Raw genomic sequence first — 70,697 nt, forward strand, 5'->3', positions numbered from 1 at the left:
GTGGGTTTTTTATGGGTTTTTTAAAGACCTAAATGACCTGCAGAACCATCATGAACTAAACTAAGGATTTGGCACCGAAACTTCTGTGAAATACTTGCTCAACAACATTCCAGCTTAGGTTACCAAGTGCAGGGGGAATCCAGGTACGCACTAACAGGTCGTTTTGAAAGTGAGATGGCAACTTTGTCCTGCTAGAAATAACAGCAGGAGAAAGTTGGGTGGTTGGAGTTTGGTGACGCCATGAAGAAGGACTATTGGTCCCCATTCAAGGAGATTCTGGCAAACCATCCGGCACCCCAGAAGGGGAAAGTAGTTTTCTGCAGGCGCTGTTTTCAGTACAGAAGGGGGAGTTGTTGTCTTTGACTAGGAATATTGTTGGATCTCAGTATTTCCTCCATCCTGCTGACACGCCTCCTCTTGAGAAAGCAGGGGCTGAGGACTTTGGGGTGGAGCCACCCATCACCCAAGCTAGTCACCCTAATCCATGAGCACCAGGAATGCCTTGCCACAGGGGTGCGCAGTAGTAGCGGTTTCAGGCACAGGTGTGCAAATTTAACGGTGGGTGGCGGTAACAGCGGCTCAGTTCTTGGAAAAATTTCTGTGCCACTATTGATTTCCTATTATCTGTTCTATCACAGAGTTTATAACAGCCTGAAACCTGTGAACTGCTGTCCGTACAGCTGATCCTGTCTCCTGTCACACACAGCTCGCGTGTGTGTGAACGAAAGGGGAGGGGTAGTGGGCTCAAGCTGAGAGGTGGAACGCGCACAAGGAGAGCTGCCTACTGCGCAACACCAGGATCATTGTGTACCTTTAGATGACTCAGCTCATGAAAATAATGTCATCCTTTATGAACTATTGCAGACATTTTAATGACGGGGCTTTATTGTCCATAAATGTATTCTTTGTCTGCCTGTGGTTTACTTGGTGTCAGTATTTGACATACAGACAGCAGGTAATGCAGGAAAACAGCTGCACTTATGAGATCATAAATAAATAATCCATAATTTAGGGGAAAAATCAGCACAATGTTTTTACCTATTTCTTCAGACTAAAAACGTTAAATTTATTGGTGCTGCTGTGTGAATGTTTCAGATCAATTTACATTTAATATTATTTATTGATTGAATTATTTTTTCTCACCATCAAATGGTTCAGCTGGTCAAAATGTTTCTAGTTTAAATAAGGACGGACAGATTTTTTTAATTCAGGCACTTTAAGCTTTTCTTCTGTTTAAGACTATAACAGGGTTTCATTGTTTCATTAAATAAATTTCTTATTTGTTTAATGTGGATTTATACTGCTTTTTTAATTGTTAAAAGATACAATTTTAAGGATACTTACACAATTTTATAGATACTAAACCAATATATTGTCAGCGCGGCGAGTGTGTGGGGGTGGTAGGATGGGTGGTTAGGGGGGGCCTTGCAAAAAATAATTGAGAAGCACTGCCTAGATCACCATCGCCAGGTGATTTTCACCCGAGCAAAACTATTTACATCAATTTCAATATGTCGCATGTGAAAGAGTTTGTGCCTTTAACAGGGAAGTCTCACATGTCCCAAGAATGGGTGGACCAAAGACCAAGTTTCTAGTATTATTTTATTGTTCTTTTAGAAATGTTTTGTTCTCAAATTCCCAATTTTTCAGTAATCTTTGAGCATGTTTTAAGGAACTCTTTCAATTTAATACACATACCACAGTTGTGTAACTGTGGTATGTGTAATAAAAGAAAACGAATATATCTTGTGTTGTCATGTTTTGATCTATTTTTTATGACAAGTACCTTTTGTTGGGTATATTATATGGGGTAAAAATCACCGGGCAAAAGTGACGGTGTACTTTTTATAGCGGAAGTGTTCTAGGGTTAACCAAAGCCCCAATAGATCGAGTCTGAAAGTTCAGTTTCTAATTTGCATGGTTGATTTCAGATTGTTTATAAGTCGTGTCACCTGACAACCCCCCTTCATTTATCCGGACTTGGAACCAGCACATGAAAGCATTAGATTATGGCTTCTTGTAGTTGCATTATTGTCTTTTTTCTTTTAATTTGCATACAGTGGTCCCTCACTTGATAAGTGTCAAAATAATAATAATAATAATAAATAATATTCAAATGACGACTGTATACGTAAAATTATCCTAATTATATTTTAGAATGAAACCCTTTGAACTGAGACCTACTCACTAAAAAAATAAGTAAAATACTAAACTAAATAAAATATTGACCTACTACATGGTAACTAACTTTTTTTTCCTTTCCTTTTTTTTTCTTTTAACAGCACAGAGAACAGAACAGGATCCTACACAAAGTTTCCTCCATTTTTAGGAGAAAACCTTCTAAACATACTAAACTAAAAACAATGTCGACCTATTTAATAATAACTAACCTACTTTGGGACTCACTTCCCTTAATAAAAGAGACCATTGAAGCCTATCTCAATTTTTGAGATAAACCTTGCAAACTTGGATCTCTTTTTCAGAATGTGCTTTTCAAAGGTTTTAGCCACGACAAAGTCACAAACTGACTGGTCCAAGTTCATGCACATGAGAGATACACTTTCTGGATATTTACAGAAATTGATCAAATTCATGTACGTCACTTTTTCCAGGCCTTTTATTGTGCCATTTTCCAAATTGAAATCATAAGCAAAGCACATATCCCACAGGACATCATACAGCCTTTTGAAAAGCAGTTGAAAGTTGTCCTTGGAACATGTATAACCTGCTTTTCTGAAGATGTAAGGAATTGCAACCGTGAGGTACTCGTTTAACAAGGTGTTGCAATTTTCCATCTTGGCCTCAAGAATTTCTAATTCCTCAGGTGACAGGAGCTGTATGTCCACAGACATTTGGCTTTTGCAAGATTGACTTGTGGACATTTCCGGAGGGCCTGATTTTAAGATTGACTTCTGTTCATTTGTCTTTTCCTTGCGGTTGCATGACTGGATTGCAGCAACTTGCTTTTTCCGAGCAGAAGTCATCTTTGGGCAGCTGTTGAGATCTCTGCACACAACCTTTTTCGTCAGAAGGCTTTGTTTAAAGATGGCTGCAACAAGGTTGTCATGTATTTGATCCTCCAGATCCATAGCCATGACTAGTGGAATGGCATTTAGCTTTAAACTTTCTGTGACCTTTTTATAAATGACTTTGCTTAGTCCTCGAAAGTTTTCCTCACTTATGTAGCATTCCAAGGTCTCTGCTTCCTTCCAGAGTCTTGTAAAGAGGCGCCTCCTGTAAAGTTCAAACTTGTCATTGCATAATGAGGTTTTACTCTTTTTGAAGGTGCGTTTTATGAGATCCTCCACCAGTTTTTCAAGAAGGGCCTTTTGAGTTTCTTTTGCTGCATGCAGATCCTTCTGGGCTTTACCATCATCTTTTTTTTGGAATGTTTGGGTTCCAGCATTACTTTTTTCGGCTGTGAGCCCATCCGCCGCAGTGGAGCAAGCTGCCTGCTTTGTTCCTTCTTTGCTTTTAGTTTTTTCGCAAAGATCCCCAAGTAACGTACAGAAGCTTGTTACCATTAAGTCCAAGTTCTTAGAACAGCTTTGTACGTTGTTGGATTCCCTTTGCTTCAACACCTCCTCGGTTATTAAGACAATCAAGGTGTTGCAGGCGTGGGATGATGTGGGGTCTTTGCTGCTGTGGAGGACTTCCATGAATGCTGTGGGAACAGTCCTGGTGACAAGGTCCATCACAGCTTCCTTTGTTCGCAAACCTTCATTCCTGTTTTCCAAATGTTTTGAAATCAGGTTTACGATCCTTGACATCAAATCTCTTATTATTTCTTTGGATTTGACATCAGGATGTCCCTTCATCAGCTGTGATGTCTGTGACTTTGAAAATCTGAGCAGGTCAAATTGAAAAATCAATTTTATGTCCGTACTCAGATCGCTGTTACGACACTGGGCCATCTCTTTCCTCATGTCTTTCTATCTACGACCACAAACATTTCACCCAGTTTGATTTCTATTTAAGGATAAATCTGATTCCCTCAAAAACACTTAATGACATTATAAGATGTCATATTAACAAATCATGACATCATTAAGTGTCAAATAAACACATCATGACATAAACACATTGTGATATCACGAGCCCCGCCCCCACCCACTCGCAGTAATTACGTCACTTCTCTTCATCATAATGACATCACTCTGACACACACACACACAAACCTCAGGTTTTAGCTTTGGCCACTAATTTAGTTTTTATTTCCAGTTTTATTTTATTATTACTGTATTGTCGTTTAGGTAAACAAATAGGTTTTTGAGACGGACTTGACTAAAAAACAATACAGTAGTGAAATGCGTTACAATTCTGAGACGATAAAACTGCAATGAATCAACTCGGTACAACAACGCCCCGTGGTGGCCTAATTGGTGAACTACACAGCAATGAAGCGCTTTTGCTAGCTTAACTTCAATTTTCGTCCTGGTTTTCCACGTTCGAAAATGAAAAATTAGGATTGGCTATAGATCTATACTCTAAATCATGCTCAGTGGGAGAGTGGAACATTCCTATTTTTTTTAAATGGAAATGAAAATAATAATAAAATAGTAAAGTAAAAAATAACTGTCACATTTTTCCCTGAGTGCAGGGAGCTAATACGAACAACCATAGCTGTTTTTTTTTTAAATCTCTGATTTTATCGAGAGCCTGAAGAGTTTGATAGACAAAAAGGGCTCAGAAAAAAATATTTAAACGCAAAAGCAGTAAAGTCCCATTTACATTTTTCGTAAACATGCTAGCTCAGAGTAATTTGCTGGGGATTGTGGGAAAATGTGTGTCATTTAGCACTGGCGTTTATTTTTTGGCCAGACTCATGACACCTTGCTTCAAAGGGCGGGGTCGTATAGTGAGTGACATTTTGACTATTTCTATAACAACTGTTTTTTCCCTGCTAGATGTAATCGTGTCATATCTCGTTGAAAAGCCTTTTTTAAATGTCGGTGTGCTTACCGCGTAAATAGAACTAAATTATCCGCAAAGCCACAAATTCAACCGGCACGAGCGGGCGTTGTAAACGAACGGACACAATTCCACTAGAATACATCTCCCAGACAGCAGTGGGTCTTTTTACGTGTCTTTCCACTGCGTGGTGGGATGTGGATGTAGAATTTCCGAAAGACGAGGGTATGTCGTGCTAAAAGACGACAGTATATCTGGCATTCTGTGGAAACTTCCCACAAGATAATGGAGCGGAATTGTTTGAATACATGTAGCTTTGTAGCTAAATTGATCGGTAACTCTGTAAAGCTAAGTCAGTGGGAGAGTTATGTCACTATCATGTTAATCTCAGTTTACCGAGGACATATTAGTTTAATTCGCTTAAACTAAAAAACCATTTTGATAGTGCAGCCTTAAGTTATAGGTCGCTGCTGCAATAATGTTTTAATTAATATCCAGCTTTTACATTTTTGAACTAACGTTTTAAGATATTGGACTTTTTTTTTTTGTATACATTTCCTATTCAAATGGACAAAGCAGACTGCCCATCCCAAAACAAAACAAAGGACTTTTCAACTCTACGAAACAGGAAAATCTGTGCCTCCAAAGCACAACAATCATCCTTCAGCCTTGTGTCAAAGCACAAAAATGTCCAACCTGCAGAAATGTCAAAAGATGGCACACAGCTTCCATCCCCTCCAGGCCACGAGCCAAGAAACAAAACACTCCTTATTCTTGTTGTGGTGTTGTCTTTCTCTACACGCTTCTACAAGTTAGCAGAGCCCCCTCACGTGTGGTGAGTAACTTGGTCTATCTTATCCATGTGGCCGTTCTTTTCTGTTAAGTCTGTCCATTCTTGTTGCAGCTGGGATGAAACGCACTTTGGAAAAATGGGGAGCTACTACATCAACAGAACCTTCTTCTTCGACGTCCATCCGCCTCTCGGGAAAGTGAGAAAGATGGCTTGTATAGCTGACAGATTGTCGCCCAAAAGCACTGATATATTTGGATATGTCTGTTTGCAGATGCTGATTGGTTTTGCTGGTTTTATGACTGGTTATGATGGTACTTTTCCCTTTATCAAACCTGGAGACAAATATGAAGAACACAACTATCTCGGGATGAGAGGAGTATGCTGCTTTTTGAATGCACCAAACCAAAACTGGAAAGTTAAATCTATTGAGGTGGATTTATTAATGTTTTCTTCTTCTTGTTGTTGTTGTTGTTTTTTGCACAGTTTTGTGCTGCACTGGGCTCCTGCCTTCCTATCTTTGCCTACCTCATCGTGCTGGAGCTGTCTCAGGCTCAAAGTGCTGCTCTCATAGCAGCCAGCCTGCTCATATTTGGTTAGTAATCAACACGTTGAGTTGTTCAATAGCATAGAAAAACATTCCAATGATATTTAAAGTTCAACATTCGATGTCTTTTTTTTTTTTTTTTTAATCTTCACAATGCCATTTTATATTTGCTTTGATTTAACTTCTGCGTCCTCTTGGTCCTTGGCTCTTTTTTTCCATAAAGACCCACTCCGATCAAAGTGTTTCCAGTTGTCTTTTATTATGATTGTCATTTTTTGCGAAAATCAAGAAACCTCGTCGTTTTCTAGGAGTTTTCTGCACAGCAGAAGTACTTTAAGTGCCTCAGAGATGTGGGTGGGACCACTGCCTCGGAACAGCCCCTCCTAGATACCGAGAGCTCTCTGTTTACATGCTCTCCTGGTAGTTCACAGCACCTCAATATCCAGCAATATCAGAGCCATCCAGCCATATGGTTTTGAGTTAGCTCGGATGAGAAAATCAAAAATTTGCATACAGTAGATCGGTTTGTCTCCAAGTGGATGCATCAGAGTAACAAATACGCTTTTCTTTTTTTTTACTACTGCATTTTTTCATCTGCTCCTGATTCTCGTTGATATATATAAATCAATACTTAGAAAAACAATCTTGAGCCTAATTTTCTTAATTGTCTGAAAAAATGCAACAAGAACATGTTAAAAGCATCAAAAACACTTTTCTTTTTGGGTGGGTCTTTAAATATAGAATTACCTTTAAAAAAATCTTCTCCACTTTGCTTATAGACACAGGCTGCATCACTATCTCACAGTACATCCTGTTAGACCCAATACTGATGTTCTTCATTATGGCGGCAGTACTGAGTATGATCAAGTTCAACCAGCAGAGATACAGGTAAAAGAAAACAAAAAAAAGTGTGGGTTTTATTCTCATACTTCATTACTCTTTTCTATACTTTATCATTTATTATGTGTTTATTTAGTCATTAATCTTAGCTTACTTGTCATGTTGATAGACGAGACTAAATGAAGTATTTACTTTTTAAGGATAATTTCTTCCATTGTGTTGTCAAAACTGCCAAACTTCCAACTGAATAGCATCAGTAAAAATCTCATTATGCCCTCCTCCCTCAGGCCTTTCACTGCCCCCTGGTGGATGTGGCTGGTACTGTGTGGCGCAAACCTCTCTGGGGCTGTTGGGGTGAAGTTTGTTGGCCTGTTTATAATCGTTTTAGTTGGCCTGAACACAATTTCGGACCTTTGGGTTCTTTTGGGAGACCTGAATCTGTCTCTGGTAAAAGTTGCTGAAAGGTCATGCACAGAGTTAGTTTGTTATCAACCAGAGATTCTATCACCTTTTTTTGTTTTTTTGTTTTAGGTGGACGTTTTAAAGCACTTGCTTGCTCGAGTGGCTGGGCTCATCCTCCTTCCGCTCTTCCTCTACGTTACAATATTTGCAGTCCACTTTGTTGTGTTGAACAAAAGGTGAATGGTTGGAGTTTGTGTGGTGGCATCAACTGCACCACTTAACTGGTCCTGTATTTTCCCAGTGGGCCCGGTGACGGTTTCTTCAGCTCTGCTTTCCAGTCCCGCCTAATTGGAAACAACCTGCACAATGTATCCATGCCAGAGTGTGAGTCCTGAATGTTTTTTTTTTTAACCATGCACAATTAAAAACATTAAAAAAAACAGGGGAATTCTGGGAAAAAATGTTACCCTAAAAGGCAACATACGAGGTAAAATCTCACTTCATTCCGATGTCCCCTTCAAAGACTTGATGTCAACCGCTGACTGGTTATCTATCTCTTCCATCTCTGAAAATTAATTAGTTTCATCTCCATTTGGGTTTGATACATACATAAAACAGCAAATTACCTTTTAGTTGCTGTAAAATAAGGTAAAATATTTAAATTGGCATTTGAGCTGTTGTTTTAATGATAAAATCAACTTGTTTTTTCAATGCAGACCTGGCGTACGGCTCAACCATCACAGCAAAAAACCTCCGTATTGCTGGCGGTTACCTTCACTCCCACTGGCACCTCTACCCAGAGGGGGTTGGAGCAAAGCAACAGCAGGTTCATCCTAATGTGTTGCATCCTTCGGACATGTTCAAATGTCACGCACGTCGGTCTAAATGTCATTGATCTATCAGGTTACAGCCTATCTCCATAAAGACTACAACAACCTGTGGCTGGTTCGAAAACCGGAGGAGAACGATTGTAAGAAAACATTTCCCTTTCTTGAGTTAATTATACAGTTAAAAACAATCTGGTCAATGTAAAAAGTCTACATAATAATCGAACTCAATGGTTCCCAACCCTGGAGGCCGCTGACTTGTACTGGTCCATGTGACAGTTAGTACCAGGCTGCAGTGAAAAAAAACATCACCTATATTTTTTCCGTTTTATTAACTGTCTGATTCTGAAGGAAGTGTTATTTTCACCCGGGGAGTAAGTCGGTGTAGAACGGCTGCTCCTCGTGGTTGGGTGTCGTGAGTTCAAATCCATTGCTGAGTCAAACCAAAGACTCTAAAATTGAGACCCTTTGCCTCCCTGCCAGACACCAAACGATTCCAAAGCGCGGCTGTGTCTGCAGCCCACTGCTCCCTCAGGGGATGGGTCAGATGTGGAGAGCAAATTTCACTCACCTAGATGATTGACAGCTAATGGCGTTTTAACTTTACTTGCCGCAAGTCAAGTCGCTCGGTCACATCTTAAAAATACATCAGCTACTCTCTTTAGCCGGCCGCTAAATTTGGATTATGAATTTGTTTTTTTAAGCTTCCACTTTGACAGTAATGGTTTTGAAGGGAAAATCTACATCACACCTTAATGGTTCCTACACCAAATCTAGTGTACTAATATAGTTTAAACCAGCTGCAGATATTTTAGAGGGCATGAAGACAAACTTTGTCCTCAAAAGTTAAGGAAAACTGGAGGCTAAAAAAATAGTTTTTTTTTTAATTGAACAGGGCGGCCTGTGAACAAATTGTGTGGGGTTAAAAAGTCCTGAAAGAGGCTGGGGACCTCTGATCTAACTGATCTGTTTGTCTTCAACAAGCTGAGTCCAGGACTCCGGTTCTGGTTCGTCATGGAGACATCATTCGACTGGAGCACAAAGAGTAAATGTCAAGTTCCCATTTGCCGTTCAGTTTCACAAAAATGAAACCAGTCATTGAATCTTGTATAACTTTATTCCTTCAGAACAACTCGGAACCTCCACGCCCACCGTCAGGAAGCTCCTCTCACCAAAAAGCATTTTCAGGTGACCGGCTACGGCATTGTGAGTACCAGTGGTCACATGACCTCAACTTTCATTGGTTTAAAGAAGATAACGACCAATAACAACAGAAGCTTTTTATATCTGCTATTTATTTATATGACTTGTTAACGTATGAAAAAATCTCTAAACTTAACATTCATTTGGCCTGCTGTTAGAATGGAACCGGAGACTCCAATGATCTGTGGCGAGTGGAGGTTTGTGGAGGCCAGAGGGGCGACCTGGTGAAGGTACTGCGGAGCAAAGTTCGCTTTCTGCACAAAGCTACCGGCTGTGTCCTCTACTCCTCTGGAAAGACTCTTCCAAAATGGTACAACCCGTTAAGGTTCGTCTTTCTCTCAATACCTGCAGAACAAGCGACTCATGTTGGGTTTCTCCTTAGGGGGTGGGAACAGGTCGAGGTCACCTGCAGTCCTTACTTGAAGGAGTCTCCAAGCTCACAGTGGAACATTGAGGATCATTTTCATCCAGAATGTAGGATTTTTTTTATTTTATTTTTTATTTTAAATTGGCAAGCACTTTGAAATGTTTTACCCTTCGATTGTTCGGCAGTGCCCAACATTAGTTTGTCCGTGCTGAAGCCCAACTTTCTGGAAATCTTGTTGGAGTCCCACATAGTTATGATAAAGGTGAGTGACATAAAGTGATTGAATAGGAAAAAAAACTGTTTTAATGCCGTGTGCAAATGATGAAACCTGTTATTTTAGGGAAACAGTGGCTTGAAAGCCAAAGACAATGAGATGAACTCCAAACCTTGGCACTGGCCTATCAACTACCAGGTACATCAGCTGATCAGCCTATTCATTTGCATTATTTACCTGCTCCTAAGTCTTAGTGTTATTGTTTTAATGAAGGGCCTGAGATTTTCAGGCGTAAATGAGACGGAGTATCGCGTTTACCTGCTGGGAAACCCAGTGAGTCCTCTAGGCTGACCTCATGGTCATGTCATCTTATTTTCTTAGGTGTTTCGAAACAAAAGAATTCACTGTTAAAATGTCTCCTGTAGGTGGTCTGGTGGATAAATCTGGCCTCTTTAGGGCTGTACGTCATCATGGTGGCAGTGGCGTCCATTGCCATAAAGAGAGGTTTGCCCTTGAACCAAAGCCGACTAGGTGAGGAGGTTGATTTGGTCGTGGCTGCAGCCGAGATGCGCGGATGAAAGAAAACGATGATGAAATCTTCTGTTTCAGAGCATTCACGGCTCCTGAAGAGAGGAGGAGGCCTGCTGCTGCTCGGCTGGCTGCTGCACTACCTCCCCTTCTACGCCATGGGCCGCGTCCTGTACTATCACCACTACTTCCCCGCCATGCTCTTCAGCAGCATGCTGACGGGTAAAGCAAAAGCTTTTTCCAACTCTGAATAAATGAAGCACACAGCCAGACGTTTAAGGTTTAAGGCCACCATATTTTGCTTTAAAAAGGAATTTATCCTCTGAAGACTGCAGATGTTTTGCTGGCAACTTTCCACGCCTGTTCAAATCCTTTTTTTTAATGAATTGAATAGAACTTTATTTATAAAGAACTTTTCATAGAACAGTAACGCAAAGTGCTTTACAAGCTTCAAACTTTTTAAAAAACAAAATTATAAAATGCACAGAATGTCCTCCCGCACCCAACATAATCAAACATTAAATGACACATAAATTAAACTTAAATTATAAAATACAAATAAAAAAACAAAGTGGAAACCTGACATGATGCTGATTTTAGGAAATATTTGCCATGCCACAGACTGACCCAGTCACTGTCCCAGCGTGACCTCCCGGTGGGAGTCTCCATGTCGTTAAAATGCAACAATTAGAGACTAATGATTGTGTTACAGGAAAAGGTGGGATCAGTCTTTTTGTTGAAAATAACAAAAACAAAACATCAGTGTTTTGCCTCAGAAGAGCATGTGCTGTCAGGTTGGTGCCGTCTTTTGAGGGTTGTCGCCTTGTTTCAACAGGAGTTACACTGGACATCCTTCTTAAAAGCTCTGACCTGCTGCTCCACTCTGTTTATTCTGACCGGCTGAAAGTTGGTGGATGGCTGCTACTTCAGCTCAGCATCCTTTACAGGTGAGACTCATAAGAGAGCCCTAACTTTGCAGTTTATATCAGGTGAAAGTAACTCTTCTCGTAACTTTTTGCATTGCAAAGTGCTAAATACTGTAAGGCAGACCTCATATTTACATCTAGTTGGTGGGAATGTAAAGGCAATAAAGAATTTGTTGATTTTGAGTAGATCTTTGTCTTCCTTCCAGTTTCTACCTTTTTCATCCTCTGTCCTATGGCATGATGGGTCCTCTTGCCCATGAGCCGGGCAGTGCCATGGCAGGCCTGAAGTGGATAGACTCCTGGGACTTCTAGTTATCCTTGTTTGATTAAGATGTCACAGACACGGAGCATTTTGAGCCGAGGGAATTTCAAAACATCAGTTTGAGTCTAAACATTTCATTTGTCTTTCTGTAAGAAAAAATGTGAATTCAGTCAGTTTGGAAAGCAGATTGTAGAATCTTTTAAGATGCACTGGAGTTGTCACCAAGTTGCCTTTAGTGACAAACTAAATTCCATTTGAAAGAGACAGTAGTTGTTGTTTTTTTTAAAGCCAGAACATTTTACATGTATTTTTAGTTGAGATTGTCCTGAGCTTTAGTATTATACTTTTGATTTTGTGTTTTTATTATGTTGATCAATAAATTGTTTTATTCTTGTATTTCATGTCCTGTTATATTTGCAAAATTTACAAACACAAAACGAGATGTGCCGCAAAGTCAAAAAATTGGAAAACTCAATATATATATATATATATATATATATATATATATATATATATATATATATATATATATATATAATAAATTGTACCGTTTTTTTATGTATACTTAAGTTCAAACTTGTAAAATCTGTGAAACATGGGCCTAGTAAACTAAATGCAAGAAATTGTTGTTATAAAAATATAAACTAAATGCAAAACATTCCAAATCTGGGATGTGAAAGTCTTGTTTAATAATTGAGTTATGGTTTTTCTTTCCAGAAATAAAAACTAGAGGGAATAAAAGGTGATTTAAATGTCCCCTAAGGTAAAACCATAAAATGTACCAGCATTGTAACATTTCATTGAGACTATGGTGGGCTTAAATAAGGGTCTTTTCATTAAGTTATGACAGTAATGTTCGTACTACAATTTCTAAGACGATATAAATCTTTGAATAAAACGAACAGTAATCTTCTGTGCCTCTTGTAAACAGCGCGAGCACCATTGCCGCCCTCTAGCGGCGTAATTTTGAAAAACATCGCCACACCTCAAAACAGAGCGCGGCCGCTGCGATTGGTTGTTGCATGTCACATGATTATTTTGAAGATGGCGTCTCCAAATGGAGGTAAATTTTAATTCTTCTCTCCGATACGCTTTGAATACATCGCAAATGTGACAGTTTCGAGACATTTAAGTCGTTAACAGTTATAACGCAGTGTAATGTGAACACCCAGAGGTAACGTAAAATTTGTCGTAGGACTAAATTCTTGTTTAATCGGTTTGTTTTTCTTCCTTTGTTTTTCCTGATTCTGGGACTGACATTGTCCGCCGTTGATGATGACAGCAGCAGTCCAGATTGTTCTTCTTGTTGCTTCGTTTGGCCGTTTGGCTCGAATTAGCATCAGTGCTACATTTAGCACTTAGTTATTTTTCTCTACTTTAAATTAGTAGTAGCTGTTTTGGTTGCTTGTTAGATTTTGTGTGACTGTTCGACTCCTTTGATTGAAAATGGAATCAGTCTGCTATTAAGTATTATGTCCGTAATGAGTATCTTTTAATGTGTTAAAAATGTTGAAAGCAAATTCTAAAAAGTTTAACAGTCTGCAGAACCAATAATGTTATTAGTTAGTAATTCACACTCTGTCAAGAGTTATTGAAATTTTGGATACAATTCTCTATATTGGTGAAGGACCAGTGTTCAGATTTGATAGCAAAAGTAATTGTTGATAAGAAAGAAAACCCTTTATACATATACAGACAAATAAGAAAGAAAAGTGTCTCTAACAAGTGTGCCAAGAAAAGATCCCCCATACCATCACACCACCACCACCAGCAGCCTCAACTGTTGATACAAGGCAGGATGGATCTATGGTTTTATGTTGTTGATGCTACCATCTGAATGTCCCAGCAGGAATGGAGACTCTTCAGACCAGATGTTTTTCTAATCTTCTATTGTCCAGTTTTGGTGAGCCTGTGTGAATTAAAGCTTCAGTTTCCTGATCTTAGCTGACAGTAATGGCAGCATTAGGTGTGGTCTTCTGCTGCTGTAGCCTATCTGCCTCAAGGGTTGTTCAGAGATGCTCTTCTGCAGACCTTGGTTGAAACCAGTGGTTCTTTGAGTTCCTGTTTCCTTTCTATTAGCTGGAACCGGTCTGGCCATTCTCCTCTGATCTCTCACATCAACGAGGCATTTCTGTTTAAATGGCCAAACATATTTTTACAGCAGTGTAAGAGTTATTAGTAGATGATCAGATCACCACATGACTATGACCTCTTTGAACATTTTAATTGATCAGTGTTTGTACGAATCTTAAATGAATAAAACCATTTATTCTCATTCGAAACTGCCTAATTTTAAGACCAGATAAATATTAGATTTTTTCCTCTCTTTCTGTCTAGATAAAACATGAAACAAAAGTTGTTTTTAGGTTTCAATTTTTGACCTGTTTATAAAAAGTTACTTTTTAATTTTTTTTAAATTAACATTTGGCTGAATTTTATAGTTGACCACTGATTTCCAAAAGCATAGAACTTAAAAAACTAAAGAACATGTCAAAGTGAACCACTGTGTGCTTCTGCAGGGGAGGATTTTGAGATTTCGTTGCTGAGTTTTGAGAAGCTGGACAGAGCATCACCTGACCTGTGGCCAGAGCAGTGTAAGTTTCTATCCTCCCACGCCCAGCTGATAAAAAATTACTTTGTAATTGATTCTTTATGTGAATTCTCACACAGTGCCTGGAGTTGCAGAGTTTGCGGCAACTTGCAAAAATGTGAGTTTAGCTCTGATCTAAAGATGCAGGATTGACTCTGCATAGACTGATTGGAGTTGAGACTTTGTATGTTGTTGTTTTTCTCTTTTTATTGCAGCCTATCACCACCTCTCCTCCAAAGTGGATGGCTGAGTTGGAGAGTGAGGACATTGAAATGTTGAAAGGTTGGTTCAGACAGCTGACATTTATCCTGTATAAACCTTAGGGAAAACATTAAAAACCCACTCTGATAAGAAAAACCGTGTTTTGAACATGTTCTTGTGGCATTTGATATCTTGACATCTGATAATGGAGGACACGTATAAAGAAAATTAAGCTTGAAATTGCATTTCTGAGTTCTTATTTATTCAAATCGTTGTGAATCAGGAGCAGATGAAAAAATGCTGTTTGAAATTTCTTATTTCTTAATCAATATTGCTCGCCATTTTCGTTTCTAAGGTTAGGTTGGGGGTGTGAGTGGCTGTAAGCTAGCAGTAGAGTGTATAAACTGATGATCTACTGCAGCTCTGCTCTAACTGTCCTTAAAAATCACACAGTGTTTTTTTTCTATCTCGGCAAAAAACGGCATAATCATTCATTAAAAGACCTCTGGGAACGCCTTTTAACCCTTGTGCTATCTTAGATGACCCCACCCTTACATTGACGTGTTCTTCCGACCATGACAAAGGTGGATAAAGGTGGAAAGATTTCATGTAATCCATGGACACCAGTGAAGATCATAAATCATTGAAGAAAAAAAGTTCAGCGCACTGTCTAGTGGGTCTACATGACCCAACTCCCAACGTTAAAGTGCCTAGGATAGCACAAGGGTTACAACAGATCAAAAGATCAAATCCGAGTGGGACTTTAAATAATAATTCATGTTTCTTTAGCTAATTAAGTATCTCTAAATGCTTTTATTTAGTGTGATGTTATACCTCTGCAGAGCTGGGAAGTCTGACTACAGCCAATCTGATGGAAAAAGTCAAAGGACTTCAGAATCTGGCTTACCAGCTGGGTTTAGAGGAGTGTAAGTATAACAAAGACACTTCACCACTAGGGGGGGCTAAAAGCATTTCCACGCAATTCTCTGCCGCTGAAGTCTTTGGCTGCTTCCACATTCAAATTCCAAACAGGTTGACCTCACTTGGATTTCAAAATGATAATTTAGCTTTTTTTTTAATTTTCTTTCTTTTTAGATCACATTTGATTTACACAACAGGAGTAAATTGACTTCATGGTTTTCAAATAACGGATTCGGGTCAGTCTTGTTCGAATGAAAAACATGAAGCAGAAGCTCATGCAACAAATGCACAAACATTTAGTTTAATGCAAAATCTATTTATTTAATCCATTCCCCACCGCCTCCATTGTCCTAATCCTTGTAGAGTGTGGATTAAGGAGCTAAGTGCTCATATGATGCTGAAAGCAAAATGCGTTCATGTCTGCTCCAGTGAGTTTTTGCAGAGCTGATGTGTCTTCCTTATGTTGATGGTGGGTGTGTTTGGACCACATAAGTGAACTAAGTTGTTAAATGTACCTAAAGCTAACCTCAGTTGACGTACTCTGAAAGTCATAATTTTGCCTAAAAATGGATTTATCAGAACAAACATTTCACATTTCCCGTTTGACTCTCATGCTGCTCTTGCTGGGTGTAGAGATGGTGGATGTGGGGGGTGCAGGGCTGCAGGTTTTGCACTCACGTCATGTACCTCAGAATGACAGGACACAATGATGGTTATTATTGGTGTCAGAGCCCCCTGTAATCGGTGCCTGTTTAATGCTCTCTGGTTTAATTTTCTCCTTTTCCCGGCTGTCAGGGGAGGCCCTGTAAATCTCAGCCACTTTTTCATCATGTTTGTGCACTCTTCAGTGCCCGTAAACACGCTCTGCAGAGGCCGCCCCGGAGACAGGGCAGAGAACAGGATTTACAGCCCCTCCCCCCCCTCAGCATTTGGACCATTAAAACAGGGGGCCGGTTAATGAGCACAGCAGCAATCAAGCAGTGGAAAACTCGCCCAGCACCACCGCGAGATGAGGAAATGAAACCCGAGCAGACCACCGCCGTTTTACAACACTCGAGTTAGTACATGTGCACCGTTATTGATGTGACGTGAGACGCAGCACGCGCCTTCCGCCACCAGCACGCCTCAAAATATGGTGAAATGGCAAACGCCCAGTCAGTCCCATTGGGGCCCGACGCGTGCCTCCTCCTCAGGCCCCAGCTGCTGCTCTGCCCATGATGAATGCCTCATTCGTGGGCTGCAGTGTGGGCATCAAGCCCCAAGTCTCCAGGGAGCGCTGAGGACTCTGATAAGTGCTGATATTGGAGGTAATTGAAAGCGGAGTGTTCCCGTGGGAACGCAGCGCTGAGCATCAGCTACTGAGGCAGCTGGGAACAAGTTAGCGGCTGTAGCATGTGCACACCTGCAGACTTAAGGAAGAACAACACCATTTTACAGTTTTTAACCTAATATGTTGTATTCATTTACGATGTTAGTGAATCTGTAGCAAAAATGCATTAAAAGGATGGACAGTCTAAAATGTTTGATGTACCACTCAACATTAAATTCCATTTTGGGCATTGTAAAAATGTATATATTTTAAAAAAAAGCTTTTAGTTGATCATTAATAATGAAAGGAGCATTCCTGTTGTAATAGCAAAGTGCTTTTTTTTTCTTGCTTGTCATATAAATTCGTGTTGATGCAGCAGCATCTTAGTATACGAGCAGATGGCCGGTGTAGGTACCGTAACCGTTCGGGGTCCTTTCGACTGAAGGTAACGTCACACTACGGTAACCCCACTTGGACAAACTACGTAGCGTCGAGATCTGCTCAAGCTCTACAAATTTTCATTTCACGTTCCCTTTTGTAACCTAAAATTATTTTCCCTCATAGGTTGTGTCTGACATTATTCTTTGCAATGTTTATAGAGAGATTTTGCCACAACCCACTTTGTAGAAAGATCTGTGGCTGTTGGAATGAACCTGCTGCTCCACACAAGCGAACCACGTCTCTGATCAGACCAACTGGATTCTTGTTTAGTGTTTGCAGGCAGGGACGGTGCTTTGGCATAGTGTGCGGTCCGGAGAAGGGTTAGGACCGCTGTCCGTTTGGCTACAAATGCACTTAATAATAATCAGAACAATAATAAAAGCACGTTTAGAAGATAATCTCTCTCTGTGTCGGAGCTCTGTTTACAACGAACCGCATTATATATTCTTCTTTGGTAGTATCGTAATTTGTCCAGACCAATCACTATCTGACACGTCATTGGACCAATGTACAGCCAATCACATAATGTGACGTCAGCATTAGTCCCAGGACCCCGAAGGACCCCAAACGCAAGTTCCAGGCCGAACGGTTATGGTACCTACACCGTCAACTTCTGTAATTAGTTCTTGTGGCATTTTCTCATGATGGAGGGCATTTATAAAGAAAATTGCATCGTAAAATTGCATTTCTAAGCATTTCTTTAATCAGATAGTTGTGAATCAGGAGCAGACGAAAAGATGTTGCTAGAAAAAGCTTGTAGGCACAAACTACTCTGGAAATGCCAGTACCTCCCTGCTCCATTTCATTCTGAGGTATCCGCTGTTAGCCTGTAGGAGAACAGATGGGTGATGGGAAGTAGGGGCGGGCTTGCTCCACACCAACAGTCCTACCCACAACTAGGAGGGGAATTTCTAATGAATGACTACCGTGCTTTAGAAACTATGACTTTGGCTAAAAATGTCATGATTATAATCAAGCGGCCGCTGGGAAAGCTTTGACAATAGATCACAGGATGATCGGAGTGAGACTCTAACAACTAGAAATATAGAAGCAAACCAACAAAGTCAATTCTGTTGTCGTTGCAGGCAAGGCTCTCTTTTAATTATAGTTTGTTTTTAAAAATAAACAATAGCGGCCAAAAAGACACAAAGGATCATTGGAACAGATAAAAAAAACATCTCAAAGACCTGTTTTATCTTTGATCATGTTGTGGAAAAGGCAGGGAAGTCCTGCTGCTCAATAATCCAAATTAAATCACCTGAGTTTACAAATGGATTGTGGGCTTAAAAATACATAACAAAGGAAATGATCTTATTTACTGTCTATAGTAGTAAGCAATAGATTTTGTTCTCCATATGCTTTATTACCAGATTTTTCTTTAATATCATACATAATGAGGGACTTATTGATTGATTCATCTTGACTGTTAAATATTTAAAATAATTTTCAGACTTTTTTTTTTAAAGAAAATACACACAAATGGTAGAAAAAAAATCTAAACACAATTTTATTAAGATTGTGATGGTAATTAAAAAGATAAGGTCAGACAAAGGTCACTCTTGAGTCAAAAAAGCCTTCATAAGGTAGATTTTTATCTTGTTGCAGCTTTATTTTATTTGTTTTTTCATACTTTTTTTCCTGATCTCAAACTATTTGGGAGCTAATATCTGAGGTGAGCTTTCTCGCCAAATGAGCCAGTTCAGTCCAGCTCAAATAATTGTACACGTAAACTTCTGATGTGTAAAAGAAACAACCCCCTGGTCCTCCTGGGACCACCTGTTGTGGTCTCCTCCACTCCTCAGATCTCCTGTTGTCTGCCTTAACACCAGGCAGCCCAGACCCGCTGGTGACCCTGTTGCATCTCCCTGTGTGAAGGTGAGAATGAAGGGCACCCGTCCCTGACAGCTCCTAATGGGCCTGCGTTCACCCCCACCTCCTCCCCACCCCTCAGGATCAATCTCCAGCCTATTAGAGGCATGCCGCTGCTGAATATGATTGCATTCAGTGGGCCCCAGTCGCGCTAATGTGCCTTCATCAATCCATCGGGGCGGGCTGACCGTGGGGCGGGCGGTTATGAAGTGCCTGTGCTGACAGCCGCCGAATGAGGAGCAGTGCGCCTCCTCCTCTCCCCACCTCTACCCTGCTGTTTGACTGGATGTTTTCAGCGTATTCATTGGGCTCAAAGATGCTGTTCGAGTTTTGGATTGTCTTTAGATAGTTCCAGGAGAATTTTGCTTCACATAAGCATGTCCTTACGGTGCAGCTGCAGCGGATTGAGTGCGTCTGCAGCTGGGTGGGTGCTGGAGCCGTGTGACAGAACAGAGAAGCCGGCGCGGCGTGCACACACACCTCCTCAGCCCTGCCTGCCTGCTGCCTCCCTGAGCAGATCGGAAATGACATCTCATTTCCATAAAGGCATTAAGAATTCATTGGATTTTCTTTCCCAGCTAATCATAGTCTGGGTGTAAAACCTTTTAGGCTTTTTAATGAATGATTTTTGACTGATTGCCTATTAATAAGGACACGTCTTGAACAGGCACAGGCTGGGCCAAGGGGTTGAGAGGTGCAGATGTGTTTGTTTTGGTGTGTGAATGTGTGTGTGTGTGTGTGTGGCAGCCAGGCGAAAATGCATTGGAGGATGAGGAAGCGGGGGGGGGGGGGGTGTTGGGACATAAAGAGGAACCAGTGGCTCTCCTGGGAAATCACCGCTCGTGTCTGCATCTTAAATATCCCTGTGAAGTATCAATAAGTGGGTAATTGAATTTTGAACACAAACACGAGCATCAGGTGTGTATGTTGCAAGGCGGGGGTACTGGGGTGGGGTACGTCAGATGAATATGTGCGCCTCCAAGTGTTTCCATGCTCGACTGTTTTGTGTGTATCAGCTCCTGTGTGTCTCCCTCTTCCCCAGGGAGGGGCGCGCAGAAAGCGGATGTTAAATCCATTAAATAAAGCTTACACCCCATAATGGCACGGCAGGTTTAGGAGATGGGCAGTGAGGGTCAAAAAGTTAACTTTTTTCGGATAAGTGAATTCGGGTGGTCAGAATGGGCCTCCAGTGTTGCAGGGGGGTGGGGTGGGGGTGTGCTAAACGATGATTGCTCTGGGTTTATACACAGCAGAGTGCTGTTTGAGGCCTGTGGGACTGACACCCATAAAAGAGGAGAAAGTGAGATGTTACACAGCGGGGTGTCCTCTCCTCCACATTTGCATTGGATCCACCTGGGATTCGCCAAATGAAAATGATTTACCGTCACGGAGCAGAAAATTGCAAAATCATTTGGGCCGCGACAGCTTCCTGTTTAGATTACAAAATACATTTTTAATAGTCTGTAGGGCACATTTAGCTACTTGAGGAGAATCTCCATCACTGCCTTTTTGCCAAGCACATCATGAATCCAAAAAACCTTGGAGAGTTGTGGGAAATAATGATGTCTTCGTCATTTGATTTTTTTTTTTTTTTTTAATGACCCGACTGTTGAAATCAGATATGTTAGAACTCTTTGATAATTAGATGGCCACAAATCAACAGGGCAAGGCGACAGCCTGCAGAATCCATAAGGTGTCATTTAGTATGGATGGCAGTCGTAAAAAGGTGCTGATTAACTTAGTGCAAAATTAGTAATTGACCTTTCTAATCAACTAAACAAATCTCTAAGTCCCTCTAATCAGTATTGATCTGCTTTAGTGTATAACAAATTGTGTGTGTGTGTGTTTTTGTGTGTTTTTGTGTGCCTCCATCAGCGTTCTTTTGATTGCTTGTTCAGATTGAGGTTCCTTTCCTTGTTCTTTTTTATGTTCTTCTGAGAAAACATGAACAAATATTAACAGTTACTCATTTAATGGACTCGATTCTTGTGGCAAAACAAGATCAAGGCCAAAGCATTGTATTTGATGAACCGTTAAGCTTTTATTGTCTCAGCGAAAGTTCAAGATGTTTATTGTTTTTTATTATTATTATTATTTGACATGTACTGTCTAAAATAAGTGTTAAAGAGGTTTTCTGCTCATTTTGAATATAATGAAACCTTACTAGTTTGGGTTATGGTCAGATGGTTGAGTAAAACATCTAGTCAAATTTCATTAATTAAAATGAATGAATTTGTCTATGCAGTGTGCTTTAATGTCCAAAGCCAAGTGGGATTTGGGGGCTGAGGGTTCTTCACTTAGTGAGGTTTGAATGGTTCCTCCTAGTCCTCCCTTTAATCAGTCTTGTGGGTCAACATTCTTCTCTGAGTAATCATTGAAGAGAAAACGCCAAGTTTTAACTGCCAATATTTTTTTTTCCTTTTGTTATTTATTATGTGTCAAAAGTCTGCTGGTGATTTGTTTTAGAGCTTTGAGGTAAAGCAAGTTTAGTTAAGATGGCAACACCTATTTGCTTTGCTTTAGATCCATTTCAATTAAGTGGTGGAAATCCTGTTTTCTGTGTTTTTGACATGTTCTTGTGGCATTTTTCTCATGATGGAGGACATATATAAAGAAAATTAAGCTTAAAATTGCATTTGTGAGTATTTCTTTATTCAAATTGTCTTGAATCAAGAGAAGACGCAAAAAGCCTCTGGATAAAGCTCGTAGATGTGACGTAGAAGCTACTACGGCAAGCCACAAGCTCCCTGCTCCACTCAATTCTGATGCATCCGCTGGTAGACTAGTAGATCGTGTACGTCTTTGTTTTTCTCTTTTGAGCTGGGATCTGGCTCAAACCTCTACAGCTGGATAGCTCCACTGGTAACGTTAAGTCTGGGTTGTGAGGGGCTGGAAGCTAGCAGGAGAGTGTAAACACAGGAATGATGGGAAATGAGGGTGGGCTCACGCCGACCTACCCGGATTTCTGATTAACTCCTGCCGCTCTGCAGAAACTGCGTCTTAGAAAATAACACAGGTCTTTTATTTTCCCCCCAAAAAACAGGATGATCTTACTTAAAAGACCACTGGGAAGGCTTTCAAAATAGATCAAAAGATGAATATAGTGGTACTTTAAATCCATTTAAATATCATTATATTTTATGCTCCAACTGAAGCACTGATGTATCTAACTGGAATCTGACATCCAAGTTCCCCTCGAGCTGCATTGTTTCGGTTGATTAGCATGGTGGTTTATGCATTTCTGGAGCTTGAAATCAAAAGATCCGATCACAGTGGGGTAGATTAAAGTGGACGTGTAAAGCAATGGTAAACTCATCCAAACTAACTAGACTGTATTGAGTGTAGCTTTCAATCCGTGGCACAACAGTTGCATTTGCACATTTTCACAGGAAATTCCAAGTAAATATTATCAATCTCTATCAGGTTTGTGTCATATTCAAAAGGACAAATGGGATGTGTGGTAGTTGTAATGCGTTTTTTTTTATCTTCACTAACACTTCCAAATTCTTTGCTTTAAATGTGCTTTGCTGTCAGACTTTATTTTTTCCCCCTGTCGTGTTAATGCTGGAAAAACGCAAGTATCATCATCGCAATGACACTTTTAGGGTCACCCCAGTGTAATTGCTTTCCCTCGCCTAATTTTAATGGCTTCATTACAACTCGCAGAGCCCTCCACTCGCCCGGGTGACTTTGTTTGGGGGGATTTGAAGGGACAGCAGAGTGCAAAATGAATTCATCCCATTTCGGTTAGCATCATCTTTACCCTAATGATGGACACCTCAAGGTGACATGACCCCCCCCCCCCCCCCTCCCATCACATGCACCGTTTTTATTCCACCTTGGCCGGCTCGTTTAAATTACTAGATGCCCCCTCTTTTTCATTAGCCACTCCTACATCAACAGAGTTAGCAACCGGTCCAGATCCTGATCACTTTCCCCCCTTTTTACAACCATTTTGAAGGTGAATGGGTTTTTATTCTTTGTTTGTTTAATGAGGTTATTTCTGTGCTGGTACAAAGTGTGAGGTAAACAAACAAATATTTCGACCGGAGAGTGATTAACTGTTTTCTTTCGGTGCGTTTTCTGAAAAAAAGATTCACAGCTTTTAAGAAAAAGTTTAGTTGTGATCAATTTTAAATTTTGTAGCCTATTCTATGGAAAACCAGAAAAAGAGGCCCCAACTAAGATGGAAATTTTTGTTTATTGTGAATAATTAATTAAGATTTTACTCTAACTTGTGATATTTTAAGTAAATAGAACAGAAAAACATGAAAACCCAGTTTTCCCTTTGATCTACACTACACTGAAGCAGCACTCATGCGTTAAGGTTCTTTTGTGGCTTTGTGCATCTCCACTTTACCTCACTTGTATTCAAAAAATGAACAGATGTTTGGAGAAATTGCATCCTGTTACGACACAGATGAGACTTGGCAGTCAGAACCGCTCATTGAAGAGACTAAAATATTTGATTTTGAAAAAATAAATATGGTTTACATTTTTTTCATATAGGATTTCATGTGCTTCTGTTTTCCAGCCCGAGAAATGACCAGGGGAAAGTTCCTGAATATTCTGGAAAGACCCAAGAAGTGACATATTTTATTCCTAAAGGGATTTGGATCTGAGGATTGCAAAAAAAAAAAAAATGTACATTAAAGTTCAGACTGTTCATTCAAAATCTAAAACCAGAGCTCCATGCACATCTGGAGCTGGTCCTATCCTCTGAAAGCTTTTATTTTCTGCTTATCTGTGATTTAATTGTCCCTATTTATTATTATCTTTTAAAAATTGAAGGCATTTTGCAGTTTATGATATTGTATAATAAAGTTTTAAATTACAAAACGGTGCTTGCTTTAGTTGTGTGGTAACTGTTTTAATTATAGCAATAACTTCATTCATAAAATTCCTCTGCCGTTCCTCCAAGTGCAGCACCTCTTGGCTTTGGACAACAAGGGGCCCTCGCGGCACGCACTACTTTCCCGGATACCAGGCCATGTTTTCCGCCTAATGAGTGCTGGAAGCTGGGTTCCCAACACAAAACATTGTGTAAAAATAAAGTGCTCGTTGACGTCGCCGTTAATGAGGGTTGGCACAATTTCGGCGACCATTTATTTACTAACTAGCACACTGGTGTCGGAGCGGCCAAGGAGGGAATCAGACAGGCATGCCGAGAGGGAAACAAAAAAGAAGTCCATCCGCGGTAATTAGGCGAGACAACGCCGCGGACTGTTCCCGGCTGGACATGTCGCTGCGGCTCCGGCGGCTCACTTCCAACAAGTTGCACTGCACCCCAGGCCGCTAATAAGCCCCTAATCGTCCTTTCGATTCATAGGGACTGAGGCCCCTGGTGCCTCGGTGGCTTCAACCCCATCGTCTCACCCCTACGAGACGGGAGGAAATGACCGAGTGTGTAGATTCGAAGCATTCCCTGAACGCACCACGCACTTACTTTTTGCTGTTTACAGATCCTGCGAATAAAGTGTCATTCAGCACGTACTGCCAAAAGCATCATCCGCAGTTCACTACTGAATGAACTTTAGTTTTAGCTCATGTTTTGCAACTGATGTGAAACTGTTATTTTAAGCGCTTCAAAAGTTTGGATTTAATTTATAATCCATGATTTTGTAATGTTTCAGCTGAAAGTTATTACTAATCCGTATAACTCCTCTCAATTTTAATGGCTAAGGACTAAAAACAAGTTTTGATTTTAGTCGGTTATTAGTTTATTTAGTTAACATTAAGGTGCAATAAACTAAAACCTATTTGTAAGTTCTTAGGCCACGTGCCGCATAACAACACAAACACAAATCAATGAAATGACTTCTATTTTATCCAAATGAATTCTAACCAAATCTACATCTTTAAAACGCCATCCTTTTGCTTTTTAAGGATCCCCAAATGCATCCTGTCCGTTGGAACCAGCTGCAGGTGGACACTTGTTGAAGCTGACTGCTGAACATTGATCATTCAGTGGTGCGCTCGATAATGTGCACGCCTGTCACCCCATTGAGTGGCAGATCCGGGCGTGGACGTTGTGGGTAGTCGCCCAGGGGTGGGGTGGCGGTGGGGTGTGGCTTGTAATGAGATAAATAAGTAAACCCACTGTCACATATGAAGAATCATTTAGATGCTAACCTTAAATGTCACCAAACTGCCCATGGGCAGTTTCCCATGTGACTACTTAAGTTAAAACTAAAAAGTGGGCGGAGTTGGATGGCGTTTACACCATTAAACGTTTAGCATGACGTGATCTCATTTAAATTGCTTATTCTTACACTCATTTAAGGTTTTGTGTGTCTGCTTTAATGTGTTTATTGTAACACGTGTTTGATTGGGGGTTCTGTTAGGAGAGGGGGCGGGGCATGGTGCAATGAACGAAAATAAAAAAGTCTGAAAACATCAATTTAGGAAAAAAATGAGGAAATAAAAGGAATAATATTATATTAATAATATAATATAATATAATATAATATATAATATTGTTTAGGTGAACTTTGTGGGGATGAATTCAAGGTTTTATGCTTGTCCTGAATGAAGTGGTCTTGACTTTTCTGAGTCCAAGTGAATCCTATAGATTGAAGTTTGGTATTTTTATTGAAATTAGGTGAACTCATGTGTCATTGCAATTAAGAAATACTTTTATTTTGAAGTTTACTTCACCTCTGTTGTTGTGCCATGTGCCTATGGCATTAGCACAAAGATGAACAAATACAAAATTCAGTATTTTCTTTAATTGGTGACATTTTGAGTCTCCATTTCAGCTCCCCAGATGAGACACATCTTTGCAGAGGACTAAATGTGGTACCACCTGCTTTTCCTTAACAGAAACAAAGATTTTTCTTTTAGAAAATAATGATTTATTATTTTTTTTTGCGGGGGGGGGGGGGGGGGTGGCTTGCCCAAAGTGCCATTCATGACATGAACCGCCACTGACCCCAGCCTACCTGCTGTCACACAAGCAGGAATCGGGTGGTGCAGAGGTGGTCACGCATATGGAGTGAAAGAACTAGCCATCCACCCGTGGCCCGTTGCCCTGACCCCACAAAGCCTCTGCGCCCCGACAAACGTCAATCCGATGTGCCCCCAGCCCTTAAATTAGCTGTCAATTAGTGCAAATTAATCAAGCGCTCGCTTAATTAAGCAATGACGACTAGCAGCAAACACGCCATTTGTGGAGGAGCAATGAGAAAGCAGGGCTTGATCCCTGCACTGCAACACATCACACCGTGCAGGGCTTTGAAGAACCTCCACTGCGCCGTTTTTCATCTGCTGCTGACATCAACTCCGACGATTTTGCGTAATTCCCCCTTTGTGCCCGTTTCTTGTTTTCCGAAGCATTTTTTTTTATTAACTGCGGGTTCTTATTGATATCTTAATTTGTGAGAAAGTCATGAAGCCGCGCGCTTCGTGTGCCAAATCTGTCTTCCGGGGGGGGGGGGGCACGTTAATCCAATATTTATATTTCTGCAGCCCATCATCTCGCGCGATCCTACTTTAAATGTAAAGTTCATTTCCACTGCATACATCAGCGCAATATGATACTTGATATGCATTGAAGTGGGCGTTTTCATCTTCCAACTGCTCTGTTTATTTCTTCATGAAAGCGTTTTGGCGCTTTTCACAGGTGTAAAAAAACTTTCCTGGTTAAGATCTTAAACATAATAGAAACAGAAACTCAGTATGGAAGAAAATATTGTGGATTCCAACAGCTGTTATCTTTTTTTTTTTAATCTGCAGCCTTTCCTCAGATCCACTGCGTCTCTGATGGCCATCCAATCTGCACGAATGACTGAGCTAAATCTTTCCTTAATCTAGACTACAGCTTTATTAATAGCCTATCATCTGCATGCAAATCAGAAAGCCTCCATTTGGATAGGGATTAACAAAAAATAAAAGTTTATAGGGAAAAAGTGACAAAATATTGGAAAGAAGTGAGATTTCACGTCACTAACATTTGCATCACACCTTCCCGTGTCAGATGGCTCTGTACCAAAAGTATTAGCATATTCTAATAATATTGAGTTCTTCATTAATGACATTCCACTAAATAGGCTCTAATTACTTACAACTGCAATTGTGGTGGCAAGGTGTTCCTTTCTGATGATCAGCATCTCATTTTTATTCACCGAACTTTGCAACTACTTTCAAAATCTTAAGGCACTTTTGATTTAAGCAAATTAAAGTGCGTCATTGTACGCACTGATCAGATGTGCAGAAACATCTGGCAATTGTTATGAGCATCTGACACAAAACATGCTGCAACCATTGCAGGAAAAGACACTTCAAAAAATATATATACATATATTTTATTTTTTTTAAGCACGACGCTTTAGGTCAGGAAGAAATTGCTCTTTTTTATATAGTGCATAAATATGATGATTGTTTATCAGATATCATAGGCTAATAATCGGATGTTGGTGCTGACTGGCACCGAGCAGCATAGGGGCTCGTGTCGCGCAGCTGTCGCCTTTGGAAGCAGCCTTTGATTTGAGAGTGATGAGTTTCCCAGAGCATCTGGAGATCAATTATCCATTCTCGTGAGTCGGTGTTTGTTGAAGAAAAAAAATGAGAGGAAAAGATCATAGCCTTTTTTTCCCGCTGCACCATTCAGCAAGACAAAACGTGCAAACGCATCCAAACCGATTGAGGTCATTTTCCAAAACCGCATCATTTCCAGAGATATATTCCAAAAGTGATTTATTAGGGGTTTTTTAAGGGGTTTTTTTGCACTTGGTTTTTTAAAATTTCTTCTTGATAAAAACAATGTTTTAAGTGTGTATTATTAAAATATTTTGACTTTAAACCATTATGTTCGTTCCTCCTCAAAGGCATCCTCGTTTATCCGGTATCCTCTAGAAAATGCAAAAAAGAGAGGGAGACTGCATCCATGATCCACTGGAATTCTGAATCCTTGCAGCTGATTGGCTACTGCGGGCTGCCTCTTGTTTGGATGGACCTGTTGGATAAAAGGAGCATTTTCTAAAGGACTATGTGTTTCAGAGGATGTTGCGCTGGGGACCGTCCTGTTAGGCGCTTTCTTAAGAAATAAACGAAAACGTCATGACAGGAAAGCAGGGCGTCGCGCTGTCGGAAAGTTTAAATCCTGCAGAGAAAACCTCTCTGGTTATAAATGGTGGGAGCCTCCAGCCCAAAATCAGCGCCACCAACCCTCCACCCAGATGCACCGGCTTTGGCATCCAGGAGATACTGGGGCTGAATAAAGAGCCGGCCACAGCGCCGAGGAGCCCGCTCAGCGCGCTGCCGGCCGGGGCGCATTTGATAGCGGCGAGGTCGGTGCTGGGACCCGCCGGCGTGGGCGTCGGGATGGGATTAATCGGCCCCGCCGGGATTCCGTCGTTTTACAGCCAACCAGCCTTTCTGGAGACGGTGCTGGCGGACGGGCACGATGTGCGCCTGCAGCCGCACAACAGGTCTGCAAGGCCGCTGGACGCCAACCAGTCCGTCAGCTCAGGTGATCCATGATGCATCATGCACGCATGAAAATACCGCCACAGAGTCCTGTGTGGAAGAGATTACTTTATTACTATTAATTTGACATTATTGCCATTATTATTATTACTATACTGTCTTAATTGTCGAAATTGGACTATGTGCGCTTTCTTTTGAATCCAGATTCCGAGGATTTATCTTCCAGTGAACGAAAACTTTCCAAGTCATCAGTAAATCAAAGCAAGAAACGCAAGAAAAGACGGCATCGGTTAGTGTTAATACATTTATATTTATTAGAAAAAAGTTAACCCCATCTTCAAATGTGCGTATACTGTCAGATCCTGCATTGTAAGAGGTTTTACTTTTTTTTTAAAAAAATCCCTCAAGTAAACTCAAGTAAATTAAGCAAACCAATAAAAATTCCTTGAATATTTTGTGTACTTATTTAATTAGATTAATTTTTTTTACAAAACATGCTCGCTTTTTGGTATTTTTTAAAAATGTGTATTTATGACTAAAACTGTGTGTTATGCCCCCTTTGCGAATCTTTATTATTTACCCTAAGCTTTCCACTGCAAATAATGCTGAAAATGTTTACAGAACCATATTTACATCATACCAACTGGAAGAGCTGGAAAAGGCCTTTAACGAAGCGCATTACCCGGATGTTTATGCGCGAGAGATGCTGGCTATGAAAACAGAGCTGCCTGAAGACAGAATACAGGTAAGCACAAGACTCCATTAATAATTATAATAATAATTATATTATATATTATATATAGAGAGCAAATTAATGTTGAAAGAGACTTATTTATTGGCCAGCATTTGTGCATTTCAAATTTTTTGAATTTTGTTCTGCTTTTATAAGAATTTTATATCAAAAAATGTTGTTACATTTTGCCAAATTTTAATCTGTAAAATGGGAGGAGTGCTTGTTTTTTAAGAGAATCTGCTTTTTTTGAAAATCACAAATTGATGGTCTATTTATGCCATAAAAACAATACGGGGTGTGCTGATAAAGCAAACTTAAAAAAAAGGAGTTTTGTCGTTAAAAATTGACTATAAATCCGAAATAGATTTAAAATTCCTGTTAAAAAATACACTTTAAATTACATTTTATTAGTTTTTATGCTTTTAATGTTTAAATATTAACTGAGGGTAACCAAAAATTATTAAATTGATAATTTTTATTTACTGATTATTTCAGGGGAACTAATATTTTTTCATTTATACTCTGTGTCCGACCATAGCAGAAATAATAAAGGGAAGTGAAATATTTTTTAGCTTCCAAAATTCTCTAGAACGAATTTGTTTGGATCAGAGTGAATGCAGCTTCTTCATCTTTCACCTGTCAGTCACTGGAACATTTGAAGGAAGGCCACCATCTCGCTCCTTTACGCACTGATGTCTCAGAGGGAGATGTTCCAAAGCGACCCTCCAAAAATCGATGAGCGCGCATCCCCCAGGCGTGAACAAAGCCCACACTCCTCCTCCTCCTGCAGAGGAGCAGCAGCAGCAGCATCCTCCACGACAGATAATCTCTCATCAGGCGCAGTTGGATGTGAAACAATTTGTTCTCGGTGAAGGAGCCACTAACGACCTAATCAAGCTATCAAGGCGGAAGAAGATTGCAGTCTGACCTGAACCCATCCATCTGCTGCAGCGCCTTTTAATCTCATCTTCATTAGGAGAGGTAGCGGCGTGGCCAGGAATAAATAATACAAGAAGAAATAAAGAAATAACCCGGAGCCAGGCTCTCCTCCCAAACAAAATTAACACCCAATTTTCTCATTGAGTGTAATTAGTTAAATCATAGGAGCTGCTGCTGCTGCAGACGCAGGGAGTTCAAATGAAACTACATTGAATTTATTAGCGCGGGTCAATAACGCTGCTCCCGCGGGTCCCGGTAGTTTAATTTCCCGTGATATTTGCCCGCCTGCCCACCATCGATTGGGTCTGAAATTAACTTATTTTTCAATCAGTCTCGGCGTGCCCCTGGGTCGCTCCCCACCTCCGTGCTTTTACGCACAGGCTTCTTGTGGAGCCCAGTGAATCTAATGGGGGAAAAAACGCTTTAAAAGGGGGATTTTTATGTAAAAAACGTCATAAAAACAGATTTGAATGCTTATTTATTATCTCACTTTTTTTCTGAAAGTGTTTAACAATTCTGTGTGCTGCTATGTAATCAATTTACCTCTCCAGCTGACACTTGCCAACAGCTGTTGGCTGCAAGGAAGTTGCTGGCATCTTGCTGAGGATGAGAAGTGAAAGGCGTTCCACCTCTAAGCAAATATAAAATCAATAGACTGAGTCTAAAAGCAGGGCAGCTATGAGGCCCGGCATGAGAATCAAACAGGTGGATTTCAAAAACCTTTTTTTCTTAAATTACTCCAGGAGCATCTTTAAAACATTATTTACATTTAGGAATGTACTGAAATAATGAATACTAAGCTTCTTTTTCTCTCAATGGATTATGGAGAACACAAGAAATATTTGGGTACCCCAGAGGACAGAATACAAGCATCCTTTTTTTTAGCTAAAGTGTTGGATGAGACATAGATTTATTGATCATTTTTGTCACAGCAATAAAACATTTGCTGAATATGTACTGATACAGTCCAAACATTTTTAGCAGGTGTTGCATCACCCACAGTTGAAATGTTTGAACATCTTATAGATATTTTTAGGAGCAGGTTAGTTTAGCAGACTTCTTATGGGTTTTGTTACATGAAACCAAAAATAACTAGGTCAGGAAGAAATAATGAAGAAAAAAAATCCCGGTGTGGTTCTTTATTTTTTTTATACACAAAAAATTGACTGCATTACCTCACTGTTTAGTGAGCAGATATTTTTGTAACTTCTTCAGGAGTCCCACTTTTTTAACTTTGTGCCATGGACTTCTTTTTTCTTCTTGAAGTGCACATAACTAATGCCACATGCTCCATTTTGATTCAGTCCTGCTTTCACTATATTTTGGTTGCAGTCACTCACACAGTTAAAGACCAGAGTGAAGGCCAGATTCGGGCATGGGCAAAGCCCCAAATGCTGTGATGTGATGATAACTTGGTTTTCTAAGCATTTAACAAGCTTGGAGCGATATGACACCCCAAACTCTCAGCACACTCAGACTTGCCCCTGATATTCTTCATCTTATAGTGGGCTGGCTAAATCTGGGCCTAACCAGAGTCCACTTTTAAGTAAATTAATAACCCTCTAGTGGACCATTGTTTGTAGCTTCGATTTTCACTCTCACTGGCTCTTAATTTGAAGAAGATTTTGGGTGGATTGAAAATTCTACTGTCCGTACTTTGGTCTGCGATGTAACAATTCCTGAAAAGCTCAACTGTTTGTTGATGAACAATGAAAGTCATGTTTTTGGTCTTTTCAACATGTGCTTGGGACACTTTTCTCATGATGGAGGACATACAGTGTATAGAGAAAATTAAGCTCAAAATTGCACTTTTGAGTATACTTTTTTCAAATTGTTGTGAATCAGTAGCAGACAAAGATTGTATTTATAAGGTATAAAATACGCTGGGAGCTTCCCGCTCCAAGCTATCAGCAACAGGGAGAGAATGGGGGCGGGGTTGCTCCAAATGCCCATCCTCTTGCCCACAACTGAGAAACAAATTTCTAGTGAACTATTTCAAAACTATGTCCTAGAATGACCCAGATTTTTTGATTTTGGTTAAAATATGGCATAATACAATAAACGTCATGGGTGTCATATGTAACTCAAATTACATGCTTTGATGTTCATACACATGTACACAACATCATACGGAATTGTTTACAAGTCTTAAGCACATCTATACAAATTTACAGTATCCATAGAAGACTTCCTGCCACTCATCACTCCGACCGGCACCTCCTCGTGCACACAGACATGAAAACATGGAATTACGCGTCCAACAAATAAACAAGTAAAACACCCACTATGCCCATGTTTAACCAGAAGGAATGAGCATGTAAATTGATTGGCTGTGTGTTTTCTGATGTGTACTTGATAGCATTAGATGCTTCAGTTAGGGCAGGTTGCCCAGCAACCCCCCCAGAGCCACAACAGACCAACAGACAGAGCAGCCGTCCCGCCCGGCCATCTGCGGTTCACTTTTTAGATGTTGGTGTCACTCTAGATGCCTAGCTATGCTGTAAACAAAAACAAAAAAAAGATTTGACTGAGAATTGAACATGTCATTAAAAACGAGGGCCTTCTTCTCCTGTTTTTTAGGTATGGTTTCAGAACCGCAGAGCCAAGTGGAGGAAGAGGGAGAAGTGCTGGGGCCGCAGCACAGTGATGGCAGAGTACGGCCTGTACGGAGCCATGGTGAGGCATTCCATCCCTCTGCCAGAGTCCATCCTCAAGTCTGCAAAGGATGGCATCATGGAGTCCTGTGCTCCCTGGCTGCTCGGTGAGACTTTATTTTTCTCTTGATTTTTTTTTTGTCAGTTATTTTTTCACTTTAATCTAAAGACTAAAAGAGGACACGACACGATGCATCAGTTTTTCTCTATTTCTGTTCCAGTAATCTTGTTTGCTAAAGCTTAACCCTTAGTTTGAAAAATGAATGTGGTATATTGATTCAACACCCTTAGAATGTCAATTTCAAAGTTATATTCTAAACAGGAACTATTTTTTCTTACTGTTTTCAGTTCAAGATGGCTTACCAATCAACAGACGCTATTCTAAATCTGAATACCCGCAACTCTTTGCAGGGATGCATAAAAAGTCCATGGAAGCAGCAAATCTCCCAGCAACAGCAAAGTGCGATGCCCCCCAGCAACCAAGCGCACAAAGGTCGGAGGACGTTGAGGCAGAGGAGAAGAGGTCCGACGGGAAGTCCACCATATCTAAAGAGGAAATGAGGGAGAACAGCATTGCTGCACTCAGGGCCAAAGCACAGGAGCACAGTGCCAAAGTGCTGGGAACAGTTTCTCCTGGCAAACTGCTGGAAGGCAAACAGGAGAAACAGGCAGTTGGGGAGAAGGTCAGTGAGCCACCAAGCCCAACAGAGGAGCAGAAAAGTCCCTAAAGAAATATGGGAGCATTATTTTGTGAATACTGTGGACTGACAGCTGTCAAAGCAAAAACAGACTCAATGATTTTGATTTTCACTGAAGCTATAGCCTGCATCCAGACTGCTCAGAGGAGAACTTTAAAAGATTCATCTGCTGCACAAAAGTTGAAATTCGCACTTTTTCTGGTTTGCTTCTGAAACCCACTCTTGTTGCTTGTCTGCAGAGACTGGATAAAAGTAGGAAGCGATGTACAGAAACCTGAAGTTTCTATAGACTAAGACAATTAAAGGTTTATTCTGTGCATCAGTTTAAGCACATACCTGATGAGCAATTAGAAGTATGTGCAAAAATAAATTTCATTTTACCTTTATTCTAAACGTGCTTCTACAATTAATCTCAAATGTGTCATTTTAGACGAGACCCATCCCACTGACAGTAAGAAAGTAATTGTTGTCTTACATGCCGCTGTATAAAAGTCATTTACAACAAAGGCACAACTTTTAAAGAGCATTTTCTTCTTGTCTTAAAATGTCTGTATTTTAATTTTAAATATGTAGAGTTCAAATTTCAAAGCATAAAACAGTAATAACTCTTTACTAAAAATGTCTATTTTGTCAGTTTGTTTTGTCTTTTATATCTCTTATGGAACCAGTTAAATGTCACAGTGTCAGTGGAACTCCTAACAGTCATGCGGATGTCTGTCGTGCTGGTTTCTTGTTGCCTCTTGATTCTCTGCGTCTCTTTGCTCATTAACAGGCAGTCCCCAGCTTCCTTCCTGGGTTAGTCCCTATAATCCGTTGCAGTTGAAAGCCTCCAATTTCAGATTAAACTAGGGGACCAAGGTTTGGGATAGGGGGGGAGAAACAGCCTCCAAGCAGGGATGACCTCAGTCAGATTTTAGACCACTTTAATAGATGTTCCTTCCAGCTGACACACAAGCTGTTTCATCCTCTTATCTGCATACTTAGCCAAAGTCTGACAGCTTTATTTGCTGGGAATTTTCACTTTCTCCTGGCTGTTGATAAAACTTGAATGGGGGCCTTTGAGCTTGGCTTTATGAAGCATAAATAGACGCATTAGTTGTAACACGTCTCACATTTCATCCTCAGTCAACTTATGGCGTGTCTAAATGGGTCAAATAACTGTGTAAACAAAACCCTTTCAAATAAAAAAACAATGTTGCGGACAATTTTCCACTTGAATTTCTCAAATAAACCCACAAACTGGATCTAATAATAGCTTTGACATGAAAAAAAGACATTTGTTTTAGGAACACCGGAAAGGTCAAAGTCACAAAGATTTCAGTAGATATTAGAATTCTGAAATAACTCAGTCAGTATCAAACAAGTTTATAAACCCACAATTGCTTAAAAGGTTCAAAAACAAATATGGCCTGAGTCAGTTTGATTGTTATCACGTTTCAACCTGACCTTCTAAATTTGGCCAAAACTAATTATCTGTAGGTCCATCACTTTAAAACAGGCCAGATAAAAAAAAAAATCTATTCACATTTATTCATGTATGGATTCTGAAGTCAATTACAAATGCTCATTGTTGCTACTCTTCTGACTTCAGGATGAATTACAATGATGGTTCATATGGATCTCTTGTCATGATCAACTGGGATTGGCTTGGTATACAAATTTTGCTCAACAAAGGACTGAGGACAACTTTAAACTTTAAACTTTTTTAAAGATCAGATCCATCATGTGTTTTGTGTTGGGATCTTTTGCTACAATTTGACCCAATTCCAGTAATACTTCTCTCATCAATTCATTCATATCTGATGAACAAACTATTTACCCTATGGCGTTCACACTGGACAAGCAGGGAGGGGCTTCCTCTTTTTCTTCTTCTGTTGTTTTCCAGCGCATCTCCACCACCTACAGTTGGAAGAGACTTGATGTGAAATGTTGAAGCGGTGCAAATCTCGCCAATCTTGCTCCAGGCTTTTTCTTTCACAGCTCTATTCTGACATTTGAAAGACTTGGTGTCATAGAATCCCGGCCGGACACAGACCGCGGTTAATAATTTCTCCACCATGAACAGTTTTGAAACTGTTGGCACTTCTCTGAATAATCAGGGATGCCATTCAAATGTCACTGCCAAATCAGAGGCCCTGATTGGTCAGAGTTTGACCTGGTTTAACTTTCAGCACCTGTTCAATGGACATTGATCCCAAAAAAACAGACCTAAAAACTTGTGTAGTTTATATGAGAGAATTGAATGTGGAAGCCCGAAACGTGCACTTACATAGGCTTTTCATTGGAAGAGGACGCTTGAGCGCACGTTGGCAAGAGCAGTGTGAATGCAGCTTCAGTCGTGCTTGGCCCATGCTTAGCGTCTTATCCTTCTTCAGCCAAAAAAGATATATGATGAATAAAATATGCATAAATATCTGAATATATTTAAAAACATATACAAAAACCTCCATTTTTGCATGTGTCCTGAAAATGTATTTTGAGTTTTACGATGTTCTCTTTCATTCTTCATGACTCTGAAGGAAAAAGTCATCATCTTTCACACTGTCTCCTGTATTTAGGGTCAAATTTAACAATGAAGCCTCCATAGTCTCACGAATTTGTTGCACATGTTCTCTTCAGCATTTTTGCTTCTACATGGTTTTTCTGTTGTTTTTTGACATTTCTTTCCTCCCACTCCAGCCTTCATTTGCATCTTCCTCTTTTTTTTTCTCCGCCATTGCTCTGCACAGACTTACAATGTCTCCCGCTTCACATTTGATAACATCAACAGCTGCATTTGCTTCCACTTCGTTCCCAGACATCAAGCACTGTGAGTGATTGCCGTTCTCCCTTCTCCAGTATCTTTACCTCTCCAGACAGAGCAGTTCTGAAAATGGAGTTCCAATTCCAGCACAGGCGTTTATCATTTCTTGACTTGATTTGTGAAAATAAACAGGCCTAGCAGCCAGCACAAGCAAACCTTGAAAAAAATGCAGTTGCATGGCCCATTTTTAATCAGACAAGAAGGACACACTTCACAGCCCAGATCTCTGCACTGCCTTCCTTTGTCAATCAGATTCATAGGCTTGACGGTTTCCTACGGAGTAATCAAAGTAACAGTATCCTCCTGCATTTCTTCTCTCAATCACATCAGGGTTTTTTTTATCTGTCATGGTGACAGAGTTCAGTTCTTATTCTAAGGTCTGCACTGTGCTGTATCCTCCTCTCTGAATTTCCGACACATCTACCTCTTATCTTTTATCGACCAATGCCTGCAAACTGTTTGTCACCAGAGGCTGTTAACTCAAGCCCTGACTGAATCAGGATGGAAATCCTGCTCGTGATTCGCATGATTGATTTGATCTACCTTTAATGTTGGTGTCCTTTTCTCATGCACTCACCTCCATTTATTTAGGCTTGTTTTGTCTTGAGGGAAACGGAGGTTTAACCCTTGTGCTAACTTAGATGACCCCACCCTTACATTGACGTGTTATCCCTACCATGACAAAGGTGGATAAAGGTGGAAAGATTTCATGTAATCCATGGACACCAGTGAAGATCACAAATCATTGAAGAAAAATGGTTCAGAGCACTGTCTAGTGGGTCTAGATGACCCAACTCCCCTAAGTCAAAGTGCCTAGGATAACACAAGGATAAAGCCCCTATTGGTTTGAACAAAATATAATAAATTCAGATGAAATGAATAGGTTCCACGAGAAGATTTCTCTGTATTTGTTGTTTTCAAAAGATTTCCTTTATATATTTTTCTTAAAACGTGGGGATTCCTGTGGCGTCAAGGAAAATATTTCAGCTGGAGCTTTTCCCAAAAGTACTTTTGAATTTTACAAAAGGTAGCCGTTTTGTGTTGACAGCGCGTATTTAAACCTGGAAATAAAGATCATGCACAATACAGACATATCTTCAAAGAGTAAAAATATTGAGGGTCATCAGCCAATTCAGCCGTCAAAGCCAGGATACACTCATGATGTGGATTAAGTCTCTAAAGTGCAAAGCTCTTTAATCTTCTGAGAGGGGAACAGAATGTTATGATAGATCAGATTTGCTGTAGATCAAGCTGTTTGCACAAAATATGGTTCTTAGTATTCATCAGGAGAAGCTAGGAAGGCCATCATCAGATCATCTTCATCAATCTGGGCAAAGTGGCTGGTGAGGTTTATGGAAAGTTGAAGTTTGATACATTTTTTATTTTTCAGTCGATTTTAATATGGTTCTGCATTACAGATGTAACATTGGGTGTTTACGATTTAATATCTAGAGGTATCTCAAGTTTTGTTCCAAACTGACACAAATAATTTCGAAATGTGGTTTTCTTCTGCCCTCTGCTGGACATTCTTATAAGTACACTTAAAATGTTAACATCTAAAAATTGAAACTTGCAGCACCTTGGCTTAGTCTAAATTAAAACTTAATTGTTTGATTTTTTTTTATAATATAAGAAACATCACATAAAAGCAAATTACATTTTAACTTGGTATTTTTAGGTTTTAGATATTAAGATGTTGCCTTGTAGTCCTGTCCTGCCATCAGGGTTTGAAATAAGGCTGGAGATACACAATTTTCACTATTTTATTTTATTTTAATAATTTTTATTTTACATTTTTCAGAATTCTTATTGATTCCAGTTGATGATTCTGACATATCTCTATGGAAATCCTGGAAAGCATTTATTTCCAGTTTTTACTGTACTTTTCTATTACCAACTTTATCTTTAGTATAGATGACAAAAGGCATTCCTCCAGGAGCCCAACATGCACTGGGAACAGGTTTGACATACTACGGATAATATACTCCTGCTCTGGTTGTTTAGAGACTCGAGAGCCCTTAGAAGCGGGGTTCCAGACCCCATATTTCGCCTCTGCGTTGCCATTAGTCACTGGCTCTGATCATTGTTGTTATATAAAAGTTCGTGGTGTAGCCAGGCCCTGGAGAGTCTGGTTTGCAGATCACAGGATTGTATCTCTCTTTTTTTTAATCTCAGATGATGTGATTTTGTTCTGCTGGCTTCATCAAACCAGAACCATTGAGAGGGGGATTTGCAGTCAAGCGTGAAGCATCCAGAGTGAGAGGATTTACCGCCTTTAAGTTGAAGGCTATGCTTCTCAACTGGAAAAAAGTTGTTTGTCCTCTCTAGGTGAGTGGAGAGCTTCTGCTTCAAGTGAAGGAGTTTGAGTATTTTGGGGTCATGCTCATGAGTTAGGGAAGGGTGGAGCATTCAATTTGAAAGTGAAGCTGCTGCAGTGATGCAGTCACTATATCAATCAACCCACAATTGGAAGGGGAGAATGTCCAAACTCCACATAGAAAAGTGCCAGCCGGGATTTGAACAAGTACCTTCCCACACTGTGAAGTGAATAGGCCAACCACTACACCACCTACAGACTCACAACTGCAACTTTCTCATCTGTCATCAAAAGAATGACACACCATTATTTCCTCTGTCCAACATTTTAAGTGCCTTTATGTGAGGAACTAAGTGGCCAAAGAGGACGTCAGAAAATTCATCGAAAATGAAAGTTTAATTTCGCTGTGTTTCAATGCATTCTGAGCCAATGACAGCTTTACAGATATGACAGATCTTAGTGGTTTTCTTGGCATTAGTGAAAGCATCTTAACAATAAAATAAGATCATTACAAACCCAATTCAAACCTGATAATCATTTGTGAAGTGGGAAGGATTTAATAAATCTTTAATCAAAATTTAACCCTTTAATACAGTTTGCATTTATTTTTAGGTTTATCTGGAATGTGTTTTTAAGTGGGTGGAGCATCTGAATATTTTATTGTAAAGCTGAGGAAATCTTCATGAACAAATCACTCAAAAGACCACACAGACCTTTCTGAACTTTATTTCTGTTATGGAACTGAAACTGTGTCAGTGCTTCAGTCGTACTCTTTAGAAGTTGCTATAACTTTAGTTATCCATCAGATGTCACTTTTATGGAATTCGTGATGCTTTGAATTTTTTTCAATACAAATTTTAAGAAAGCCTCATTGCTTTGTAAAGCTTCACTTACCCACCACTAGTGATGTCTCTGGCAACGAAGATGAATTGATGCATGTATCAAGCTCATAAAGAGAACATAAGGAACTTGTTTTATTTTCCTTGCTGTTTATGTCACAGTTGTTCAACAGAACTTAATTGAACAAATCCACCTCTGTAATGCTGATGCATCATAGGACCAGGGTTGAGATAAAGTCTCAGATACAAACTCAGACATACAGCCATTCTGCAACTCACTCATAGTTGCTCTATGGATAATTGAGTCCTATTCATTCATTCTTTACTTCCTTCCAAACGTCTGGGAATGCACATCTGAGGATATGCCGGGACCGTTTTCACACCTGCTGTCTGCACCCACTTTAAGTATGTTATACAGCATAGTTTGTTTGTTGTTGTATGGAAATCATGTCCCAAAATCCAATTTTTTGCTTTTGAGACAACCTATGGCAACATCTTGATATCAAAGTGGGCAGACAAACCAAAAGTACCTCAGCTGATGCCATCCAACTGAAACATGGATACTTGGCAAGGGGCAATATTACCCATGTCCCAGGATCCCATGATACCAAAACAACCACAAGACCAACTACTCAAACCTCTTCCGGATATCCTTAGAGTTTCTTTGTACTCCAGACTCGTCTTGTAGTGTAAGGGGGTGTTCCTGAGAGCTGTAGAAGTTGAATAGAAAAAGCGTGATAGACTGAATTTCAAAATGTTTCATAAACGCATTATTTTGTTTAAAATATTTGCAAGAAAAATACTTGCAAAGTAAAAAACCCAGTCCACAAGCATTCTCATCAACCACACGTTCACTTATATTTTCACGTTATGATACGTGTTCACATTACTTATTGACCGGGTCTAGAAATATCAAAGACATTTTAAATGTGAATGAAATAATTATATTGTTTTATTAACTAGGTCATCAGTATTACAGATACAAAACCTGGTCTTTCAATAGAAAAAGAAAGAACAAAAAATACACAAAAAATATTAACAAATTAAAAACAACAAGCAGGCGTTAAGCAAACAAAAAGGTTAAATAAGTCCCTTATTTCTCCCCTGTGGAACTTGTGTAGATGGCACCTTCCCATTAACCTGACAGAAGTATTTAAAGGACAGTACTGGCTCAACTTGCCTCTTTTGGCCAGGCTTTGCAGCACGGCCCCAGTAGCAAAACCTCAGCCGCACCTGCAGTGATGATCAGCATCACCATATTTAGCACTGGCAACTCAAAAACAGGGGATGTTTGTGACGGGGTTCTTCTCAGCAGCGAATTAATAAATCATTCTCAAATAAGATGACCAAGCCAGCAGACTCCAAATTTCAAAATGGGATTTTATTGATCTCAAAAAATGTAATTATATAATAAATTCAGCTGATTCCGGGAGAGCCTGTTGCCACCACTGCAACCAAGACTGCTCTTTCCCACTGGGAAAAGTTCACCCCTTACACAGGCTTAGCCCCTCCCACTGGCCAATTAACCAAACAATTCCTTAAAACAAATTCCTGGAAGATTCTTTAACTTAACTCCAAAATTAAAGATATTTGACAGAAAAAAATAACAATTGAAATGCAGAAATAGGTTTGAAACAAAATCAATTAAAAAGAAAGAGGAACAAAGCAAAAAAAAACAAAAAATCAATTCTGACATGTGAAGTCACTTTCCGTTTCCTGTGGATATAAATGCTGATGTGTCCGTTGCTCTGGTTTGGCTGTTGGTGGAGGAAAACTTGGATGGTGAGTGAGATTCTGTTTAAAACCAAGTGTGCCCCCTTAAAATTAAACACAACATGAAATGTGAATGATTTGTGTCCCAAAAAACTATAAACTGTTACTGGGCTGGGAGAAAAGAGAAAAACAAACAATTTAGGCTCATGTTCAGGCACTGTCCTGCAACCTGTGACGCTACTTCGTCACTATGTTAATTAAACAAACTAAACGGAGTAAATTGAACAAAGTATAAGAGTGTTTGCACTAGAAATAAACACTGAAAACACAGAATAAAATTTTATTTTAAGTCAGATAGTGTGTATTTATTTAAGAATAAATTGCAAACCAATTAAACTGGAAAGAAGAAAATCTGCAGTGTATTTGGATTTATCACCATTCAGTATGCTGCCTTCACACTTTCAGAAATTAAACAGTAGATACATTTAATTTATGCCATATTGTGTGCATAAACATAAACAATCAGTTAAAAGCTAAGACAACAGTTTGCTGTAATTTTTTCATGTTCAGAATTATTTATTTGTACATGTCAAACAATTTATTGCACCAAAAAATTGAGTTTTTCCACAATTCCATATTAATCATAAAGTTTTTTTTCTTTGAAGTACAGTAGATATTCAGGTGAACGTAAAACATGTTTTGCATTTTATGTATACAACAGAAAACCATGTGCACACTGAATGAACGAATGAATTTTGAACTCTCAGATTTTTCTTGCAGCCACATGGTGGCAGTATTGGAAAAGAAAAAAGAAAACCTAATAAATTCAATGCACAAAACATTCAATCTGACTCACAATCACAATTTTGTCATTATTTACTCTTTATAAAACATGTTGCTAAAACAGAATTACATTTTTTAAAGGGAGTACCTTTAATATATCTAAAATGGTCATGGTCCAAGCTCAAGCACAGATATTAACTGATATCTTGATCAATATTTGTCATCTGCTGTCATTCTTGAGGTGCTCTGAGTGATGCTGCTGTCTGTCAGCTGTGGGTTAATGGATGCTGCGCTTGAGTGATCTGTGTTGCCTGGGGACTAATTTCATCTCCAAAGTCCATTTTTGTTCTCCAAATAAAGGCACACCGATCTGCCAGCTCTTTTCCCCGCTTCGCTTCATAAAAAACAAAAACATCATTATCTTTGAGCTCATTTGTTAAAATTAATCCTCTGAGGCTGTGACAGTATCACCATTTTTTTTTTTAGATTTAATGCCACTTTAGCAACATAAGCTTTTTGATTGGACTTTTGTTCTTGTTTTTGTCTTGAATGTTAGGTTTTTGGTGTGGGAACTGTGTTATAAGTCATATGGTTGTTTGCTGTTATCTCTGCATCAAAATGTCATTTGTTTTTTTCCCACGTGGGTAAAGCTTTCTTGAATTTTGTTCACCAAATATATTCCAGCCCTTAAAGCATTTTGGACACTTTTCTGTTCGCCCCATGACTGCAAACTCCTTTAAAGCTATACTTATCTGTTATTTAACCACAAAAAGATTCTTCATGTGTGGCACCACACCAGCAGTCGTCCACTACAGCTGCCCTCCAGCCTTGAGTGCTCAGTATTTCAAGCAGGCCATCTGTGGACACTTGTGCTTGCCAGCTCCAGTCATCTGGTTAGACATAAACTGTGTTCGACTCTGTTTACTTTATCACTATCTGAACAACCTTTATTACTTTCTGCTTGGCGTTTCTTGAGTTGGGGAAAATGGCATCGCCCCTCCCTGTGAAGCGATTGCAATTAAAAACCATCACATCAGGCTCGGTGTTATCTCTGTGCTGCATTAGAGGCTTCCGCTGGTGCGTTTAAGGAGCCAAGAAGGGGGGGAAAAAGTGTCCAGTCTGTTCTTATCAAGAGGAGGGAAACATGAACAGATAGACAGCACTCCCTTGTTGCTCAAAAGTGATAAGTGAAGCCAGAAGATGAGGATGGGAGGACCTTATCAGTGTCGAATGCTTTCTGGCAAATGGTGTCGCCTCAGAAGACAGTCATGTTGCTGTGTGACAAAGGTGTTAGGGCAGATAAGCATGCATGTGTGAAATGCTTCAAGGATGAGTTTAACTCTGATGTGAAAACAGAAAGAAAGCAAAAAAAATAAAAGTGGGAGGCTGAGATCTGTTGTGGGGATTGGGAGCTGCCGTGGGGACGTCTTCATTTTCTGACTCTTACTAAAAAATGTCATGGAAATCCTGGTGGAGATCCAGATGTGTCCCACTGATGCTAAGAAGTTATGGAAAAGGTGCTCTGATCTTCTATTGGAATATACTGCAGTGCGGAAGTCAAAGGAAGAAGAGATTTTGCTTTGTTCAGGAATTAATGTAAAAACATAGTCATGCAAAAATTTTATTGAAAAAAAGCAAATTTCAAAAATAGATTTAAAAGCACATTGAACATTATATTTGTTAAATAAAAAATCTCAGCCAAACTATCCAAAAATACACTATAACCCCTGAATTTTTACATGACAGCTCTGTGTTTTTGTCTCTTTGCAGAAAAAAACTCATTTATATGTAATCTAACATGGTTTACCACATGACCTGCTTATTTCATATTGTTCCACTATTTGGTTTCGGCGGACTGAGGACAAGACATTTACTTGAGGTTGAAAAAATATATAAACCATATTTAATTTTAGTCCCACGATTTTAGCCCTTTATGTTTCTTTTAAAAAACTAGTCATCCCTTAATTCAAGTTCAAATTAATTTTATTTCTAATGCACATATCATGTAAAGCAAACAACTCAAGGTGCTGTACATAAAAGCAAGCAAACAGGAACACAAAAACACCAATCTCACCAACTCATGTAACAAAATAATAAAATAAGCCCCTCATAATAAAATACACAAAAACAAACACAAGTAAAAGAGAAATAACTAAAAAAAACTAAAGAAGAGAGAAGCCAGAAGACGCCGTCCGCCCTGACCTTATGTTGGGGGTGTTGGCATCTATGCAGCACAAGCACAACTCATCCCCAGCACCTCCCGCCCCACAGACCCCCAACCCCCGGGTCCAGTGCGCCTGACGTGAGCACACCAGGCCAGGCACATCGGAGGACCCAGAACAACAGATGCCAGAGGACAAGCATGGCCAAAATTCTGGGAGCCCGAACACAAACGCCCCTGCCAAGGGAGACAAAACACTCGTGAACAGTCTAAAATTTAAAAGTGATAAATAGAAAAGTTAAAATATAAAAACAGCTAAAATATGAAAATGTTAATTGAAATAAGTTAATGCATAAAAAAGTGCATAAAATAGTCTAAAACACCTGAAATACAAATTAGAAGAAGTAAAGATGTAAAAATGGCCAACTTGACTAGAAAGCCGTAAACAAATAAACGTTTGATAAAATATCGTATCAAATATAAGAGTAAAAATTGTAGATCCCACATATGAGATCTAATTCAAAGCTGAATTAATTAGACACTTCTTTGGTTTCTTTTTAAATATTTGGACAGTGGATGAGGCCCTCATCCCTACCAATGTCTCAAATTGAGTGTCATGAATAGTAGAACACAGAAAACCCAAGAGCAGATCCAGAAAGACTGTCCCACACCATGATACCACCACCATCTTTTGGAATGAAGATTTTTTTTTAAACCAGTAACTTCAAATAACTTCAGTCCCATCCTTCCAACACCCCCCAAGTATCCAACTCCAAATAAAATAAAATAAATATCAGAATGTGTGTAAGAAAATCATCACAAATTCGAACCATTTGTCTCCATAGCATTTAATCTGAATGAATTTGAACTCCAGAGAGAGAATTTAGTAAACTCCTGTAAATCATCTCAACACTTTGTCTTTACAAGTTTTTTTATGTAGTGGATCTACCGAAAAAAACATCTGCAAATGGTGCCCACCAAAACACCATCATCCACACTTGATCATTCTCCTGCTCACTGAATACAGTTGATTCCATCAGTACTTGGGACTCTTACAGAAACAAACAATTACTTTTTTTTCTAATCAAAAACTAAAATAGGGATGAAAAACATTGCACACTGCTCAAATATTTAGTTGGAATATAGACATTAATAATGAGTATGCGTTAAAAAAACCATTCTGTGTGAAGTCCATCATAAAAAGACTCATGGGTTCTGTAAAAACTTGGATTTTTAAGTTTAAACTAACAGTTTTTAAAGCATTTCTCATAAAACGTTGCTTTTTCTGTCTTCTGCATCCAAAAAGAGACCAAATATGCAATTCATTTTCAGTAAAAAAACAATAATTGCATGAATCACCCAGAGACAAGTAATGTTTTTCAGAACAAACTCGATCTGTGCTTTCCTCCTTCCTATACACCACACTACAGAAGCACAGAGGGAATTTTATATTACCAACACTGTGAATTTCATTTTGTAGTCAGACTCTGTTTCTCTTTCTGTTTTTCATTTTTGCCTTTGTTTTTTATTCTCTTTATTTCTTTCAAATGCTCTCTTAGAAACTGTCTTTTATGTTGCTTTTTTTGTAAAACGAACATTATTCAGTGTAAGGCTTTTAATTTGGCTTTTTTTCCTGCCAGTTTTTTTGTCCCCACTTAGAAAAAACAACATGAGGGAAAAATTTTGTTTTAACAATTTATGAATTGCAAAAAACAAAACAAAAAAAAACAAGAAACACAAGGATCTTTCCCATTTTCCTTCTCATTTTTTTTAATTAAACAACTGCATGTAGAAAAAAAGCAGCATGTGTCTAGTGTTTAACGAATGACAGATAAAAATGAATTAACAAGAGCCTCTTAATTATTCTTATTCAAGATTTTCTTAGTTATGTTCAGTGTAATCTTTCCTTTTTTTAACCAAAAATAAACAAATACAAATAAATAAATACAAAACAAAAAAATATTGGTATTGCATCTACAAAATGTAAAATAACTTAAGAAGAGTCCTCCCTACAACTGGGTTTACGAAAATTCCTGCGAAGTCCTCAGATCTATGAAATTTGATTGTCAAAAATCTAAATTGTGTTTAATAAACTGTCAAGATCTTAAAATAAAGAGGCAGTCATGATTTTGTTTTCTTCTATCCATCATCTATCATTCAAACAGTTGATGACCCAGAAAATGTCCCTGGAAGTATCAAATATTCATTAAATCTATCTGTCTGTATGGAAAAAAAAATCTGGATAAACTTCAAACAGCATGCACATATCTGTAATCTACCAGATGAACTTTGGGATTAAAGATCTGTCAGAAGAGAGACTTATCCACTTTTGCAAGATAAACACCATAATCCCAATTGTTTGAAATTTCATGGCACAAATTTTAGACTTTAGAAAAGTCGATGAAGCTCTAAAGTGTGAAAAGCATCTGGTGTCTTACTTATGCAGCACTCAGCCTTTATATGTTTTTATCTCTGTATTATGTTCCAGTTTCTCATGGTTTATTTTTCATTCAGCGTTCATCATCGTTTGTGTATCTCTCTTTGGTTCTGATTGCACGACCCGTTCCGCTTTTGTTCGTGAGCTGAATGCGACAAGTGAGGCTTTGACTTTGTCCAGCCTGAAGAAAAAAGACTTTTGCATAATTACAGATGAGAAGATAGCATGTAGAAGCTCTTGATGGACAACACAATGCTCAGTGTAAAACAAAAACGTGATTGCCAAGATAAAGAATAAAAAAATGCAAAAGCTCACACTCAACCCGTTCCTGCCCTCTAGAAAACTTTATACACGTGGGGCGGATGAATAATAAAACCAGTTTGTTTCTGGTAGTCTCGGCTAGCTTTAGGCGTGGGTGAAGCTTCCTTTTTGTGGTGGGGGGAAAGGACACATGCTGCACTGCACTTTCTCGCAGAGTGAACCTACTTCACCACCTCATACAGCTCCCATTGATGAGAGCAGCACTTTCGCCCCCGTCTCCCCCAGTGAGCCACATCTCATGCATTAGGGACTGAGACTTGCTTGGAGAGCCACTACAACAAAGAAAACATACAAATTTAACAGACTAGACAGTGCAAGCTTTCAGGCACGCATCTTATTTTCCCGGCTAGCTGCTTCATTTATCTGGCACTGAAGAGAAAGTCATATTAGCTAATCTTATTACTCTATATCTGTGTTTGGGCTCATAATAAGTCCGGGACATTTTGATTCTTTTTTTTGTGATCAAAATTTTCAAACTCATAATCTCTCTGCTAGTTTTTTAATCTTCTCCTCAGAACTACTCAGACCACTCTGTTCTTTTGTCTCCAGAGGCTTTGGACTGTTTTTCTGGATTGGAAGACAGGTGGAGTGAGATAACTGAACCTGCACCAGACTTGTTCCAAGTCCTGGAGGGGAGCGAAATGCTGCTTTCATTTTTTTCTGACATCCTGACTTCAGAGAGGAGGCTTTTGTTCCTGCTGCTGGCAGCTAAAGTAACCTTGAGGTGTGACACTGAGTGATGCCAAAAGACAGAAAAGAGACAAGGCAGTCCTCGCACAAACTTGTGCCTGCAATTGTAAATAGTCAATATATTGCTCTGTGGTTGGTAATGTGCTCTGACAGCCTTCTCCAACCGCACAATATGCACTGAGGATCGGTGTCTTCAGCCTTTGTTGTCTGGTGTCTGTGAAATGCTAAGTGTTCCAACTGTCAAAACTGAAAAAACAATTTTAAATACAGAGGCTTATATTATTGTATTGTATTGCATTTGAAATGCAATTACAAAAGCATGTTTTTTAGAATGGTTTAACATAATCAGCTGCAATCAATCTGATCACAATGACGACGTCCTTTCACTGCGCTGTTTGGTCCACACCAGTTTGTTTAACTGGAAAAGTCTGTTTAACTTGGCTGTAAAATGAGGGTCTTGGTTCAGTGACAATGTGGATGAAAATGGTAATGGTTTGTCTGATGGACAAAAGAGAGAAATGCAGAATTTCCACAAGCGGTTTCGCCCCCCCCCCTGAATCGCCTTTATTCGACTAATTTGTTTTTACACCATTTTATCAGGGCTGGGCTCTTTGCACCGAAGCTAGCAAAACAAACGCCTATCGGTTTATCCTGCTGTTTTCTAACAATGCAGGAGAGCCTATTGGTCATACTGTTGCGTCTTTGAATCTTCTTGGTGTGGCTGAATACAAGGATGCAACAAGAATCGAGACCACAATGCAGTACACAGATCAAACCACACTGAGTTGGCAACAAAATAAATGTACCTTAAGCAAAGCACAGCACAGCACAGTGTGAGGTGAAAATGCAGCAACTTCTTATTGGCTTTGGTAATGCTTAAACAAACTTTGACCAGGAATAAAAGCACAAAGAAGAAAAAGAAGTTGTTTCCAAGCTCCCTTCTTTCTTTACCAAATTTGTAGCAAACCAGGAAGATCTAATTGTTGCAGTTCTTCAAGAGACCGCCAGAGGTTGGTGTCATAAAGGAATAATTTTGATCCCAAAAAGGATTTAGTGGGCTCCGAAGATAGATAGATGTTGAGATGGGAAGAGAAAACTGATCAATGTGCCCGCCCCATTCAGGCTTTCATTTTTTACCTTTGTGTCTGAGGTCAGAGATTATCCATTGAGTGTTTATGTCAGTCAGTGGTAGTTCCATTAATCATTTGGTAATTATAAACTAAAATGGGCCTGCACTGAAGGCAGAACTTGTAGCGGTACTCACAGATATAGTAGCCATATGACTAGTCAAGTCCATCAAAGCTTGAGAAATACCATCAATACGGCGAAACAGATCTAGTTGAGCAGAGGCCATCTGGGTTAAGGTGTCGGCTTGACGATCCAGTAAGGCTCCCTGCTGAGAGACAGCGAAGCGAAGACCTTCAGGGTCAGCTCGGTCTTGAGTTTGGCCAGTTCGTTTTGTCATGATCAGCTTAGGCAGAGTAGACCCAGACGCTGGAACCCGGAAAGAGCACAGGAGAGTAAGATGGAGAATAAGAGGATTTTTTGTTCTGGACGAGGACCAGTGGAGGAGTCTTGATGTGATTTCTCTGACGGCCTGATGATTCTGGGGAAGCGGTGGGGACCAATGATGTGGCGTGGATTTGCGTTCGTGGCGTGGAGAGGAACCGGAGCTTGAGTTAAGTTGTGACTTGGCTTGGAGTTGTGGCGAGGCTTGGAGTTGTGGCGTGGCTGGAGGCTTTGGAGAGCTGATGGTGATCAGACTGCTCGTGATGATGTTGGAACCAGGTGGATACTAGTGGGATTATGTCTATAAAGAGGCAACGTAGAGGCAGGTAGATGATGAGGTGAGTTTCCACAGCTGGGTCCAATCAGGAAGGTAGAGCAGAGAGGGGAAGGTGAGGAGAGACTGCCAGAGGCACCATGACATGCACCATCTTACCACACTGTAAATGCCAACAAATACTTCCAACTTTTTCATTAATTTTCACTTATTTGATTGACCATGTGGTAATTTTTTTCTAATTCTAGTGAATTGTGCTTACATCATTTACTTTTTTTTTAGCTGTGGTTTCTTTGATCCACTGGATTGTCCAGAAATCTTTTCAAACTGAGAGGAAGTTGCAAGTGAACCAACCAACACCCATGTTCTCAAGTGAAGCAGCATTTGCTCTTTTGGACCTCACCATAGTTCAGGTGAGCTTTAACTCATAACCACATCTTTGTACTTACATGTTGCATCTTACTGACTTTACACATGTTACTTTTCATCTTTCATTTTCAACTGGTGAAATTTCCATTGCAAAGTACATAAAGAACGCCTCTCCCTTCTCGACACACAAATGCACCTGTGTGTTGTAGAGGTCAAAGGCCTACTTTTTTAAGTCTATCACACAGTGATTCACTTCTCAAGCTACATTCACACCGGGCACATGTTACACATTCAAGAATGCGCCAAACATGGTTTCATGAACTCACATTTAGTAGGCGGTGTTCACACCAGACAAGCAGGGAGCGGGAGGAGGAGCTTCTTCTTCTTCTTTTTTTGACTGTTTACTAGCGCCTGTCCACCACCATTGGAAGAAGCTCGGTATTAACTGTCAAAGCAATGCAAATGTCACAAGTCTTTCTCCAGGATTTTTCTTTCAAAGCTCTTTGCCTATAAATATACATCATGGTGTCATAATTCCAGCCGGGCACAAACCGCAATTATTAATTTCTACTTTGTGATCATGTTTACCTTTGTCAAGTCTATGTTTTGCAAAAGCCACCACCTACACCTCACTACCGAATCCGAGTCGTCCCTGATTGGTCACCGTTCAGCCGTTTCGGGATTTAGCAGTGAATAGTTCAACTGGTTGAACTTGCAGCTTTGATTAATGGACGCCCATTTTGTTTGTAGAGCCCGAGAATGGACTTAAGAACTTGCATAGCGGCGCATGAACACAAGAGATCTGGAAGCGGAAGCCCAAAAGAGGGTGAACGTGCATTTACATAGATTTTTCATTGGAAGTGGCCGCTTAAACGTGAGTCGGCGCGGCCAATGTGAATGTACCTTAAGAAGTACGACCACATGACGGGCTTAACAGATAAACTCCTCCACAAACATTAAATGATGTTTATACCAGAGAACTGTTACATTGGAGTTATAAGCAAAACCGATGTGCTGAGTTCACACCGGGCTCGGAAACGCACGTTCCAGCAACCTCTTCCAATGAAAAGTCTATGTGAAGGCACGCAGTTGCACGTTTTGGGCTTCCACGTTAATAAGTCTTGTTTGTACGCCCGTTTGCAGGCTCTATGTACAAAACCTGCAGCAACTGAACGCATGCAGAATATTCAAACCAGTAAAAATTTGACCAATCAGAGACTTTGCATTGGTCCTTATGTATGGGCAGTGTCCTTTTCAAAACAAGGAAGTGCCAACTATTTAAAATGTGATTATGAAGGAGAAATTAATAATAGTTGTTAATACGTCTTTTATTTATTGGTACAGATGTGTGAAAGAAAAAGCCTGGAGCAAGAGTCACGAGATTTGCACCACTCTGACATTTCAACACTAAGCCTCTTCCAACTGTGAGTGCTCGTATTGGGTTGCAACAGTCCAGTGTAAATATCAAATGCTAAAAGCATTTTCAAGAAACCACATTCAGCGAATTCTCAAATGCGCCACACATACCCAATGTGTACATAACTTCATTCTACAACAGTAAAATAAGTATTCTTGCATAGACAGTCTAACTTCTCGCTGCATTCATATTCTGAGGGGGAAAAAACTCGTCCTTGCCCGTCACTTTCATGCAGTAGAATGACAGGTATCATTTTAATCAGGATTTCCAGAGGCACACCTGTCAGTCTGGGAGTCTTTATGTTCCTGCTTTTAAAACCCAGACAGCAGTTTTAAGAGAAAATCTGGAGACCCCATTCTCATTTACACACAGTGTTATTATTTTTTTTTTTACTTTTTTTTAAAGCCAAAAAAATGTATAAAATAACATTTTTTTATTGGTTTACACACATAGAAGGACTCCCTTCCAATCTCTTTTAGTAGAGATGCAGTCTGCTCAGGCTGCTCAATGATCGGTCACAAATGGTAGAATGTCACACTCAAAAATACTGAATGCTTTAAATGAATGCAAAAGTGGTTTGTGGCAGTTTATAGCCTATGTGACGGCAGCTTCTTTAAACTTTCAATGTATTATCTATTTAATCTCATTTATTTGATCTGATTTTATGAAATATTTATATCACAGACCTGTTTAGGGTGTACCCCAGCTTCACCCAACAGTAGCTAGGATAGGCTCCAGCAACCCTGCGACCCCAAAAAAGAATTAGGTAGGTCTGAAAAGCTTCTTGTGACTCCCCTGCCATCCTGTGCATGGATGAAACCAGTTCCAACATTTGAAGATTATTCTCAGAAAATAATGATTGAAGCTTTTATTTTAATTTTTTTTAAATGTGACATAAATTATGATTTCTGTCCCGGTAACTGACTTTTTTCTGTCGTTTTTTGAGGTAAATGTTAAAGTTGCCCTCTCAGAAGGTCATGCTTGAGTCAACACTGCATGACAATGGAAGTTATTAGAGTAGATAATGGCGTATTTGTACAGCAGAGTAGCCTGGTTTTATTGTGTAATTTGAAGGTTAGATTTTTATTTAAAAGAATAAAAAATATATTAATATATATAGGTTTAACATAAGCAAATCAGTTTTAAACTGATATATTCCTTGACTGCATTAAATACTTTAACATGGAAGGACAATTGTTTTCCAACAAAAATGGCATAATTTACATAATTGCAGAAACTGAGTGTGGATTCTGTTCTTACTGTAATGGCTTACCAGCTTACATATCTCCTCTTTTGTTTTGAGAAATTACAACTTCTGAACATAAGTGTTTCATTATCTGACAGCAAGCGATAAGCAGCTCAGTAATAAATATCCCTAATTATTCTCAGCAGGTGGTGTTTTATATTTCTACTTCAGATGTTTGCCTTGCTCATTCTTATTTTTCACTGTTTCATTTGTTTCAGCTTTGAAAGACTTTTTTTTTCCAGTTTCAAATCTGTTGAAAACACTGTGACAAATGGGAGTGAAAGACAATGGCTCAGTTCTCATGCCAAACATATTTATTGAGTAAAAGTACAGTACACTACAGACACTTAAAACCCTCAGGTCCACTGCTCAGCAGCTTTGAAGCTACCCTCTTGAAGTCTTTTGTCCTAGTATTTTTTTCTTTTTCTCACGTCTCATTGACCAGATTACTGTCTAATTTACGTCTTCCATAGATTATGACTCAAAACAGCCTGCTATTATTCAGGAAATTCACTTACAAGGTAAAACAATGCACAGTTTGGATTTGTAGACACAGATAATTCATTCACCATGAAGCTAAATAAAGATCAATTTACTGTTGTGTTAAAAGGTAGGTTTTGTTTTTGCTGCTGAGTTCGGTTTTTCCATGAGGATCATGTGTTGAAGAATTTTTTATTTATTTAACAGTCTTTTTTTTTCTCCTGTATGGTAGAACATTCAGGTGGAAATGATAAAAATAAAAATACCAAGATTCATTCTGGATTAACTTAGAATCAAAGTTCATCCTTGAAGCGTATTTTCTTCTTCTGTGGTCTGTTTTAGTAGAAAACCCAAGACATACATGTTCATGAGAGGATAACAGATCCACCTTTCTTTCTTTCTTTCTTTTTCTCCCCCTCCTGAATAACAAGCCCCAGTGCTATACATGTCCAGGCTTGGATAAGTAAGCTACAAGGGCAACAACCACCCCCACGTACATCCCGGTTCCGATGGTAATGGACAAAGCAGCCAGAAATAGCGCTCTTCTGGAGCTCATCCCTGCTCTGGAGAAATCTCCCTTAGCAATGGCCTTGCCAGTCTGACGAAACAAAGCAGAAAATAAAATCGCTTGGTGGGTTACTCATCAACAAAGAGTGTATGTGTAGGTGTCGATCCACAGTTAAAAGAGAGAAAACAAGAAATCCTCTTATGCAAGCCATTAGTTACCATGGCAATTAAACCATTATACCTCTGACAGTGACAAATGTGTTGTTCGGTTGTTTTGGTTTCCTATCATAAACCAGCTTGGCCTTTATTTATCCCTTAGACGTTTCATTTTCTCTCTGCGAGTAAAATTTGCTTTGTAGTTATCTGGGAAGATTTAGCAGAACTTTTTAAATGGGGTGTTAGAGTCTGTGGGATCTAACAGCTCTGTGAGCTTATTTTAGGCACTGCAGCAATACATCATTATGTATCTGAGGCACAGTGCTTAGATGGACCATGATGTGAATTAAGACCTCAGTGTTTTTCTGTTCACAGATGACTGACAAATGGGCTGAATTTGCAGTCAGTCGTGTAAAGCAAGTGCAAAGAGGGTCATGGGATGGAAAATGGGCTGCTGTAGCACTTGTCTGAGTGCTTGTGCTCACTGACCTTAGATATATTGCAGTGCAATCAGAATTAATAACAGGTTTGGGCTCAGTGGGACTTTACCTTGTGAGAATAGCAAAAGGCGACAATGCCCAGCGGCCAGAAGCAGCAGAGCATGGAGAAGATCGCCAGGCCCAAGTAGTCACGAGGGGGGAGTGTGAGGAAGTTGTCTTCACTCTCACTATCGCTGGAGCTGTCACTCTGGAAGAAACAGTGTTTATAACAAATAATTAGGTTTCTGAGTGGAAGACGGCCTGCAAAGCTTGTTTACGTGCATATTTTTAGATAAACAAATCTCCATTCCAGATTGAGACAAAAATATGAGCCTTTGATATTGACGTCTACGATTAAAAAAAAAAAAGGATTGATGTGCACATAATCAGATTTGAGCATCTTCAAAGTGGTGTGGTGCAACAACTCGTGCTCTGTGCCCTTGTTTCCACAACCAACCAGGACAGGCTGTGCTCAGCCAGCTAGAGAGGATTTGTTTCCTCTGTCAACACCCATGAACGGCATGACAGATAACGCAGGATTAACAGATTGTTCCATCATTGGGAGGTGACAGGAGAAAAAGCAATAAGACAGTGTCATTTATGTACTAAATTGCCTCTGGAGTCTGATAGACCTCCACCATTCTGCCTCAATAAAATCCACATCCTGCTTTAAAAAAAAAAAAAAAATTCAACAAGCTCTCAATGCTGCACCTTGATGCTTACTCTCAAGGCCACGGGGGCTGAGCAGGCTAATGAATGATAGATTTGAATGCCATTCAGACAACATGAGCCCATCGAGCCTGCAGCAACAGCAGCAATGTGACTGCGTGCATGACCTTTAAGAGGAGGTGGCCATACTTCCCTCAACTCTTCAGGAGAACTAAAAACTGTTTGCCCCTACAAATTGCCTCCACAGAGAATGGGTTTCATTTGTTAGTGTTGCTACCTTCAGGATTGATAAAATGGCATGGGGTTCAAGAAAGCACAAAACAAAAATCAATAAAGACTTTAGTTTGCAGGTGATTAAAGAGCTATCAAAACGAAGGACAGAAAGAAAGATGTAGTTGTAGTGTCTTATGTTTCAATTAAATCACTTTATATGATCTAATTTGGTCAGATGGAGCTATAAGGTTATTTCTTGGAAACCTTGAGTCAAAGGAATGTGCATAAAGGTGGGGCCAGCTTCAGAAGAGAGTATTTTAGTCATAAATTATACTTTTAAATAAGTACACTGCAAAAACTTCATATTAAGAGAGTATGTAGACCCTTGTTTTGAGAAAAACATTTTTTACTCAAGGAGTAAAAATGTAGGAAACAAATTATTAACTCAATTGTAAAAGAGGAACAATTTTAGAATTAACAGTTTAAATATATATCTATATATATCTAATTTGAAGTCTAAAACACATCCCATTCAACTCATTTTATTAGTTACACTCCAGTTCAGAGCTGAAGTTATCACAAGGGTCAACACTAGAGGAATGCAACAACAACAAAAAAGAAAAAAACTTCAAATCAACTAATAAAACAAAGAAAAAACTTTTAACAACAGAATTACAGTAGTTACAATTTAATATTTTTCCAAGTAATTTATCTAATTTGGTCTTAATTTGAATCATTTTAATAAAGAACAGGGCAGAAAAATATATAAAAAATCTTGATCAAATGTTTAAAAATTTCTGGACAAGTATTAAAAAATTGATTTACGTTTTCAATTTATGGAAACAATGGATTTTCACTGATGACTGGAATAAAAAGTAGTCTTTAAAAAAAGAGAAAACTAAAAGACTAAAACTCATTATAATTAATTAAACATAGTAATTTATGCATCAGAAATGTACCCAAGTAGACGGTATAAATTTTCAAGAAACTCCAGGAGAACAATTTTTACAAAAATGTAAAAATATTTGAGCTGGTGTAACTTGTTACTACCCACCTCTGCAAAGCTCCATGCTATCTACTTCCTGAACTCTGTGCACCTCGGCAACAGTGTGTGATCAATCAAAGCAGCAGCTGGTCACAACCGCCTGAGATGACATCATATAAATGCTGAGCACAAACAAGAGTAATCTCCTGCTATCTCTGCAGCAAAGCCTCATAACAGACCTGTATGACTGGTGCATTCAGCCTTGCTGACAGGCCTGCAAGTCTACTGCAGGTGATGCACTCCCGGTCCGGTCTGCCCTTATAACTGATGAAGCCCACTGAGGGACTGAGCCTTTAACAACCCTGTCACAGCTCTCTCCAAGGTCTCATTAGTGTCTGGAGGGGCCAGTGGACTCCACAGAAATCCACCGACAGAGCCATGTAGCTAGTTAGTTGGGGCATCATGCACAAGGTTTTGCTACTTTGTCACCAGCAATTTCTTCTTTTGCTGTCAAGCACCTGTCAGATTTCTACTGATAAAGGCAAGCTGTCATTTCTTCCATCTGGGTTGCTGGATGTACACCAAGCCTGCTGTACCAGAAAAATGTAAACACGAGCCATCGTGGAGATTTCAAGGCCTGATTGAAACCCATATTGCATTATCTTGATTTTTCTGACATGATTTCTTAATGCTTTATTTGCTGCAATTTATCAACCCGTAAAGCATTCCTTATCTGCACTGACAAAATTCAAATGAGACATAAATCATACAACTGACATGCAGTAATATAAGAGGGGAAGTAAGAATAGCAGGTGTTCAAATTTGAGCGAGAAATCCAGCTTTTCATCAAAGTTCTGTTCATCAGGATCATTTTCTCCTTTGAGTTGACATAAAATAACTTTGGCTCCAGGCTTACCTGCTACACCGGGCATGAATCAGCCAAGTTCCATTTAATACCCTAAAAGCCCAGCATTACTTATGGCATTAATGGCGCTTGCTTCAATGTCTCCATCCATCTGCAGGGCCTCCGAGTGACAGGAGCTGGCACAATCATCATCCACTTAGAGTGCTATACTTTTTCTTCTGCCAGCTCCGAGCACGGGGCATTTCACAAGCTTCCCAGACTGAAATTAGATTTTTACCACTTCACTGATTCTTTGCTTTTTCTTTTCCTTTTTTCTTTTCAGACTGAGCTGTGGTCTAGGAAGAGCTTGGACTGATAAAATCTGATGTGTGACAATAAGAAAACAAAAGCACAGTTCCACTCCGGATAAAATTTGAAAGCTTTGAAAGAGTGGGAAATGAGCATGAATCATAGTGGCAGCATATTGAATAATAAGCAACACTGCAGTCAGTGCACGATGAATCATTTTCTACTGAAAGGTGGCACTGCCAGTTACAAGCAAGAACTGATGTGCCCTTAATTTCATGAAGTAATTCTATATCATAATCACTGTGAAAAGCATCTTTTCTAGCTTGAATTTCCTCTTAAAATGTGAGCCTCCAGTAATTATTGCGCTTTTAACTACCTCTACTACCACAAAGCTGAAGTTTAAATCCTTTTAGTATTCATTACACCACCTCATACTGTAATAAGCACCACCAATTCCTCGGTGGTGGAACCTCTGACCTCATACTCTGGACCTTGATCCTCCTCCACTTCATACGACACAGTCTGGATCTTCACATCCTTTTCTCCTTGTGCAATGTGGTCGGTGTTTTCGGTGGAAATTGCATCCGTCGCAGCGTCCTTATTCTCTGTGAATGTGGTCTCAAAGCTCTCGCTCTTTGAGTCCTTGCTGTGGAGGCTAACATCGTCCTTGTACATGATTAAGTTCGGCTTGTAAAAGGCCTCCACAGCAATGTGAAGAGAGGTTGCATCCAGAAACTGTTGAGATTTATGCGTGCCGCTGGTTCCCGTGTAGTAGTAGCCGATCAGACTGTCCTGGTAGGGCTGGTAGTCGCATTGGTAACCCTGGTAGTTGTTCCTGCTGGTTTTGTCGAGAAGGGGGTTTTGAAGCTCATTGAGGCTCTCCATGATTTTAAAAAAAGTTGAATTGATAAAGAGATTGAATGGTGAAGTCCAAGGTTTTACTGATGGTCTTACAGCTGGACACAAAAAAAAAGTCAATTAAAATAAACACCATCAAAAATGCATGCAGTCATTTTTAAACCATGCTGCTCATGCAGCTGCAGTTTGATCCCAAAATAACACATTTTGGCCGTAATGCGATTTGGGAATTCATTGCAGGGGTACCTTGATTTGATTCAGCAATCAGGATTCCTCCTACAAACTCTTAGCAAAAGCAGCAATAAATGCACCATCTGCTGTATGTTCAGCTGTTCATCTCCCACACCTAGTTTCATATAAACCTGCAGGAAAATGCATCCTTTACACAGCCTTTGCATACTGATTTGAAATGTCTGCCATTTGATCTTCTTGACTAGTTTTACATTCAGTTGTCGAATGGAACAAATGGGAAACAAATATCCGAGAGAAAATTGAAAGGCACTCTGCCAATGAAAGGTGGTGTTATCTAAGTATTTCCAGATTTGTGGCAGCAAATGGGAGGTTTGTTTTGCAAATTAGCCAGTCGAATCAGCCCGGCTTGCTTAATCTTGCAACTAAATCTGATATCCGCAAACTAATAATGAAATTAGATAGTAGATGCTGAAGCAGCTGAAGGTCAAATCCGAATCAGCTTGATAAATTGTTACAAAATACTTAATTTTTATTTAGAGGAGAATGCATCTGTAGACATTAGAAAAATAAAAAAGTATTAAAAAGTAAAGCTTTTTGAACCCACTGTAGATTTCCTACTGATTTGCTCTGGAGAAGCATGACTAATGTGGGCCAGTGGCTGAGTGAGCCCACACACACACACACCCGCGCAAACACACACAAACAGGACTTAAGCTCAGCATTTTCACCACTGTGTATATTCCTGCAAGCTTCCGAGGCTGAGCCACAGTCCAGATAACAAGAAATTCCATTACACACTACATTACACAAGGAAAATCACATCTCGAATGCACAAATAATTCATTTCACATTAGAAAAAGTGCACTTAGCACACTTGAGTGTATACTTAGACTCCACAATTATTAATGACCATAAGTAAACTGTCTGTCTGTCTGTTCTCTGGCTTTATTGGGGCTCTCTCACACACACATGCGCATGCACGCAATAAACAACAAAAAATACACAATTCCCTTTATTTTGGTCAGCCTACGTTACTTCACATAAAGAGCAAAACTAAGAATATACTCCTGATCATTCTACATGTCTCTTTCTTAAAAACATTCGGATGTAAGAGAGCTGCTATATGAGTATTTTGGGGGGAAAGCTCTGACAATAGTCTTACCTGTAGAAGACAACTCCCCGCTTCGATCCGCTCAGCATCGTTCCCTGGCGCAACTCGCTCGATGGAGAGGAATGGGAAAGGAGCGATCCAGCATCGCACTTCTCATTTTCAGTTTGGGCAAAACTGCCATCGGTGCACAGCATACAAACATCCGCGTTTAAAAAGCCCTGTAGTCCGTGCGCCTCAGATTGGACTTCGCACAGATGCCATGGCACCGCCGCTGCGCCTGGTGTTGGTTGATTTTACGCACAGTGTCGCGCTGAGCTCCAAACAAAACAAGTCGGACAGAAGCTGAGATGACTTCAGACAAATGATTGGCTATTCGTGGCGCGCTGTAAAACTCTGCTGCCGAGCAGGGATTTGAAATGTCCACGTTTTTTTTACGCACCGCCTACAACCCATGGGATCTATTCTGCTTATCATGAACTGCGAATGTTATATGAAATCAGGCTCATGGGAAAGCTACTGAAATGTCCTTTACAGCACAAGAGCAGCTTTGCAGACTTTTATGACATATTTTCTGCTATTTATTTACGTCACATGCAGCTTAGGTGTCATTTTGACCATTTACCAGGCACAAATCTAATGTGTATTCTTCCTTTATATCTTACATATAAACATTAAAAGCCTCAGGGTTTAAACACAACCAGGAATATAGATCATCATGTTAAAATTCATCTCACATTTACTTTTGATGAAATGTTTAGACAAATCCCATTAATCTAGCTTGAGCGTAAACATTGAGATGTGCTCTGATCCACCTGAATTCCCTTTGATTATGCTCCAATTCTACCCTGTAAACATGGTTTATATAACGCCTATAAGGATGCATTTCTTATACAAACATGTTTGTGACACAGCCAATCTCACCCCGAAAAATTAACCAGTTCTGATCTTGCTGGAATAGAGATAACTGCACCACATCACATTTAAGAGGTCTCTGCCATGTGGACTCTCTAAAAGCATTTTTTTTTTAAGATTGTGATGCTAGATGACAAAAACTAAAAGACTGATATACAGCCAGAGAACATTGAACACATATCTTGTTCAGACGGAGCTCATAAGCTCATAAAACTGACTGGAGTTAATAATGTGCAAGCCCTGGCTCTGGCACTTTCACTGGGAGATACATTAAGGTGCTGATGGATACTTTATGGGGGAAACATGGGTCTGCATTTATAAGACTGGGCAGTCACGCTCCTCGAGTCACCTTGTGTTCACATGCACGAAGCAACGTGGCATAACAGCCCCGCTGTCTGTGTGATGGATACCACTCCCTCAGGGGACGAGTATATTAGAAGAGAGGGTGAGGGTGGTAAGCATGGAGGGTGGAATGGAACCTTTAACCTCTTTCCTCTCCCTTTCCCTCTCTATTTGTCACGGTAGGAAGATTGAGGATAGACATTTCCCATTTCTGAAAATGAGGATCTACAAACAAAAACAAGCAAGCTGTGAGGCAAAAACCCAGTAGAGCTCAGAGATGCCACATTTAGCACAGTTTATGCGAAGAAAGGATCTCTCCAAAGACCAAGCGTTCTCTTGCTTTCTGTAGATGGACTGTGAATATTTATGGTTCTTACTGTGCCCCTTTCTTCTGCTCCACTTTCCTCTCTATATTTAGGCACCATGTCACTATGTACCAGACGCACACTTTATAAGAGTTTTTTTTTTTTTTTGCTCTCAGACCTAATCATGAAGAATGCTTGCACCAATGCAGAGCAGGTTATGATTTATCTGATATTGCAGCCAGTTGTGACACCGTGAACTTTCCTCCGGCCCCCTAACCAGCTTTAATCATTTGAACGCTTTTGGGAATTAATCAGCCTAATCGGATTGGCAGAGGAAGCTTCAAACCAATTAAGTTGATCTAGTCTATACGGCTTTGAAACAGGAAGTGTGTGTTTTTAATGTATATGTGTTTAGCAGAACTTGCTGTGTAGCAGCTTTTCCTCAAAGGTCATCTTTGATGTTTACTTTGCTTTCTGATGAAATAAAGGAGGATCGAACCAAGTATTTCTGATCCGTACAATGAGTATAGGACAAACGTCAGAAGATATTTCTTTGAATGACATGTAGCAAACGCTTGTACAGCTGCATTAACAAGTTCTACCTTCAGATTTTATGTACCAGTAAACAAGTGGAATATTGGAGTCATTTTTACCAGTTCTTTATTTTTTCATGTTGTTGACATGTTCTGATCACATCTAAAATCAGCAATATCCTGTTGCAGAGTGATGTAAAGGAACTGGGATTAAATCCCTTTTAGCAAGCTGTCCCAAAACATCCCTGAAAAGTCTCCAGTTAATCCAAAATACTAATATAAAATACTTTAATTTTAGCTTCTCTTCCTTTGCCGCCTGTTTTAAGCTCCTCTTACTAATAAAGCTGTCATCTTGAAGCCCTCATAGTTCCATATATTTTCAAAACGGAGTGTTTTGCTCTCCGACAGCAGGATTAGTCATTGTTCCTAGAATTTCCCAAACTGGAAGGGAAGGCAGAGGTTTTAGCTGTCAGGCTCCTCTCTTGTGAAAGCAGCTCACAGTTTTAGAGGCATGCAGAGTATGAGTCTGTACCTTATACATTTGAAAGAAATCCGTGGGCTGTTTTTACAAAAAAACACAGTATTGTCTCAATTACATTGAATTAAATTTGTTTGTTCTTCAAAAATCTTCTAGAACCACATTTCTTTGCTTTGTTGTGGAATCTTTTGTTTCCATTGTCTCTGACTTGGGATGAATTGTGCTGTGAATTGCTGCTTTATAAATAAACTGAGCAGTAATGGGTTTTACACCTCTGTGGTGATATAAATATAGTGGTAATTTTCACATGTGGCATGCGAAAGCATGGACAAGAGAAATGTCTGTTTCCATAAGTAAAACATTAAAAGGGTTAGAAAATGCCACCAAATTTGTGGAGTGAAACGTGTTTTTAATATTTTAGCTTAAGACAGTCAAAGGTGGGATCGATCCATGCCTGAAATCAAAAACATAATAAATTCTTAACCTAACATATCTTCAGGGCATTTTTTCTCAAAGTCCAGCACATTTGTGAAGATAATATTTTAGAAAATTCCACTACTTAAGTCAGGGAAAATAGTGTCTTCAAAGTGTCAAATGTTTTAAAGGATGCCAGACCAATTTAAGGTTTATTTCCCACGTTGTGGCACCGTGCTGCTGCTGGGGTGCCTGAAAAAGACCTTTTTTTTACTGAAAGTGGAAGTAGACACAATGTACTGCAGTGTGGCTGTCAAAGGTTTGAGAAAAAAATTATTCTAACTTGCTGAATCATGCTGTGTCCCAAATGGAATTTATTATGTGCTGTTTTCATGTTCTCATGAGGTCATCAGTGTTGTAGGCGTCAGCTACTTTCACTCTCAGACTGAAAGCTGATCATTTTTTTTCCTCTAAATGCTCGTTCAGATGTGCTTTTATTGTGTTAAATTGTGCAAACATCATGCTTGAAGTGTTTTAAGAGTACCAATAACAGAATTTTTGATGTTGACATGCAGTCACCAGGTGGTGTGTATCATCTATTTGGTCAAAAAAGCCATGTTAAAGAAAAGAAAAAAAAGCTTGGCTTTGCCTCTGGAATGGAGGAGGCAGGTGCAGCAGTCACCTGGGGTAGGTTTTGCCCGAAAACACTCTGGAGCTCCTTCCAGAAATTGGAGGCTCAGTGCAAACCTCACACTGGAAACAAACAAGAAGAAGAAGCCTCTCATAGTAAACTGACTAATATTCAGCAGCTCACCTAAGTACAATGAGCTAAAAAGGAAGCAGATGAGAAACTGTTGTGCTATTGGCAGGAAAAGAAGAAGAAAATGTCCCTTCAGTTGGCTTTCAGACATCTTTCAAAGCACTGAATCAAACACTAGAGCATGAAGAACAACAAAGGCTCTCAGTTTATTAAGCACAAAGAGCTGCAATCTAGTGACCAAATAATTAGTCCCTAGGGCAGGATTATAGAAATATTTGTGAAGGTCTAGGAAAAAATACAAAGCACTATATACATAGAATGTTTTGAACTTCTGTAGAAGGTTATCACAAAAAAAGAAAAAAGAAAAATATATGAAGTGACTTCAAGAATTTGGATCGTCTTTTTCCTTGAAGTGCTAAAAAGCTGCACTCTGAATGACTTTTCAAGGTCCCTGAAGAAATGTTTTGTAGGATCCTTGACAGAGCGTGCCTGGATGTTTTCCCAAATCTATGTGAAGGAGCAACGGATGTTCAGAATGTTGAGGAAACCAGCTGAGGCTCTTCTCTTGGCGGTGCAATCAACAAACACGTCACGTGTATCAACAAATGTGAAAATGAATTAAAAAGTCAAATTAATAACATTTATAAGAGAGGAGCATAAAGTGATCAGCAGAAAGGTGGTAAAAACATCAAAAAAGAGGTCTTGAATTTCTAAGGTGGACTGGTGATGTTGCATGTTTTATCAGTAAACAACCAGATGTCAGTCAAGGGGATTTCACAGCTAAGGCTAAATATAAAGGATGCAGAAATGCCTCTTTGTGGTAACATCTGCAGAATCACACCGTCTGGTATTCACCAGTTGTGTCTCCTTAATACCTGCATATTCTTAAAATCTATTGGAACTGGAGTCTGAATTGTGCTCCTCCTGGGTTGTCACAGTGACCCACACACCTTTCTGTGTCCTGCACTCATAGTTGTTGATGATTTCACAGGAAATTAAAGAAATTGTTTAAACATCCTGTTCCAGGCTCACCATTCTAATTTCCTCTTTTATGGTTTCATTCCAAGATTCACTTTGGCTATTGAAAACTCATTAGGGAGAAAAAATAAATAACTCTGATGTCCTCCCACTTAAAAAGAACACATGTTTAAGGGTGTTTTACAAGAAGCCACTAATCCAAATGATTAATGAGAAAATGGAAGAGAAGAAATTCCAGCAGAAGAAAAACATGATGCCAAAACAACTGAAATACCATTCTTGGAATAAAGAGCATCAATGGGACAGGAAGGAATGCACGTTGTGGTCTAAAGGTCAGCAATAATACCAGTTTGTAGCTCTTCACCTGCAAGCTCACCTCCCCTTGGCAGTGCATATAAAAATTCAAAGTGTGTAATTTGACAGAGATCCGCTCAGGAGGCGCAGGAGTTCATGTCAATCATCAAAAGACCCCCTCCCACTGAAGAAAAGTGAGCCAAGACATTGCAGATTTTCTCATCATTACAGGTTGCTCAGTTTGAACAGTAGCACATTTTCTGAGAGACTTTGGGACTGACTAATGGGAATTTCCATAGTGAAATTTGAAAACTTCAATTAACGAAAGACCAGCAAGACTTTATGTGGACAGCTGCTTTTCCATGAATAATGAAATGGCTGTAGGATTGTCTAATGGGATAGATTTGCTCTAATCCACGGACATAACAGAAATTCTTATGGCACTGGCAAAGAAAAGAAACTCAAAGAGGCTGTTGCATCGTGATGGAAACTGTGTCATTCTTTTAAAAATACTTTAATTGATTTCCGTTGGGAACGACGTTAGCACTATAATGAACAGTTCTCTGTTAATCCTGTCTATCTGGAGGTATGCCACATGATGACTCAGCCAGGCGTGACAGCAAACGTGGAAGAAAAATGTTTTTTCACGCTTCACTTAATGAACCCAGTAAGAAAATATAATCACTTATGTGTAACCGTGCTCAAGCCACCATCTCCAATGCATCGTGGGAAAAGCCTGCCCTTACAGCTTTCCACTTTAATGTGACCCATCAGCCCTATTAACCATTTATTAAAAAGCAGAGGATCCAGCAGTCTTCAGTATTATTCTGAGCTAAGACCAAGACGAGGATATCGCCATCTGTCATTGGCTGTGGGACTGCTGTGGAGGAGATATAAATAGGTAATCATTAAGGAGCTGCTGCAGGTTAAACCAAGGAAGCTTGCTTCAGGCTGTCGTGACTCATCGTCCTGTCTTTCTGCATCATGTCAGTTGGAGCAAAAGTGGAGTTTTCCACCCCTGGCTACTGCCTCCAACCAGTGACCTGCCCTCATGAACCAAGACCTGCTGGAGGCTGACTCCCTAGAGTTCTGTGGGATAAATACTGCATCCCTCTTCTTAAACTACCGTATTTTCTGCACTGTAAGGTGCACTTAAAAGCCGTTATGTCTTTCAGAAAATTGACTATATTTACTTGTGCTTACTTATGTGAAAGGGATTTTGAGACGTACACAGTGCTCTATCAAAATCAAAGTGGGGTGTTGTGGTTAACACGCTAATGCGGCTAAAACACGGACTGTGGGTTTATTTTGTTTTAATGACAAGGTTGAGAGTTAGCAAAGTTACAGCAACCTTTTGTTTTGCCACAGATCGGTTTGTTCTTTTACGAGTTGCAAACTTGGGTGTTATTTTAAATACTCCAACATGACTTAGGTGTAGCACGTTACAAACAAGTTCTAGATTTACTTTGAACGCAGTTAATAATAAAGTCTGACTGACAGACTTATCTCTCACTCTTTTGTCTCACTTAATGCGCCTTATAGTTTGGTGTGCCTTATATATGATGCAAGTTTGGAAATAGACCATTCATTGACAGTGCACCCCATTGTACCCAAAAATACAGTATTTTGTGTTATTTGTTACAGCTGAAAATGGTATTTGAAGAGGTCAGCTAACAGTTGAACATTAACATGTGTATTTTATCCATAAACAGCCTGATTTGTTTGGCTATTTGGTTTCTTTTTTTTTTTCAGCTAAGTCATGTTTCGTTTTGTGTTCAGCGATGTTCTGTTTCCTCCAGTCATCCACAGCTGTTCCAGTTTCAGGTAATGGCCTCTCAGTCTATTGTTGGTCCCTGGTTTTAATTGTCCAGTCTCAGCAGATCATGTGTTTTATCACTTTTTATATCTACAGGTTTTAATTCTGTTCTTTTTTTGCGTATGTGTCAAGTTTAAGTTTATTGACTATTTTCTTTATGCTTCCGCCATCCTCTCCCCAGTCTTCTGTGCTCTGTATCACCACAGTCCATAAAGTGGTCATCTACAGTAGTGTTTATCAGTTTTTTCTGATTATTAGATGGTTTTATTTATTAATTTCTGATTTGTGTTAAGTCAATTTTTTTAAATTATATTTGTGCAGTTTTGTGTTGAGCTTGACACTTTTTTCCTGCCCCTTTTGGTGCCTGTGTAAGTTTGTTTACTTTTTTTTACTGTAGTTTGGTTCTTGTCAGATTCTCTTCTTGTGTTTGTGTTATTTGTCATTCATGGCATGATTAGCTTCTGCTTTTGTCATTTTTATGTCACCTGCTTCAGTGGATATATGCACACTCTCACATATATGTGTATGTGAGCATAAGTATATATAGCTTTGGGTCCACCAGTACCACCAATGACGACAGAAAGATGTGGCAGGAAATGAACTGAAACAATGGTCTTGTGCACACGAAGAAAGAACCAACAAACAGGAAGCAGCTAAAATAATTGCATGCAGAAACCAGGTGGGAAAAACATCAGGTATGAAAAAAAGGGCATATGTCTGGCATATTACGGAAAAAATATTCAAATTTTTGCACAGCTGCTGTTTGATCATTTGAAAGAAACATTTTCCTTTTGACCGTTTCTGAGCAGCTTCCTTTGTGCCTCAGATGCTGCAAACCATCATTTCAACCCTAGATAGCTCAGTTTGGTGTTTACTGGTGAAATTGTGGTCCCCATTAATAAAGCCACACCCACAAAGTGACAATCACAGCCAAAGGCAAAAATGTGGCTGTTTTCTATTTACCCTAAAAACAGATCCCATTCACAAAGGCAGACTGTTATGGCTTTCATCTGACATTACAATGAAAAATAGATCTCAGCAAACCCAGCAAAGCGCAAAACTTACATATAATGTTCTCTTCCTAGCTGTGATTTCAGGAGTGTTTATTATCCGAGCCCCTGCAGGCTGCTAAAGGCTGCCTCATTCGAAAAGCCATTTTCTGTGCATAGAGTCACCCCGGCTTATGATGCAGCTAATGAATGGTATCACCAAGGGATTCTTGCAGGTGTCAAAAGGTGAGGGAGGACTGCCTGTTTGTGAGTTCTATTCTGCGCTTCGTTTGCACCACCTATTATAAACACAGACAATATGTGTCTTGTTTTTCACACCAAAGGACCAATCCTGATGTAATTAGAGCTCGCCAGAACTGCACGGCACTGTACCACACAACAGCTCTCAGTCTCAGTACCATCCAAACAGATTTCATGGGCAGCATTTTAAAGAATCAATTTTCATGCGTAACCCCTGGGAGAGGAGTAAAAGTAAGGATCTAAGATGAAGAAAAATGAATGTCTGTAACTGCTCATCTATTTGAGCTCTCTGGCTCAAGGCTCTTCAAAAGGCTGCTTTTTCCACTTTAGCTATCTTTTCCCAAATGGCTGTCTGCTGCACGGACTAATGGCTCTGAAAAGAAATGCAGGGAGACAGGATGTAAGCTGATATTGTCATCACAGCCTAATAGCAGAAAAGGTGATGCTCACGTTTGTCCCTTGCACAAAACATATTAGCTCCACAATAAAAGCTTGTAAAATTCTGATATTGTTACATATATCCCTTTATTGTTTTCTACTGATCTTCATTCTATTATTACACGATGATCAAATCATACTGACAGAAGAAAAAAAAAGTGTTTTTCACCCAGAAGGTAGCTGCTTCCAAGATTCAGGTTAAATTTCAGATGCATTTTTTTTTATCTGGCCATCCCTTCTACAGTATCACTCCTCTCCCCTTCTGTAATTATTTCATGATACCTTTTGGAACCTTTAAATGAAGACCAGGCCTCAAGGGACTGTTGTAGCCTAAGCTCCAGCAAAGGAAATAGAAATGTTAAGCACCTTCCAGGAACGTGTTCAATTACCAATCTTTTAATTACTAATTTCAGAAAAGCGGCAGATTTAGCACTTTGGGTTCTCACGATGGGAAGATGATCCTTCTACGGTGACAGTTACCACATTTTTGCGGTAAATGGATTGCTTTTCAGTCTATTAATTAACAACAAACTTATACATTTTTACCTAAACTAACCTGAGATTTTGTAAGTAGTTTTATTAAAATTAACCCAAATCCCAAATGAATTAGCTTTTTTCCCACCCATCTACAAATATCTTTTTAATGATGTTGGTTAAAAAAAACTGATGAGACAGAGCTTACATCTAATTTCAGGCTTTTTGGTCACATCTGTGCTTTAAGGGTTTCTTACTTTCACGCTTTCGACCTCTGAGATGATCTTAAATGATATAAGTAAATTCTCTTGACCTTTTTAAATTTATTTTATCTCAACTTTTGCTGATTTATCAGTTCACTTCCATAATTATCTTCTCTATTTTTGGTGGTTTATCCCCCCACCCCTCATTTTTTTCATTGCTTCACATTTTATGTAAAACAATTAGCACTGCATCCAAGAGCATCCATCCATTTTCCAATCCTGCTTAATCTCTGTTTGAAGTCATGGGGTTGCTGGACTCAATCCCAGTCACTGTTGGGAAAAGGCAGGGTGAACCCTGGATTGTTGGCCAGACGGGCCACAGAACCACACATACACTCACATTTGCATGCACCAATCCACTTGTGGTGCATTTTCTTATACTGTGGGAAGAAGACGGAGACCCAGGAGAAACCCCACCCATGCATGGGGCAACATGCAAACTCCACACAGAAAGGTCCAAACTGGGACTCAAACAAGCTACTTCTCGCTGTGAGGCGAGGGGGGTAACCAAGGAGGTTGAAAGGATTTGTTGTTTGAGGTTAACATTGTTGTCACCTGTTACATTTTAAAGGTCAGAATTGTGTTGCCTTTGGGAGCACTGCAGTGACCTTTTTATCATTCTTTTATCGTTCATGCTTCAAGACTTGCACTGAGGCAATCCTTCTTCTTCTTTGCCTTTTAGGGGTCATCCGAGGAAATCCTCCTGCATTTAACCCCATCCTCTGTGTGATTTGTGCATTATTGGCTTTGGTTTTACAGTACAGACCAAAAGTTTGGACACACCTTCTTATTCAAAAAGTTTTCTTTATTTTCATGACTATGAAAGTGGTAGAGTCACACTGAAGGCATCAAAACTGTGAATTAACACATGTTGAATTATATACATAAAAAAAAAATTAAAATATGTAATATTCTTGGTTTTTCAAAGTAGCCACCTTTTGCTTTGATTACTGCTTTGCACACTCTTAGCATTCTCTTGATGAGCTTCAATAGGTAGTCACCTGAAATGGTCTTCCAACAGTCTTGAAGGAGTTCCCAGAGATGCTTAGCACTTGTTGGCCCTTTTGCCTTCACTCTGCGTCCAGCTCACCCCAAACCATCTCCATTGGGTTCAGGTCTGGTGACTGTGGAGGTCAGGTCAGGTCACCCCATCACTCTCCTTCTTGATCAAATAGCCTTTACACAGCCAGCAGGTGTGTTTGGGGTCATCGTCCTGTTGAAAAATAAATGATGGTCCAACTAAACACAAACCGGATGGAATAGCATGCCCCTGCAAGATGCTGTGGTAGCCATGTTGGTTCAGTATACCTTCAGTTTTGAATAAATCCCCAACAGTGTCACCAGCAAAGCACCCCCACACCATCACACCTCCTCCTCCATGCTTCACGGTGGGAACCAGGCATGTAGAGTCCATCCATTCACCTTTTCTGCGTCACACAAAGACACGGTGGTTGTAACCAAAAATCTCCAATTTGGACTTGTCAGACCAAAGCACATATTTCCACTGGTCTAATGTCCATTCCTTGTGTTCTTTAGGCCAAACAAGTCTCCTCTGCTTGTTGCCTTCTTTAGCAGTGGTTTCCTAGCAGATATTCTACCATGAAGGCCTGATTCACACAGTCTCCTTTGAACAGTTGTTGTAGAGATGTGTCTGCTGCTAGAACTCTGTGTGCCATTGACCTGCTCTCTAATCTGAGCTGCTGTTAACCTGCCATTTCTGAGGCTGCTGACTCGGATGAACTTGATCTTCCTTTCCTGGGGCGGTCCGCATGTGAGCCAGTTTCTTCATAGCGCTTGATGGTTTTTTTGACTGCACTTGGGGACACTTTCAAAGTTTTCACAATTTTTTGGAATGACATTCCTTAAAGTAATGATGGCCACTCATTTTCCTGTACTTTGCTGCTTTTTTTTTCTTGCCATAACACAAATTCTAACAGTCAATTCAGTCAGTACTATCAGCTGTGTATCCACCTGACTTCTGCACAACACAACTGATGGTCCCAACCCCATTTATAAGGCAAGAAATCACACTTATTAAATCTGACAGGGCACACCTGTGAAGTGAAAAACATTTCAGGTGACTACCTCTTGAAGCTCATCAAGAGAATACCAAGAGTGTGCAAAGTAGTAATTAAATCAAAAGGTGGCTACTATGAAGAA

At 39.6% G+C, this 70,697-nt stretch overlaps 4 protein-coding genes across 9 annotated transcripts; 3 read left to right on the plus strand and 1 right to left on the minus strand.

Annotated features, from left to right (window-relative positions):
* Nucleotides 1–5,086: 5,086 nt before the first annotated feature.
* pomt2 (protein O-mannosyltransferase 2) lies at nt 5,087–12,213 on the plus strand. 2 transcript variants are annotated; one of them, XM_004082335.4, is made up of 21 exons: nt 5,087–5,746; nt 5,816–5,900; nt 5,976–6,080; nt 6,188–6,296; nt 7,028–7,136; nt 7,376–7,535; nt 7,620–7,726; nt 7,792–7,874; nt 8,207–8,316; nt 8,394–8,460; nt 9,302–9,362; nt 9,445–9,523; nt 9,679–9,830; nt 9,903–9,994; nt 10,073–10,149; nt 10,228–10,299; nt 10,375–10,434; nt 10,527–10,632; nt 10,711–10,851; nt 11,465–11,576; nt 11,762–12,213. In XM_004082335.4, exons 1-21 carry the CDS (start codon nt 5,478–5,480, stop codon nt 11,865–11,867), a joined length of 2,262 nt encoding a protein of 753 aa, XP_004082383.1. In that variant the 5' UTR covers nt 5,087–5,477; the 3' UTR covers nt 11,868–12,213. The 2 variants fall into 2 exon arrangements, with proteins under 2 accessions (XP_004082383.1, XP_020569299.1); XM_020713640.2 differs by having other exon boundaries at nt 11,743–11,935.
* Nucleotides 12,214–12,778: 565 nt separating this feature from the next.
* On the plus strand, nt 12,779–23,991 carry lin52 (lin-52 DREAM MuvB core complex component). Of its 3 annotated transcripts, none has more exons than XM_023951941.1 (7): nt 12,844–12,880; nt 13,667–13,720; nt 14,337–14,411; nt 14,488–14,525; nt 14,623–14,689; nt 15,451–15,534; nt 23,683–23,991. In XM_023951941.1, the coding sequence occupies exons 1-7, from the start codon at nt 12,847–12,849 to the stop codon at nt 23,736–23,738; spliced, it is 408 nt and encodes a 135-aa protein (XP_023807709.1). In that variant the 5' UTR covers nt 12,844–12,846; the 3' UTR covers nt 23,739–23,991. The 3 variants fall into 3 exon arrangements, with proteins under 3 accessions (XP_023807711.1, XP_023807709.1, XP_023807710.1); XM_023951942.1 differs by lacking the exon at nt 12,844–12,880 and adding an exon at nt 12,932–12,991; XM_023951943.1 differs by lacking the exon at nt 13,667–13,720 and having other exon boundaries at nt 12,779–12,880.
* A 2,047-nt stretch (nt 23,992–26,038) lies between these two features.
* Nucleotides 26,039–34,217, plus strand: vsx2 (Vsx2 transcription factor). Of its 3 annotated transcripts, XM_023951234.1 has the most exons (6): nt 26,039–26,442; nt 27,974–28,617; nt 28,779–28,863; nt 29,196–29,319; nt 32,827–33,007; nt 33,249–34,217. In XM_023951234.1, exons 2-6 carry the CDS (start codon nt 28,206–28,208, stop codon nt 33,626–33,628), a joined length of 1,182 nt encoding a protein of 393 aa, XP_023807002.1. In that variant the 5' UTR covers nt 26,039–26,442; nt 27,974–28,205; the 3' UTR covers nt 33,629–34,217.
* Nucleotides 34,218–52,769: 18,552 nt separating this feature from the next.
* On the minus strand, nt 52,770–59,712 carry syndig1l (synapse differentiation inducing 1 like). Its single transcript, XM_004082336.4, has 4 exons — nt 59,332–59,712; nt 57,597–58,075; nt 54,170–54,307; nt 52,770–53,555 (listed from the first exon to the last, which is right to left on the minus strand). Exons 2-4 carry the CDS (start codon nt 58,002–58,004, stop codon nt 53,397–53,399), a joined length of 705 nt encoding a protein of 234 aa, XP_004082384.1. The 5' UTR covers nt 58,005–58,075; nt 59,332–59,712; the 3' UTR covers nt 52,770–53,396.
* Between the last annotated feature and the right edge of the window lie 10,985 nt (nt 59,713–70,697).

Source organism: Oryzias latipes, chromosome 22 (assembly GCF_002234675.1).
Source record: "Oryzias latipes chromosome 22, ASM223467v1".
Classification (NCBI taxonomy): domain Eukaryota; kingdom Metazoa; phylum Chordata; class Actinopteri; order Beloniformes; family Adrianichthyidae; genus Oryzias; species Oryzias latipes.

What these genes read in the sequence shown, in the direction of transcription:
- vsx2 (XM_023951234.1), top strand. Translation starts at nt 28,206, where the DNA reads ATGACAGGAAAGCAGGGCGTCGCGCTGTCGGAAAGTTTAAATCCTGCA. An exon ending in CAACCAGTCCGTCAGCTCAG is followed by an intron (nt 28,618 to 28,778) that starts GTGATCCATGAT and finishes TTTTGAATCCAG; the next exon opens with ATTCCGAGGATTTATCTTCC. An exon ending in TGCCTGAAGACAGAATACAG is followed by an intron (nt 29,320 to 32,826) that starts GTAAGCACAAGA and finishes CCTGTTTTTTAG; the next exon opens with GTATGGTTTCAGAACCGCAG.
- lin52 (XM_023951941.1), top strand. Translation starts at nt 12,847, where the DNA reads ATGATTATTTTGAAGATGGCGTCTCCAAATGGAG. An exon ending in TGACCTGTGGCCAGAGCAGT is followed by an intron (nt 14,412 to 14,487) that starts GTAAGTTTCTAT and finishes ATTCTCACACAG; the next exon opens with TGCCTGGAGTTGCAGAGTTT. An exon ending in CCAGCTGGGTTTAGAGGAGT is followed by an intron (nt 15,535 to 23,682) that starts GTAAGTATAACA and finishes TCTGTTTTCCAG; the next exon opens with CCCGAGAAATGACCAGGGGA.
- syndig1l (XM_004082336.4), bottom strand. Translation starts at nt 58,004, where the DNA reads ATGGAGAGCCTCAATGAGCTTCAAAACCCCCTTCTCGACAAAACCAGC. An exon ending in ATCAAGGTCCAGAGTATGAG is followed by an intron (nt 54,308 to 57,596) that starts GTCAGAGGTTCC and finishes TGTTTCTTCCAG; the next exon opens with AGTGACAGCTCCAGCGATAG. An exon ending in CCTTTTGCTATTCTCACAAG is followed by an intron (nt 53,556 to 54,169) that starts GTAAAGTCCCAC and finishes TTGTTTCGTCAG; the next exon opens with ACTGGCAAGGCCATTGCTAA.
- pomt2 (XM_004082335.4), top strand. Translation starts at nt 5,478, where the DNA reads ATGGACAAAGCAGACTGCCCATCCCAAAACAAAACAAAGGACTTTTCA. An exon ending in GCAGAGCCCCCTCACGTGTG is followed by an intron (nt 5,747 to 5,815) that starts GTGAGTAACTTG and finishes TTCTTGTTGCAG; the next exon opens with CTGGGATGAAACGCACTTTG. An exon ending in GGAAAGACTCTTCCAAAATG is followed by an intron (nt 9,831 to 9,902) that starts GTACAACCCGTT and finishes GTTTCTCCTTAG; the next exon opens with GGGGTGGGAACAGGTCGAGG.